This window comes from Gossypium arboreum, chromosome 4 (assembly GCF_025698485.1).
Source record: "Gossypium arboreum isolate Shixiya-1 chromosome 4, ASM2569848v2, whole genome shotgun sequence".
NCBI classification, from domain to species: Eukaryota; Viridiplantae; Streptophyta; class Magnoliopsida; order Malvales; family Malvaceae; genus Gossypium; species Gossypium arboreum.
Genome location: NC_069073.1, coordinates 54,551,823 through 54,623,911, shown reverse-complemented (window position 1 = coordinate 54,623,911; position 72,089 = coordinate 54,551,823). Strand labels below are relative to the sequence as shown.

At 37.7% G+C, this 72,089-nt stretch overlaps 1 protein-coding gene across 1 annotated transcript; it reads right to left on the bottom strand.

Moving 5' to 3' along the window:
- Positions 1-39,442: 39,442 nt before the first annotated feature.
- Positions 39,443-56,890, bottom strand: LOC128291580 (uncharacterized). The gene is made up of 3 exons (XM_053026761.1): positions 56,407-56,890; positions 55,707-56,170; positions 39,443-39,523 (listed from the first exon to the last, which is right to left on the bottom strand). The coding sequence occupies exons 1-3, from the start codon at positions 56,888-56,890 to the stop codon at positions 39,443-39,445; spliced, it is 1,029 nt and encodes a 342-aa protein (XP_052882721.1).
- Between the last annotated feature and the right edge of the window lie 15,199 nt (positions 56,891-72,089).

Sequence of the window (72,089 nt, the reverse complement as noted above, 5' to 3'; positions counted from 1 at the left end):
GTTATTTAATATAAGTGTAACCTGTAATATTTGATTTGATTTAGTATAAGTTTAGTTGTGATGTTTTAAGATGATTTATAACTATGTGTATATATGATTATCTGAAGTTGTGTTTAGTTTGGTAATACCTCGTAACCCATTTCTGGTGACGGATACAAGTTAGGGGTGTGACATATACATTCATTGTACTCTTAAATTCATATAACCACATTAAATAACTCCACTTTTCTTATTTATCAATGAACGTATAACCATGCTTTCAAATTTGAATAACAACCGTTAGCTCTATCATATAAATCAAGCTCTCACATATTCATTACATCACCAACCAAACCATGATCATTTATTAGAAATCATACATAAAGTTATATCAACTTCTTTATAAACACTTCCAAACTCTAACATCCATAATTCCCTTATTCACATAAACCAAATTTGCATACATGAATCATATAGCCAACTAAGATCAACTTTATTTTACTAATTATATATTACATACAAAGCATACACCAACTCAACCATTTTAATTTCATTATCTATTCAAGTTTTCAAACCAAGCAATCATACATCAAAGCCATGTTTTATGTTTCATAAATCTCATGTCCGAAACATAGGACCACAATTTCATATAACGAGCGTATATAACACATCATTCATTTATATACATTCATATCATTCGTTGTTATATATTTCACATATGGTCATATGATACATACTGACCTTTCATTTTTGAATTTCATAAACAAATCACACGTAGCTGAATTGGATACAATTTCACATAGTTATTCAATTCTCGGAATGGCCGTTGAACCGTTCGGAATCAATAAGGATACTCGGATAGCTCATAAGCTTGTACAATGCCAACGTCCCAGACGTGGTCTTACATGTAATCAAATATCAATGCCACTGTCCCTGATAGGGTCTTACACGAAATCATATACGATGCCAATGTCCCAGACATGGTCTTACACGCAAATTACAAATCGATGCCAACGTCCCAGACGTGGTCTTACACAATAACACATATCGGAATCCTATATCATGACATATGTATCCTAACTATTCTTATGGTTTGTACGGGGCTTTTCAGACGTTGTCACATTATTGGAACTTTCTCAATTTCACATATTCAATTATCCATGGTTGGAACAGATTCTCCAAAGCTCAATTCAATTCTGCATCACATATATATTTCTTTACAACTCAATTCAGCACATATAATGCACATACATTTAAATTTAACAAAATTTATTTACTTATGAACTTACCTCGTACATGTGACAGCCCTAAAGTGACCCTAGTCGGAAAGCGGTTTCGGGACCGCTAAACCGAGTCACCAAATTATTTGAATGTGATATTTATGGTCTAAAATATGTGAATATGAATGTGCAAAAATTTTCAAGCTTCGATTTAGTAAATTGCCTGTGAATTTAGTCAAAAGGACTTGTGTGACACTTTTGAAATGTGATAGGCTAATCTACAAGGATCTAATAGTGCATGTAGTCAAAAAGGAGGACTTGCATGTCAATTTTCCCCCCCTAACTAGTAGTGGCCGGCCATGAGCATGAGGATGGACAAAATGATATGGGGTGAAACATGTTGGAAACATGTTGTGTTAGTGGGTTATGGGAGAAAGAAAAGAATAAAGGGTTTGTAATAAAGAAATGAATGGGAAGGGTGATGAGAAAAAAAAAAAAAAGTTGTCTCATCCATGTTCTTCCCCTTTAGCCGTGACTTGAGAAAGAAAGAAAAGAAGAAGTTGGTTCTTCTTGGCCGTGAATTGAAGGAGGAAGAAGAGGGGAAGTTCGGCCAAGGTGGTTCTTGGGATTAAGGTATGATTAATGCTCTTTCATTGAAAATCTTTGTATATTTGGAGTGGTCATCAAGTATAGAAGCTAGCTCATGGCAAATGTTTTTGTAAATTTATGAAGATGACATTCGGTCATGGATGGTTGTATTTTTTATGTTGTTTTGATGCTTTAGAGTATTGAAGGTTGATTATAGATAAGTTGAGCTTGGTAAAATTGAATAGATGTGGCTTAATTGCTTAATGACAATCGGCTATGTTGAAGTGAAAATGTTTTGCAAATTGGTTATGGACATTCGGTTAAGGGAGAGTATTTGTGTTAGAAATCAAGATTGGATAGTGAGTTAGGCATGTGATCTTTGTGTTCGATTATTGAATGGAAAACTAAAGGGATGAGGTTGCATGTTGAGCTTGTATTGAATAATACAAATGAATTGCTAATGTGAGATGTTATGTGTTAATATGTGAATTAAGTGATAATTGATAATCAACTAAGTAGCTACATGGCATTTAGATATATATTATAGTAGCTGATTTTGGATTTGATTCTCATTGTGAATTAGTAGTTGATATGGAGATTAGACCGAATGAAATTTAAAATGTTAAAGAAATTATTTCGCTAAGTGCTAACCTTGTTTATATTAGCGAATGTGTAAATGTATACCATGAAGTGGTTTAGCTTAAAGTGAATCAAGGTTCTTGGAAGGTGAATTGCCGGGATGGTTTAAGAAATGAATCTAATTTTGTTATGTATGTGATGACATTGCGAATGTAAATTGAGTTGTTGAATTGGTTGATTTAGTTCACGAGCTCAAGGAATCAATCTTGCATAGCGGGAAGGCGAATATAATTGAATAGCCATTTTGAAATTGTTCAACAGTATCCGAGGTAAGTTCTCAAGTGTTTGAACTTTACTTTAGTATACTTGAAGATTGTATAAACTTAGTAGCGAGAAGGATGAATTTATATAGTTTAAGTGCCGAACTAGTCTTGACAGATTTGAGTTACTGCAGTGTTGTAACTTTGAAAATACACCAAAAATTGTAGAAGGCGAGTTCGAAGTTGAATAAAATATGAAAATGAAGCTTATTGAATCTAGTGTCTTATAAAAGAAACTATGTAAGCAAAGGAATTTTCTATGAAGGTATATTTAAAGTTGTGCGGGACAGTGTCGGAATGACTCCGAAATCCCCTGTTCTGTTTTTGAAAAATCATTATAATTTGTAAAAAAATGGTTAAAAGATAAGATTTATATGCTTAGATTCCTTAATGAGTCTAGTTTCAAATGGAACCAAATAGAACACATTATGAATTCTGTACAATGAAAAATTCGATTCGTAGTGAAGAGTGGTCAGATTAGTCAAACAGTGAAACAGGGGAAACTTTAAGAAAAATCTGGTATTGATTGGCCAAACATAAAATTCTGAAAATTTTATGGGTGAAAGATACATGAGTCTACATTCGGGGAAAATTAACGGCAATTGATTTTGAGTTTTGTAGCTCCAGTTATAAACAACTTAGTGACTGTTGGTCAGAAAAACTGCTTGTAGTGAATATGTGATTTTGTTGTAAACTTTGATGAAACTATTTGAGTTGCTTATAAGCTATTGCTGAAATTGATGTACACGAAAAATATGAAATATGTATGATATACATATGTGTGTGATAAGGCCGAATGGCCAATGCGATGAATGTGAAAGTGTATGTATATGTGATAAGGCCTAATGGCCGATGTGATGAATGTGAAAGTGGATGTATATGTGATGAGGCCTAATGGCCGATGTGGTGAATGTGAAAGTGTATGTATATGTGATAAGGCCTAATGGCCGATGTGGTGAATGTGAAAGTGTATGTATATGTGATAAGGCCTAATGGCCGATGTGGTGAATGTGAAAGTGTATGTAAGGCCTAATGGCCGATGTGGTGAATGTAAAAGTGTATGTATATGTGATAAGGCCTAATGGCCGATGTGGTGAATGTGAAAGTGTATGTATATGTGATAAGGCCTAATGGCTAATGTAAAATATATGTGTGATATGCATATGTGGCAAAGCTGAATGGCTAATGTGAATGTTGTAACATGTGATTAAATGTACATGAAACTTGGAATATGTTCCGGGTGAGACCCGATGACTACGTGTGGAGATTATGACCGGGTAAGACCCGATGACTACGTGTGGAGATTATGTCGGGTAAGACTTCTTTTATAAGAATTGCTTATAAAAATACATAATGCGAAAGGTTAAACAGGTATGTACTCCAAGTTTATATGTGAGCTTGATTTAAACTAAACCATAAGGTAGTTATGTGATGTATACGAGAGCAATCTATGAGACTATTCCTATGATTATGATGAGATGTGCATATTTGGATAAAGGGGTGGTATGCCCGAAGGAAGAGTGAAATAGAAATACGAACAACTATGTTATAACTTGATTGTTATCTGTTGACCTTGCTTGAAACTTACTAAGCATTGTAATGCTTACTCCGTACTTTGTTTCCTCTGTTTTATAGATCTCATTTGGAAGCTACAGGGCTCGGGGATCGTCAGCAACTAGTCACACTATCACTATCCACTGTTTGGTACTGCTATGTTTTGGAATATCTTATGGCATGTATAGAATAGACTAGTAGTGAGAGGATATCTTGGTTAATGTATAGGACTACCCTTTTGGTGTAGGTCATGTACCATCGGTTTTGTGTAAATTTGGATAGCCATGCGAAAATGGCTTAGATATACTTTGATCATAGCATTATAATCATTGTATGTTGTTTGTCAAGAGGTATGGAAATGTTGGTAACGGTTAGCCATGGGAATGGTCATTCATGATCACTTTTGGTATATGTATGACAAACTCTAGTTGATCCATGGAGGATCATGAAATAGGTAAAGTTTACCTTAAAATAGATGCTGGTAGCAGCAGTGACGTGAATGTGAAAAATCACTAAAAATAGTAGAAAGGGAATTAAATAGTGAATAAATTATGTAGTCGAACCTTGATGAATCTATTTTCATAGGAAAGTAACGAAACGATCATATGAACAGTATGTTAAGAGATATTTAAGTTTTCGTGAGACAGGGCCAGAACGGTTTTTAGATTCCCTGTTCCAACTTTGGAAATTCATTTTAAATTAACCAGAGATAATTAGGAGTCATGCCATATATATATAGATTCCTCTTAGAGTCTAGTTTCTATAGAAACAAACGGCATCAGTATTGAAGCCCTGTACAGGAGATATCCAATTTGTAACGCACGAAGGTCAGTGTAGTCGATCCCTGCAACAGGGAGACTTTAACCAATAAACTGTACTAATTGGCCTGACCAATAATTCTAGAAAAAATTTGTAGATGCATATATGAGTCTAGTTTCAGGAAAAATTACGAAACTGGTTTTCGAGTTTTGGAACTCAAGATATGATTTTTTTAAAGTGACAGTGACGCGGTTAGCCAACTGCTCGGAAAATTTTAAAATGGACTGTGAAAGTGAATGGTTTAAGCCGTTAACCCTCGTGTCCGATTTCGGCAGCGGACTCGAGCACGGGTGTTACAATTTTATTGGTATCGAGCTACGGTTTAGTCGTTTCTAGGACTAACGTAGCACGCGTGAGTCTATTTATACATGCCATAAAGTGATAAAATGATAGTGTGATGATTTTGACTATTAAAATGTGGTTGTTGTATTGTAATGAATCTTGATCCCGATCGAGTGTAGCAAGCTTCGACTATGAGAATTTGTGATATAACTTCACTTAGATACACCTAAATTATTAAGTTGATCAGTGCACGTATCATGTACTCGTATTTGAATTTCGATTTGGATTGAATTAAGGGTATAAGCGATGCAATGTTGAAAGAGTGTTATGACTATAAATGTGATTTTTTTGTATGTGGCTATGGAACCGAAGTTGAATGGTCGATAAGCATGTTGTGTTTGTATTCAAGTAATGAAAATGATATACTAATGTGTATTGCTATATGTGTATATGTACATGAGAATTGAGAGTGATATATCCGGACTAAGTTCCGAAGAGCATTCATGCTAGTGATATATCCGGACTAAGTTCCGAAGAGCATTCATGCTAGTGATATATCCGGACTAAGTTCCGAAGAGCATTCATGCTAGTGATGTATCCGGGCAAAGTCCCAAAGAGCATTCGTGCTAGTGATGTATCCGGGCAAAGTCCCGAAGAGCATTCGTGCTAGTGATGTATCCGGGCTAGGTCCCGAAGAGCAATCATGCTAGTGACGTGTATTCGGGCCTTCGTGCCTAGTAGGCTTCATGCCGGTAATTTGAGCAAAGTTTAAGTGTTCATTTCTATACGAATTCAAACTTAAATGAGATGATATGTTTAAAAGTGTACATATATGATGTTTTATAGACTTGGTTAAGTCCTTTCACTGGGTAATAACGAATGAATAGAGGCACTATGTGTGCGAGATCAGTAATCGAGGCACTATGTGTGCGAGATCAGTAATTGAGGCACTATGTGTGCGAGATCAGTAATCGAGGCACTATGTGCGAGATCGATGAATCGAGGCACTATGTGTGCGAGATCAAGAATTGAGGCACTACGTAAAGCGAGATCGAATTGAGGCACTGTGTGTGTGCGAGTTTTTCAACAGAGCACTAAGTGTGTGAAATGAGACTCATGTAAGACCATATCTAGGATATGGCATTGTAAGAGCTATATGTGCTTGAATTAGTTGAGCCCTTACAAGTAAGTATTCGCTCAGTTGATAAACGAGCTACCGGCCTTTGGCTAAATTGATCTTTTGTGTATGAACATAAGGGTTGGTAATGTGAAGTAAGTTCTTGAGTGAATAGAGCTTAAATTATGATTTGATTAGATCATGTTTTAAGTAAATCGAAATCATGCTCTTGGTGTGTGGCTATTGAGCCGAAATTGTAAATATGATGAGTGTCTTGTGTTTGAACTTTGGTAATGAAAATGTAATAAGAATGTGTATTGATTGGTTGATATATGTGCTTGGTTATTCGAATGGTATCTGGGCTAAGTCCCGAAGGCTTTTGTGCTAAGTTACTAAATCCGGGCTAATTCCCGAAGGCAATTGTACGAATCATTATAACCGGGCTATGTCCCGAGAACAATCGAGCGAGTCGCTATATCCGGTTAAATCCCGAAGGTACGTGATTCAGAAATGAGCAATCTTGCTATAAAAATTTCAGCTAATACGCTTGCAAAAATTCCAGCAATGAGGTATGTTCGTATGTGCTGAATGAATTAAATGTTCAGGTATGTGGAAGTTGAATATTGAGATACGATGGAGTTATAAAGAATATTTATTGGGATGTTTGAGTATATGTGTATTTTCGCCGAGTTACGACTTATACGTGGATGAAAATGTGGGTTACAAATATGTGGGTTGATGATATGAATTATACATGTTAGTATGTGCTTGATATGTGGTTGAAATGCAATTGTGAATTAAATTAAGTGATTATTGCTTATGAAATCAAGGAAATGAGATATATGTGCATACTTGTAGAAATGTTTATGTATTTGTTTTGAGATAAGAAAATGATTTTATAGATCGATGTGAAATCAATAATGAATTACAATTGCTATCGATGAGCTAATGTTTATATGAATATAATTCAATAAGAGGACGTTATTCTAAACTATGCATCGGTAGAAATTTTCGGGGACAAAAATTTCTTAAGTGGGGGAGAGTTGTGACAGCCCTAAAGTGACCCTAGTCGAAAGCGGTTTGGGACCGCTAAACCGAGTCACCAAATTATTTGAATGTGATATTTATGGTCTAAAATATGTGAATATGAATGTGCAAAAATTTTCAAGCTTCGATTTAGTAAATTGCCTGTGAATTTAGTCAAAAGGACTTGTGTGACACTTTTGAAATGTGATAGGCTAATCTACAAGGATCTAATAGTGCATGTAGTCAAAAAGGAGGACTTGCATGTCAATTTTCCCCCCCTAACTAGTAGTGGCCGGCCATGAGCATGAGGATGGACAAAATGATATGGGGTGAAACATGTTGGAAACATGTTGTGTTAGTGGGTTATGGGAGAAAGAAAAGAATAAAGGGTTTGTAATAAAGAAATGAATGGGAAGGGTGATGAGAAAAAAAAAAAAAGTTGTCTCATCCATGTTCTTCCCCCCCCTTTAGCCGTGACTTGAGAAAGAAAGAAAAGAAGAAGTTGGTTCTTCTTGGCCGTGAATTGAAGGAGGAAGAAGAGGGGAAGTTCGGCCAAGGTGGTTCTTGGGATTAAGGTATGATTAATGCTCTTTCATTGAAAATCTTTGTATATTTGGAGTGGTCATCAAGTATAGAAGCTAGCTCATGGCAAATGTTTTTGTAAATTTATGAAGATGACATTCGGTCATGGATGGTTGTATTTTTTTTATGTTGTTTTGATGCTTTAGAGTATTGAAGGTTGATTATAGATAAGTTGAGCTTGGTAAAAATTGAATAGATGTGGCTTAATTGCTTAATGACAATCGGCTATGTTGAAGTGAAAATGTTTTGCAAATTGGTTATGGACATTCGGTTAAGGGAGAGTATTTGTGTTAGAAATCAAGATTGGATAGTGAGTTAGGCATGTGATCTTTGTGTTCGATTATTGAATGGAAAACTAAAGGGATGAGGTTGCATGTTGAGCTTGTATTCGAATAATACAAATGAATTGCTAATGTGAGATGTTATGTGTTAATATGTGAATTAAGTGATAATTGATAATCAACTAAGTAGCTACATGGCATTTAGATATATATTATAGTAGCTGATTTTGGATTTGATTCTCATTGTGAATTAGTAGTTGATATGGAGATTAGACCGAATGAAATTTAAAATGTTAAAGAAATTATTTCGGCTAAGTGCTAACCTTGTTTATATTAGCCGAATGTGTAAATGTATACCATGAAGTGGTTTAGCTTAAAGTGAATCAAGGTTCTTGGAAGGTGAATTGCCGGGGATGGTTTAAGAAATGAATCTAATTTTGTTATGTATGTGATGACATTGCCGAATGTAAATTGAGTTGTTGAATTGGTTGATTTAGTTCACGAGCTCAAGGAATCAATCTTGCATAGCGGGAAGGCGAATATAATTGAATAGCCATTTTGAAATTGTTCAACAGTATCCGAGGTAAGTTCTCAAGTGTTTGAACTTTACTTTAGTATACTTGAAGATTGTATAAACTTAGTAGCGAGAAGGATGAATTTATATAGTTTAAGTGCCGAACTAGTCTTGACAGATTTGAGTTACTGCAGTGTTGTAACTTTGAAAATACACCAAAAATTGTAGAAGGCGAGTTCGAAGTTGAATAAAATATGAAAATGAAGCTTATTGAATCTAGTGTCTTATAAAAGAAACTATGTAAGCAAAGGAATTTTCTATGAAGGTATATTTAAAGTTGTGTGGGACAGTGTCGGAATGACTCGAAATCCCTGTTCTGTTTTTGAAAAATCATTATAATTTGTAAAAAATGGTTAAAAGATAAGATTTATATGCTTAGATTCCTTAATGAGTCTAGTTTCAAATGGAACCAAATAGAACACATTATGAATTCTGTACAATGAAAAATTCGATTCGTAGTGAAGAGTGGTCAGATTAGTCAAACAGTGAAACAGGGGAAACTTTAAGAAAAATCTGGTATTGATTGGCCAAACATAAAATTCTGAAAATTTTATGGGTGAAAGATACATGAGTCTACATTCGGGGAAAATTAACGGCAATTGATTTTGAGTTTTGTAGCTCCAGTTATAAACAACTTAGTGACTGTTGGTCAGAAAAACTGCTTGTAGTGAATATGTGATTTTGTTGTAAACTTTGATGAAACTATTTGAGTTGCTTATAAGCTATTGCTGAAATTGATGTACACGAAAAATATGAAATATGTATGATATACATATGTGTGTGATAAGGCCGAATGGCCAATGCGATGAATGTGAAAGTGTATGTATATGTGATAAGGCCTAATGGCCGATGTGATGAATGTGAAAGTGGATGTATATGTGATGAGGCCTAATGGCCGATGTGGTGAATGTGAAAGTGTATGTATATGTGATAAGGCCTAATGGCCGATGTGGTGAATGTGAAAGTGTATGTATATGTGATAAGGCCTAATGGCCGATGTGGTGAATGTGAAAGTGTATGTAAGGCCTAATGGCCGATGTGGTGAATGTAAAAGTGTATGTATATGTGATAAGGCCTAATGGCCGATGTGGTGAATGTGAAAGTGTATGTATATGTGATAAGGCCTAATGGCTAATGTAAAATATATGTGTGATATGCATATGTGGCAAAGCTGAATGGCTAATGTGAATGTTGTAACATGTGATTAAATGTACATGAAACTTGAATATGTTCCGGTGAGACCCGATGACTACGTGTGGAGATTATGACCGGTAAGACCCGATGACTACGTGTGGAGATTATGTCCGGGTAAGACTTCTTTTATAAGAATTGCTTATAAAAATACGCAATGCGAAAGGTTAAACAGGTATGTACTCCAAGTTTATATGTGAGCTTGATTTAAACTAAACCATAAGGTAGTTATGTGATGTATACGAGAGCAATCTATGAGACTATTCCTATGATTATGATGAGATGTGCATATTTGGATAAAGGGTGGTATGCCCGAAGGAAGAGTGAAATAGAAATACGAACAACTATGTTATAACTTGATTGTTATCTGTTGACACTTGCTTGAAACTTACTAAGCATTGTAATGCTTACTCCGTGTACTTTGTTTCCTCTGTTTTATAGATCTCATTTGGAAGCTACAGGCTCGGGGATCGTCAGCAACTAGTCACACTATCACTATCCACTGTTTGGTACTGCTATGTTTTGGAATATCTTATGGCATGTATAGAATAGACTAGTAGTGAGAGGATATCTTGGTTAATGTATAGGACTACCCTTTTGGTGTAGGTCATGTACCATCGGTTTTGTGTAAATTTGGATAGCCATGCGAAAATGGCTTAGATATACTTTGATCATAGCATTATAATCATTGTATGTTGTTTGTCAAGAGGTATGGAAATGTTGGTAACGGTTAGCCATGGGAATGGTCATTCATGATCACTTTTGGTATATGTATGACAAACTCTAGTTGATCCATGGAGGATCATGAAATAGGTAAAGTTTACCTTAAAATAGATGCTGGTAGCAGCAGTGACGTGAATGTGAAAAATCACTAAAAATAGTAGAAAGGGAATTAAATAGTGAATAAATTATGTAGTCGAACCTTGATGAATCTATTTTCATAGGAAAGTAACGAAACGATCATATGAACAGTATGTTAAGAGATATTTAAGTTTTCGTGAGACAGGGCCAGAACGGTTTTTAGATTCCCTGTTCCAACTTTGGAAATTCATTTTAAATTAACCAGAGATAATTAGGAGTCATGCCATATATATATAGATTCCTCTTAGAGTCTAGTTTCTATAGAAACAAACGGCATCAGTATTGAAGCCCTGTACAGGGAGATATCCAATTTGTAACGCACGAAGGTCAGTGTAGTCGATCCCTGCAACAGGGGAGACTTTAACCAATAAACTGTACTAATTGGCCTGACCAATAATTCTAGAAAAAAATTTGTAGATGCATATATGAGTCTAGTTTCAGGGAAAAATTACGAAACTGGTTTTCGAGTTTTGGAACTCAAGATATGATTTTTTTTAAAGTGACAGTGACGCGGTTAGCCAACTGCTGGAAAATTTTAAAATGGATTGTGAAAGTGAATGGTTTAAGCCGTTAACCCTCGTGTCCGATTTCGGCAAGCGGACTTCAGTGCACGGGTGTTACAAAGACAAGCACGAACGGACTGGAATGACTATTCGACAATTTTCGACTTTCCCCGATACAAATTTGATTTCCTCATTTCTTGATCTAAGTCAATACAAATTTGGCTTGTTTAATAACATATTCATTCAATTACATCTTAAATACATAATTTGGGCATTTTCCATTTCAGCCCCTGACATTTCACATTTTCTCAATTTAGTCCCTAATTCAAAACAACACAAAATTCACATAATTTCTTTATACCCAAGCTTATATGAATTTCTTGTGAGTCCCTAACAGCCCATATTTCACATTTAAACCTCTCAATTTGCAAAATTCATAATTTAGTCCCTAAACAACATTTTTACCAAAAAAATCACTTAACAAAAAGTGATAATTTATCAACAAATCTTTATTTTTCATCATCAAACATTCAAGAGCTCAACTATTCATCACTGGCGTCTTAAAAAATCATCAATAAAATTAAAAACGAAGGTACGGGCTAGCTAGTACTCGATGTAACGATTTCAAAAACATGTAAATCATTAAAAATTTAGCTCGTATGCTTACCTAATTGAGCTTAACAATGGTCGAACCCTAGTTGAGCTTCAACCTTTCTTTTTCTTTTGTTTTTCGGCTAGAAGATGAGCAAAATAAGCTTAAAATTGATTTTTGTTTAATTAATTAACCTTTAATTCACTAATTACCATTTTGTCCTTTAGTTAAAACATTATAAATTCATCAAAATATGCACATAACTATCCACTTACCATATAAAAGGGATAATTACAACATAAATCCCCCAACTACTTATCTCTTAGCCATTTAATACATTTAAACTATAGAACTCATATTTTTCACTTTATGTGATTTAGTCCTTTTTATCGAATTAAGCATTTAAATGATAAAATTACTTTACGAAACTTTCACATAATAATTTCATCATGATATAAACCTTAATAAATTAATAAAATAAATATTTTTTACTTTGGATTTGTAGTCTCGAAACCACTATTCTGACTAGACCCAAAATCGGGCAGTTACAATATCCATCACTGGAATAGGGTTACGAGGCATTACCAATCAATACACATCATTCACATACATAACATATTCATTCATACTCACAATCCATTCATATCAATCACATTATCCCTTATAAGGTCCTATGAGACCATAAAACATGCTTAAACGAGGTTCAAAACTAAATCAATAACATTTACTAACTTTAAGAAACTTAGAAAATTTTCTTTAATTATAGGGTCACACGCCCATGTGAACAGGCCGTGTGTCTCACACGGCCAATAGACACGCCCGTGTCTCAGGCCGTGTGAAAACATGACATACATTCTGACTTGCAACACACGGCCAGAGACATGCCCATGTGCCATGGTCGTGGGAAAACTAGGGAGGTTACTAACTTGGGTCACATGGCCAACCACACGCCTATGTGTCTACCCCATGTACCCTTCGAAATGGCTACACACGCTCGTGTGCTAGGCCATGTGCCATTTAGGGGGTATACTGGCTTATATCACACGGCCAATCACACGACTGTGTGTGAACCCGTGTGATACATACAGCCAATAGACACACCCGTGTATCTAGACCGTGCCAAACCTTTAGGGTATACTGACTTATTTTGTAGGGCTACCCTAGGGGACACACAACCGTGTGTCACACACAGCTGAGACACACGCCCGTGTCTCTACCCGTGTGGACAAAAATAGGCCATTTGAAAATCCAATTTGCCACCTTACTCTCATGTATACAAAGCAACCCAAATTGGTACTAATTCAACACATAAATAGGCAACCAAAACATGCCCATTTCATACATATATCATGACATCTATATTCAACCATATCAACTACTTAATTTCATATTCAAAAACCTACCAAATCCAAATCATCACAATTTACATATTTCCTAACTGAATTTTCTCACCTTTTAACCAATCAATTCATGCTTCTCAAACACACTAATTCATCATCTATAAATCATACCAAAATATACCATTTTTTAAGCATTAATATATCAACTAATAACTAACCAAATGAGCAACCACTTAGCCATACTAACAAGCATGGAAAACATGCCAAAACACATGGTAACTTATAAACATCATATATATTACTTGCCAACATATAAATCAACCAACTTAAATGGCCATACACATTATCATTTACAAGAAAAAATGATACTAGCCTATACATGCCATATACCATATATACAAAGCTTCAAAAGTACCAACGAGATGATCGATAGTATGATGACGTTTCTTGACGATCCTCGAATCCGAGCTAGCTTCGATAACCTATAAAACATGGAAAGAACACACAAAGTAAGCTTTAAAAGCTTAGTAAGCCATATACAAATAAAGCTATCACATGAACATTTACATTTTAATTCAAATATGTTAAACATAACTAATATCATTCAAATTCACAAACCTTTCCATTGAACGTATATTCAATGTCTTAATCAAGTCCATCGATTATTGCCTCTTTCAATACTCGTATGAATTTCGTACGTACCTGAGTCACTTAGCTCATTCACATATTCTTTCTCAACTTGACTTTGCCCGTTGAACCATTTGGAACTCAGAAATCACATAAGATCGTAAAATGCCATATCCCAAATATGGTTTTACATGTTATCACATATCGATGCCACTGTCCTAGAAAGGGTCTTACACGAATCACTATATGATGCCAATGTCCCAGACACAGTCTTACATGTAATCACAATACAATGCCAATGTCCCAGACATGGTCTTACATGTAATCACAACTTGATAACCTAATGCCATGACATTCGTATCCTATACTATTCCTAAGGTTCATACAGGACTTTCAGATGTTGTAACTTCATCGATTCTTGATCATATTTGCTTGTTCAACATTAATAGCATTTCAATGACAATTAATTAGTATATTTCAATATAAAGACATTTATTTGCATATGAACTTACCTCGTAGTCGGAATAAACGGACTGGATCGACTATTCGATAACTTTTGACTTCCCTCAATCTAAATTCAATTTCTTTCGTTCTTGATCTATATACATTCAAAATTAACTATTTTATTCATCAACACATTCAATTTAGTCTATAAAACATATTTGGGCATTTTTACACTTTAGCCCTAAACTTTCATATTTCTTGCAATTTAGTCCTTATTTCACAAATACACAAAATTACACAATTTCATTCAAATACATGCTAGCGAATTCTCCAAGTGTATATATCAGCCCATATTTTTCAATATTTTACACATTTAACCACACATTTTCATCTTTTCACAAATTGACCCCTTTTATGAAATTTCACTAAAAGTCACTTTACAACATTATAATCTATCATCAAGCTTTCAAAATTCATCAATAATCAGTCAAAAGCTCAAACATTCATCAATGGCAACTCACAAATTCATCAAAAATTTCAGAAATTAGGCTACGGACTAGCTAGATTACTAAGCAACGGTCACAAAAACGTAGAAATCATCAAAAACCAAACTTGAATCATACCTTAATCAAGCCAATTTCTAGTCGGAACCCTAAACACATTCAAGCTTCTTCTTTTCATTCAATTTTGGTTAAAATAGATTAAAGATGGACATAAATTCAATTTTTTTTATTAATATTACCTTATTTACAAAATGACACATTTACCCTAAATGAATAAACATTAAAATTCCACTAACAATGGATGTATTTGTCTATCCATTATTCAAATAGTTTAATGGCATCATAAGGGCTTCACACTTAATAAACCATAACAATTTGACATTTTTAACTTATAGCATGCTACTTACTAGAGAATAGGTTTGGATATTGCTTTCTCATAGTATCCTCAGGTTCCCATGTAGCTTCTTTTACCCCGTGTCGATTCCATAATATTTTTACTAACGCTATTCTTTTATTTTTCAGCTCTTTGATCTCACGAGCTAGAATTCAGATCATTCATTATACAATAAATCAGATTGAATCTCAACTTCAGTCGGGGAAATGACATGCGAGGGATCAGATCGGTATCTTCTAAGTATCGATACATGAAATACAATATGAATCTTTGCTAACTCAGACGGCAATGCTAACTGATAAGCCATTGGTCCAACTCGCTCGATAATCTCGTACGGTCCGATAAATCACGAGCTCAATTTGCCTTTACGACCAAATTGAAGTATTTTCTTCCACGGAGATACTTTCAAAAACACTTTGTCCCCGATCCAAAACTCAATATCTTTGCTTTTCAAGTCTGCATATGATTTCTGACGATCTGATGCTGCTTTCAAACTATCACGGATCATTTTCAGTTTTTCTTCTATTACTCTAATTAGATCAACGCTGTGAATCTTATTTTCGCTAAGTTCAGTCCAGTACAATGGTGTTTGACACTTTCAACCATATAAAGCTTCGTAAGTGCCATTTTAATACTCCATTGAAAACTATTATTATACGCAATTTCAATTAATGGAAAATATTCTTCCCATGAACCTTCGAACTCAAAAATGGAACATCTTATCATATCTTCGAGTATCTAAATAACTCGTTTTGATTGGCCATCCGTCTGTGGATGAAATGCGGTACTAAAATGTAACTTTGTACCCAAACCATCTTGTAGTTTCCTCCAAAATTGTGAAGTGAATCTCAAATCTCGATCCGATATAATGGAAATAGGTACCCCATGTAATCTCACAATCTTGGAGATATATAACTTAGCTAACTTATCAAGCATGAAATCCGTACATACGGGAATGAAATGAGCTAATTTCATCAATTTGTCAACAACAAGCCAGATTGCATCTTTCTTTGTAACAACTTGGTTTAGACCCTACTCAGGATAGTGGTTTCGGGACCAAAAGTCTAAGTTAAAAAAATATTTTAATATTATTTTCTGTGTTTACAGTATGTTTTTAAGCATGTGTGAAAGTTTCGTATGAAAATTTTATCATTTGTGTGCTTAATTTGATAAAAGGACCTAATAGCGTAAAATGCAAAAGTGGCCTTCTATTTGATTATGTACTTATTTGCTATGGTTTATTAATTCTAAAGTCCTTAAAATGAAATTTGGCCACTATTAAGGTTAGTGGACGGTTATGGACTTAATATATGTGATGTTATAATGTTTTAAGTAAGGTTAATATGGTAAATGATGTATTAATTAGTAATTAAATAAAACAAAAGCATGAAAATTGGCCATTATCATCCATGTTTGTCGAAATTATCAAATGAAAAGAAAAGAAAACTCAAGCTAGGGCTTCGACATTTTGAGTTTGAATTAAGGTATGAGTTTTGTTCAGTTTTTGATAATTTCTATGTTTTTATGATCGTTGCTTAGTAATCTATCAAGCCCATGTTTTAATTTTTTATGTTTTTGATGATTTTAAGTTATTCCATTGATGAAATTATGAGTTTTATGAAGTTTGATGATAGTAGGCAAGCTTGATGTTGGGTTAATATATTTTGTCTTTGAATTTTTGATTAATTTGAGTAATTTGGGATAAATTGTAAAAATGAGATTTTGAGGTATTAAAATGTGAAATAAACGAAATATATGGGCTTATATGAACTCCATGAACATTCGGCCTAACATGTGTAAAACAAAATTTTGTGTATTTGTAATTTTGTGAATTAGGGAGTAAATTGTGAAAATGTAAAAATATGAGGGTTAAATTATAAAATGCCTTAAATATTTGTGTATGGATTGATTTGAATGATTTGTTGAATAAAAGAGTTAAATTTAAATGTCTTTATATCAAGAACCAAAGATAACAGAATTAGATTGGGGGAAAACAAAAGTTGTTGAATAGTTGCTTGCTTCTGTTCATTTTCATACGAGGTAAGTTGATACACAAATAAATGTGTTTTTAATTGAATTATTATTGCTTATATGCTCTTGAAAAATGATGAATGATTATATGAGTTGAGTATGAGATATCCGAGAAGGTATCGACAAAGTTTCGATGTCCGAAAAGCCCAGTATGAACCATAAGAATAGTTAGGATACATATGTCATGATATAGGATCTGATATGTGTTTTCGTGTAAGACCACGTTTGGGACGTTGGCATCAACTTATTATTTACGTGTAAGACCATGTCTGGGACATCGACATCATATTTTATTTCATGTAAGACCCTGTCTGGGATAGTGGAATCGATATTCGATTACATGTAAGAGCACATCTGGGACGCTAGCAATGTACGACCTTTCTGAGCTATCCGAGTATCCTTATTAATTCGCAATGGTTCAACAGGCATTCTGAGAAATGAATTACTATGTGGATATGTATCCAATTCAGGTACGTTTGAAATGTTTATCATCATTTGAGAATGAAAGGTAAGTATATGTGCAAGTGATAATAAGTGATAAAAGTATAAGAAAACATGCTATATGTGCAAATGGATTGGGAATATGTGAAATGTATATGAACTATGTGTTTTGTGATAGTATTTGACTATGGAATATATGTATTTTATGATGCTTATATGTGTTATAATATAAGTTAATTTGTATATGGGTTACTAACCTTTTAGAAAGCTTAATTTTTGTGTGTTTTCAATAGTTTTATAGATATCGAAGCTACCTGAAGCTCGGGAACTGTTGAGGATCATCACCACACTATCGAACTTTATATTGGTATCTTTTGAAAATGTATATATTGAAGTATGTCATGTATAGACTAGAAGTTTGTGAAAATGTTTGGTAATGTGTATAACTAGCCATTTGATATGGCTTGGTTTTGGTTATAATTATGAATGCCTTTTGAGTAATAAACTATGTGATGTAATAATGTTCAATGATGTGTTCATGAATGACCTAGTGATAAAGGGTCAATTTGGTAAGTTGGTAATATGATTTAGTTGTGAAAGTATTATGATTTTGGCATGAGATTGGATGTGAAATAATGGGATAAGGATATGTTAAAATGAACGAGTTTGCTATGTGATTTTTGGTATGTTTTGAATTGGTTAAAAGGATGAAATTTGTTGTTAATGAAATGGCATGAATGTTGTAAGTTTTGGTTATGAATTGGTTGAAAATTTGGTACAAAATGTTTTGGTTTTGATACTTGTAGGGAGGACCCTTAAGGGGTGGCATTTTGGCCCTGTAAATGGCCTATTTTTGCCTATATAGGTAAGGACATGGGCGTGTGTCTCAGCTGTGTTGCTCGAGGGCCACTTAGAAATGAGCCTGGGCAGACCATACAGATGCACACACGGGTGTGTGCTATGCTAGGCCGTGTGGCCAAGTCAGTTTCAAACACGGGCTTGTGACTGGCCATGTGACCCAAGTCAGTAGCCTCCCTAATTTTCACATGGCCCGGCACATGGGCGTGTCTTGTGGCCGTGTGGACAAGTCAGTATGTATGCCCTGTTTTGCCACGGCCTAGACACACGAACGTGTCTAATACCATGTGAGGCACACAACCTGTTCACACGGGCGTCTGACCTTTATAACTTTGAAAAATGTTTAAGTTTTAAAAAAAATTGTATAAGCTCGGTTTAGTCCCGACCCCTTTTTAAAGCATGCTTAAGATCTCGTTAACCTATGTAAGGGACTCTATATTGATGTATGACTATGATGCTATGTTGATTATGAAATGAATGCGAATTTTTTCGATATGTCCGGTAATGCCTCTTAACCCTAGTCTGGTGACAGTTACGGATTAGGAGTGTTACATTTGGTTGGTATCAGAGCTGCAGTTTAGTCGATTCTAGAAGTAATATAGCATATGTAAGTCTAGCTACACATGGCATATTTATGAACTGTGATAATGTGATAAATTCTGACAATGAAAATGTGTTTTTATATAACGAATGGATTCCGAACAAGCTGTAGCTGATGATGTTGAGAGTAATGCACCTGCTCCCACACAAAGGACAGTGCCATCCGACTCTAGACCTGCTACTAGTAGTCATGACAGAGAGGCTAAGTAAGCCTTTTTACCAAATGATGAATGATTGGTTCACCCAATATATCCAAACTAATCCAGTTGTGCCACAACCTTCACCTAAGCTCAACCCTCCGCAAGTTCCTATTATGCAACAAGCTAATTTGATTATGTTGAATAAACCTCTGGTGGATAAAATTAGAAAATACGGGGCTGAAGAATTTTGTGCTACTACTAATGATGATGCTGAGAGAGCCGAGCTCTGGTTAGAGAATACAATATGAGTGTTCAATAAATTGTCATTGACTCCGGATGAATGCCTTAAGTGTGCCATTTTGCGTTTGAGAGATACGGCGTATCATTGGTGGAAGACGTTGATATCTGTAGTTCTAAGAGAACAAGTTACCTCGGATTACTTTCAAGCTAAATTTCAAAAGAAATATATCATTCAAAGATTCATTGATTAGAAACGCAAAGAGTTTCTTGACCTTAAACAAAGTTGTATGTCTGTTACGGAATACGAGTGAGAATTTGTGAGATTGTAACACCCCAAACCCGGCCTAGACGATATGACTGGATCTGATGCGCGACATCGAAGCGTTCAAAACATTCCCTATTACTTAGTTTGGAAAAAACTTAGTTGGTGTTGAAAAAGGTACTTTTAAAAGTAGGTTAAAGTGAACGAAAGCTGTGCACTAGGTAGGAAACCAGGAAGAAGAAGAGGTGAGTCCGTCGGACTGCTTAAGTACCAAGCTCCCTTCGGATCCAATCCTAGACATACACACCGCCATTGCCACACTCTAACATCTCGTATAATTTTTGTGAAAACCGTGTGATTATGCCCATCTTAAGAAAATGATTAAGGTTGAAAAACGTTTGCTTAAAATATTTATTCTCTTGGAAAACATTTACTTTGCGGAAACTTTGTGCGTCATCGTGATCTTTTAAAAACAAGTAGTTTTTATAAAACGAACCCTAGTGCTAACCAGTTTAATAATCCCCAAAATAAAATTAATAAAAAGAGCGGCCTTATTACAACTTCAAGCACAATAAAAATAATCCAAATTAAATGCTAAACTTATTTAAAATCGGCAATCAAGCTTCATGGCCACTCTGAATCCCGCCCAGCTCCAAGTCCACCAACTAGGGCTCACCTGCAAGGATGGAAGAGGAAGGGGTGAGTTTGGGAAAACTCAGTGTATCTGAAACCCATCCAAAGCACAAATCACTCGAGCCCATTGGGCCTAAGCCCGATCTGAGATAACGAAGACACAAGAGAACAAAGCCCTTTTCGAATACAAGAGCAAGGCCTTAGCCCTTTTTAACATAACAAGATGGCCCATAGGCCCATTCAAGAATATATGTAACAATATCAAGAATGAATGCAAGCCCAATTGGGGAGACTACTCAACCCACCAACCGCTACACCGCCTGCACCATCCCTACACTCCATGTGGGGAATATCTCAACCCACCCAAATTTACACTCCACAGCTTAAAAGAACGCCACTCAATTATCGTCATTGAGGCAAAGCCTCCAATACGTGGATGAACCACATTCAGACTTCCTCCATCAATACCCCAATCCCATGCAAGATATTAATAAATGCATATCATGTAAAATACAGTATTAATCAATCATGCAGTTTAACCAATTTACACCCTCGGGGTATTTTGGTAATTATGCTCTTTAGGGGTAATTTCGTACTTACGCAACTACACACGTTATTCTAGAAATTCTTAACAATCATATGCAATTTGATTCTCCCATCTAACTGACAGGCTACTTTGCCCACCTCTTGCCCATATTGGGCCGTAAGCCCATTAGGCCTAGTTTTGGCCCATTGAGGCCCCTTTTTCCGACATACACTAAAATGTCACACGAACTTACTTACCACTTTTCGGTACTAGATCTAACAATTACTCTATGTCTTGAGACCATTCGCATACTCACAAGCCTATGAAATGCCAGAATTTCGGCATTTCGGCTTTTGCCGAATTGAACTAAGGAAGGGTGTTCGGTACACACCTGATTCGCGACGACTGCTACTGAGATCTCTTTTGATATCCTACAATTGATTAGCACAGTGCTTATTTACAAATTATAATCACTAAATTCCAAAACTTACTCACCCATGATCGAACCATGTCCCTACAAGCCTTTGAAACCTTACCTTTTTGTCAAAATCGATAGCTCGCTCCAAATCCGATTGCTCCAATGATTCACGCTTTCAATCCAACACTTAAGAAGACTCTAATCACCGAGAGAAAACATTAGTTACAAACCCTTAAAGCCTTATGCTCAAATCGATAGCCTCCCTAATTTTTAGGGATTTCGGCTTTTCCTAACATCGCAAAATAAGGACAGATTTGAGATGATAAGTACTTACCCCTTACTCTTACTTGATTTCCACGCAATCTAGTGTAGATTTATCCTTAGAACAATGGTAAAACCCGAATCCAGGAGTTTGAAGAAGTTTCGGCTATAAGCCCCTAAACCAGTGGTACTTTCGGGTTTTGGGTGGTGAAGAAGATGATAATGTGGAACTATAACCTTGAAGTAGAATTTCTATCAGGTATCTAAGATTAAGAAAAGATAATCGTAGATTAATAAAAGCAAAGAACATAGAAAAACCTGGCTTTGAAGAAATCGGCACAAGTAGTGATCACAGGATTTCGGCTTTTATAGATTCAGCAAAAGTATTTATGAATAGCAGGTATGATGAATAGTTTTGAAGTAGAAAAATAGAAGAAGAAGAATAGGGGAGGTGGTAGTTTCGCTAGAGAGGAAAAAGAGAGGAAAAACAACCCTAAGGTGTTAAAGTAAGAAGAAAACGGCACCACTAAATACCCTAAGTGCCGAAATACCAACCTAATACCCCCGCCAATTTTTCCTCTTCAATTCCCATAATTCGCCAACTCCTAGCCTCATCCAAATCCCTTAAATCTCGCCTTATCCCTCCTTAATCCAAGCATTTAAACCGATCCAACTCTCTTCTAGCGAATCCACGAACTCCAACACTTACCCTCCCGCACTTAAAAATAAATGCATCTATTTGTCAACACAGGAATCGATCCCATGCCTTCCCACCGCTCCACACGCCACTTTTCTAGGAGCCTAGTGGTGTCACCCTTGCCACTTTACCAAGGCTCTTTTTGTGATGCGTTTCTCCAACAATATTATTAAGGCCTACCTACTACACCCAGGGTTTGATCTACCTTAAATTTTTACTAGAGTCCAGCTTTGAACCCAAGACTTCTCCAACACTTCTCAGCACACTTAACCACTAAAACAAGCCTTCATTGACAAAATTTACATGTACAACAAAATATTAAAAGCTGCTTTCAACCGCTCCCATGCTCAAGGCCCAAAACTTCTAGGCCCAAATTCAGGGTGTTACAACTCTACCTCCCTTAAAGAAATTTCGTCCTCGAAATTTCCATTTAACAGGGTAGTCATGTAACGTCTACCCCACTATGCTACTGCTGCGCACTCTAATCCTACTATCACTATCCCGGTGCTAGCTCCAGCAACCCTTTCCAAAATCCTTAACATCGCTTGAGACAAAGCGTCGTCCCCTGCGGTCCGATCATATAGCCCATTTTCATTAACCGGTGGTGGTCGTGCCCCGCCAGCTTGTATATGTTCAGAGGACGCAGATCCAGCTTGAGTACTACCTCGGCCTCGACCACGGCCTCTTCCTCGAGTAGCCCTTGTACTCATAACGATTTATCTGATTACGAATTTTATGACATTAGTTTACTGGTTTCACTATTTATTACAGAATGTATTATGAACAGATAGAGTTTCAGAGTAATTTTCACGCAATCACAATTTAGCTACGGTTCCAGTCTTGTAGTCCTAATACTACATCATCAATAGCGCTATCCCTAAGGCTCAGTACTATCTACAGTATTATTTACAGTACAGTTCTATGTAAATATTTAAAGCGTAAAAAGAACACTTACAGACTTGGTGCCGGGATTCAAGTGTGCCACTTCCTTATCATCCATAAAACCCATGTTTTGTTTATCAAAATAAAAAGATTTGATTTGAAGACACTTTTATTTTAAAACTATTGGTTTAACCTCGTTTAACAATAGAAAAACTTTGAACATCTTCGAAAACGTATAGAAAAACCCTTTTCTTTTTGAAAAGATTTTCGGACCCGATCCACAGTCGAGTTGTTGCAACCAGGCTCTGATACCACTAAATGTAACACCCCAAACCCGGCCTAGACGATATGACTGGATCTGATGCGCCACATCGAAGCGTTCAAAACATTCCAGATTACTTAGTTTGCAAAAAACTTAGTTGGTGTTGAAAAGGTACTTTTAAAAGTAGGTTAAAGTGAACGGAAGTCAGGCACCGGTAGGAAACCAGAAGAAGATGAGGTGAGTCCGTCGGACCGCTAAGTACCAAGCTCCCTTCGGATCCAATCCTAGACATGCACACCGCCATTGCCACACTCTAACATCTCGTATAATTTTTGTAAAACCGTGTGATTATGCCCATCTTAAGAAAATGATTAAGGTTGAAAACGTTTGCTTAAAATATTTATTCTCTTGGAAAACATTTACTTATGGAAACTTTGTGTGTCATCATGATCTTTTAAAAACAAGTAGTTTTTATAAAACGAACCCTAGTGCTAACCGGTTTAATAATCCCCAAAATAAAATTAATAAAAAGCGGCCTTATTACAACTTCAAGCACAATAAAAATAATCCAAATTAAATGCTAAACTTATTTAAAATCGGCAATCAAGTTTCATGGCCACTCTGAATCCCTCCCAGCTCTAAGTCCACCAACTAGGGCTCACCGCAAGGATGGAAGAGGAAGGGTGAGTTTGGGAAAACTTAGTGTATAGAAACCCATCCAAAGCCCAAATTAGCTCGAGCCCATTGGGCCTAAGCCCTATACGATAATAAAGACACAAGAGAACAAAGCCCTTTTCGAATCACAAGAGCAAGGCCTTAGCCCTTTTTAACATAACAAGATGGCCCATAGGCCCGCTTCAAGAACATATGTAACAATATCAAGAATGAATGCAAGCCCAATTGGGGAGACTACTCAACCCACCAACCGCTACACCGCCTGCATCAAACCCTACACTCCATGTGGGAATATCTCAACCCACCCAAATTTCTACACTCCACAATTAAAGAACGTTGCTCAATTATCAGTCAGTTGAGGCAAAGCCTCCAGTACGTGGATGAACCACATTTAGTACTTCTTCCATCAATACCCCAATCCCATGCAACAGATATTAATAAATGCATATCATGTAAAATACAGTATTAATCAATCATGCAGTTTAACCAATTTAAACCTAGGGGTATTTCGGTAATTATGCTCTTTAGGGGTAATTTCGTACTTACGCAACTACACACGTTATTCCAGTAATTCTTAACAATCATATGCAATTTGATTCTCCCATCTAACTGACAGGCTACTTTGCTCACCTCTTGCCCATATTGGGCCGTAAGCCCATTGGGCCCAGTTTTGGCCCATCGAGGCCCCTTTTTTCGAAATACGCTAAAATGTCACACGAACTTACTTACCACTTTCCGGTACTAGATCTAACAATAAATCTATGTCTTGAGAGCATTCGCATACTCACAAGCCTATGAAATGCCAGAATTTCGGCATTTCGGCTTTTGCCGAATTGAACTAAGGAAGGGTGTTCGGTACACACCTGATTCGCGACGACTGCTACTGAGATCTCTTTTGATATCCTACAATTGATTAGCACAGTGCTTATTTACAAATTATAATCACTAAATTCCAAAACTTACTCACCCATGATCGAACCATATCCCTACAAGCCTTTGAAACCTTACCTTTTTATCAAAATCGATAGCTAGCTCCGAATCCGATTGCTCTAATGATTCACGGTTTCAATCCAACACTTAAGAAGACTCTAATCACCGAGAGAAAACATTAGTTACAAACCCTTAAAGCCTTATGCTCAAATCGACAGCCTCCCTAATTTTTAGGGATTTCGGCTTTTCCTAACATCGCAAAATAAGAACAGATCTGAGATGATAAGTACTTACCCCTAACTCCTACTTGATTTCCACGCAATCTAGTGTAGATTTATCCTTAGAACAATGGTAAAACCCGAATCCAGGAGTTTGAAGAAGTTTCAGCTATAAGCCCCTAAACCAGTGGTACTTTCGGCTTTAGGGTGGTGAAGAAGATGATAATGTGGAACTATAACCTTGAAGTAGAATTGCTGTCGGTATCTAGGATTAAGAAAAGATAATCGAGATTAATAAAACAAAGAACATAGAAAACACGGCTTTGAAGAAATCGGCACAAGCAAAGGATCATAGGATTTCGCTTTTATAGATTCGCAAAAGTATTGATGAATAGCAGGTATGATGAATAGTTTTGAAGTAGAAAAATAGAAGAAGAAGAATAGGGGAGGTGGTAGTTTCCGCTAGAGAGGAAAAAGAGAGGAAAAACAACCCTAAGGTGTTAAAGCAGAAGAAAAACGGCACCACTAAATACCCTAAGTGCCGAAATACCAACCTAATACCCCCCGCCAATTTTCCCTCTTCAATTCCCATAATTCGGCCAACTCCTAGCCTCATCCAAATCCCTTAAATCTCGCCCCTTATCCCTCCTTAATCCAAGCATTTAAACTGATCCAACTCTCTTCTAGCAGAATCCACCTGAACTCCAACACTTACCCCTCCTGCACTTAAAAAATAAATGCATCTATTTGTCAACACAGGGAATCGATCCCATGCCTTCCCCACTGCTCCACACGCCACTTTTCTAGGAGCCTAGTGGTGTCACCCTTGCCACTTTACCAAGGCTCTTTTTTGTGATGCAGTTTCTCCAACAATATTATTAAGGCCTACCTACTACACCCAGGGTTTGATCTACCTTAAATTTTTACTAGAGTCCAGGTTTGAACCCAAGACTTCTCCAACACTTCTCAGCACACTTAACCACTAAAACAAGCCTTCATTGACAAAATTTACATGTACAACAAAATATTAAAAGCTGCTTTCAACCGCTCCCATGCTCAAGGCCCAAAACTTCTAGGCCCAAATTCAGGGTGTTACAACTCTACCTCCCTTAAAGAAATTTCGTCCTCGAAATTTCCATTTAACAGGGTAGTCATGTAACGTCTACCCCACTATGCTACTGCTGCGCACTCTAATCCTACTATCACTATCCCGGTGCTAGCTCCAGCAACCCTTTCCAAAATCCTTAACATCGCTTGAGACAAAGCGTCGTCCCCTGCGGTCCGATCATACGGCCCATTTTTATTAACCGGTGGTGGTCGTGCCCTGCCAGCTGGTATATGTTCAGAGGACGCAGATCCAGCTTGAGTACTACCTCGGCCTCGACCACGGCCTCTTCCTCGAGTAGCCCTTGTACTCATAACGATTTATCTGATTACGAATTTTATGACATTAGTTTACTGGTTTCACTATTTATTACAGAATGTATTATGAACAGATAGAGTTTCAGAGTAATTTTCATGCAATCACAATTTAGCTACGGTTCCAGTCTTGTAGTCCTAATACTACATCATCAATAGCGCTATCCCTAAGGCTCAGTACTATCTACAGTATTATTTACAGTACAGTTCTATGTAAATATTTAAAGCAGAAAAAGAACACTTACAGACTTGGTGCCGGGGATTCAGTGTGCCACTTCCTTATCAGTCCATAAAAACCCATGTTTTGTTTACCGAAAATAAAAAGATTTGATTTGAAAACACTTTTATTTTAAAACTATTGGTTTAACCTCGTTTAACAATAGAAAAACTTTGAACATCTTCGAAAACGTATAGAAAAACCCTTTTTTTTTAAAAGATTTTCGGACCCGATCCACTGTTGAGTTGTTGCAACCAGGCTCTGATACCACTGAATGTAACACCCCAAACCCGGCCGAGACGATATGACCGGATCTGATGCGCCACATCGAAGCGTTCAAAACATTCCAGATTACTTAGTTTGGAAAAAACTTAGTTGGTGTTGAAAAGGTACTTTTAAAAGTAGGTTAAAGTGAACGGAAGTCATGCTTTGGTAGGAAACCGGGAAGAAGATGAGGTGAGTCCGTCGGATCGCTAAGTACCAAGCTCCTTTCGGATCCAATCCTAGACATGCACACCGCCATTGCCACACTCTAACATCTCGTATAATTTTTATAAAACCGTGTGATTATGCCCATCTTAAGAAAATGATTAAGGTTGAAAACGTTTGCTTAAAATATTTATTCTCTTGGAAAACATTTACTTTATGGAAACTTTGTGCGTCATCATGATCTTTTAAAACAAGTAGTTTTATAAAACGAACCCTAGTGCTAACCAGTTTAATAATCCCCAAAATAAAATTAATAAAAAGAGCGGCCTTATTACAACTTCAAGCACAATAAAAATAATCCAAATTAAATGCTAAACTTATTTAAAATCGGCAATCAAGCTTCATGGCCACTCTGAATCCCGCCTGACTCCAAGTCCACCAACTAGGGCTCACGCAAGGATGGAAGAGGAAGGGTGAGTTTGGGAAAACTCATGTATACAGAAACCCATCCAAAGCCCAAATTAGCTCGAGCCCATTGGGCCTAAGCCCTATACTGAGATAACGAGACACAGAGAACAAAGCCCTTTTCGAATCACAGAGCAAGGCCTTAGCCCTTTTAACATAACAAGATGGCCCATAGGCCCGATTCAAGAACATATGTAACAATATCAAGAATGAATGCAAGCCCAATTGGGAGACTACTCAACCCACCAACCGCTACACTCGCCTGCATCACCCTACACTCCATGTGGGGAATATCTCAACCCACCCAATTTACACTCCACAGTTGCAAAGAACGCGCTCAATTATCATCGATTGAGGCAAAGCCTCCAAGACGTGGATGAACCACATTCAAGACTTCTTCCATCAATACCCCAATCCCATGCAAAGATATTAATAAATGCATATCATGTAAAATACAGTATTAATCAATCATGCAGTTTAACCAGTTTAAACCCTAGGGGTATTTCGGTAATTATGCTCTTTAGGGGTAATTTCGTACTTGCGCAACTACACACGTTATTCCAGTAATTCTTAACAATCATATGCAATTTGATTCTCCCATCTAACTGACAGGCTACTTTGCTCACCTCTTGCCCATATTGGGCCGTAAGCCCATTGGGCCCAGTTTTGGCCCATCGAGGCCCTTTTTTCCGAAATACGCTAAAATGTCACACGAACTTACTTACCACTTTTCGGAACTAGATCTAACAATTACTCTATGTCTTGAGAGCATTCGCATACTCACAAGCCTATGAAATGCCGGAATTTCGGCATTTCGGCTTTCGCCGAATTGAACTAAGGAAGGGTGTTCTAGACACACCGATTCATGATTTAATCGCTATTGAGATCTCTTTTGATATCCTAAAATTGATTAGCACAGTGCTTATTTACAAATTATAATCACTAAATTCCAAAACTTACTCACCCATGATCGAACCATGTCCCTACAAGCCTTTGAAACCTTACCTTTTTGTCAAAATCGATAGCTAGCTCCGAATCCTATTGCTCCAATGATGCACGGTTTCAATCCAACACTTAAGAAGACTCTAATCACTGAGAGAAAACATTAGTTACAAACCCTTAAAGCCTTATGCTCAAATCGACAGCCTCCCTAATTTTTAGGGATTTCGGTTTTTCCTAACATCACAAAATAAGAACAGATCTGAGATGATAAGTACTTACCCCTTACTCCTACTTGATTTCCATGCAATCTAGTGCATATTTATCCTTAGAACAATGGTAAAACCCGAATCCAGGAGTTTAAAGAAGTTTCGGCTATAAGCCCCTAAACCAGGGTACTTTCGGATTTTGGGTGGTGAAGAAGATGATAATGTGGAACTATAACCTTGAAGTAGAATTACCGTCAGTATCTAGGATTAAGAAAAGATAATCGAGATTAATAAAAACAAAGAACATAGAAAACACGGCTTTGAAGAAATCGCACAAGCAAAGGATCACAGGATTTCGCTTTTATAGATTCGCAAAAGTATTGATGAATAGCAGGTATGATGAATAGTTTTGAAGTAGAAAAATAGAAGAAGAAGAATAGGGAGGTGGTAGTTTGGCTAGAGAGGAAAAGAGAGGAAAACAACCCTAAGGTGTTAAAAAGGAAGAAAACGGCACCACTCAATACCCTAAGTGCCAAATACCAACCTAATACCCCCGCCAATTTTCCCTCTTCAATTCCCATAATTCGCCAACTCTAGCCTCATCCAAATCCCTTAAATCTCTCCCTTATCCCTCTTTAATCCATGCATTTAAACCGATCCAACTCTCTTCTAGCAGAATCCACCGAACTCCAACACTTACCCTCCCGCACTTAAAAATAAATGCATCTATTTGTCAACACAGGGAATCGATCCCATGCCTTCCCCACTGCTCCACACGCCACTTTTCTAGGAACCTAGTGGCGTCACCCTTGCCACTTTACCAAGGCTCTTTTTTGTGATGCAGTTTCTCCAACAATATTCTTAAGGCCTACCTACTACACCCAGGGTTTGATCTACCTTAAATTTTTACTAGAGTCCAGGTTTGAACCCAAGACTTCTCCAACACTTCTCAGCACACTTAACCACTAAAACAAGCCTTCATTGAGAAAATTTACATGCACAACAAAATATTAAAAGCTGCCTTCAACTGCTCTCATGCTCAAGGCCCAAAACTTCTAGGCCCAAATTCAGGGTGTTACAAAGATTGAGCTAGTATGCACGGGAATGTGTTTTGACTGAAGCAATTATGTGTAAGAAATTTAAGGATGGTTTGAATGAAGACATCAAATTATTAGTCGGGATTCTGGAAATAAAAGAGTTTATTGTGCTTGTTGAGCGAGCATGTAAAATTGAAGAGCTCATGAAAGATAAAAGAAGGGCCGACTCAGAAGCTAGAGATCTGAGAAAGAGATCTGCAAGTAAATCAAATCAATCTGCATCAAAGATATTTTGAGATGGTTATAGTTGTTCAAAGGCTAATATGGGGCATTCGAGTTGAGATCGTACTAGATCGCATTCGAGCTTTAAAACTCCAACTACTTCTGTTGCAAGTGTTGGAAATGTTCGATCTGATCAACCCGAGTGTAAACATTATGGTAAAAGACATCTCGGCAATTATAGATTGCATGATCGAGCTTGTTTCAAATGTAGATTTTATCCGTGATTGTCCCGAGTCTGTTGAGAAAGAAATTGTACAAAATCCAAGACTTAGTAACACTTCAGCTAGAGGTAGACCTCCCATAAAGACAAGAAATGTGAGTGGTAGTCAAAGAGCAACTAAAGATACTACTGTTCGATTTGAGGCTAGAGCACCTGCCAGAGCCTATGCTATTCGTGCTCGTGAGGAAGCTTCATCTCCCGATGTTATAACGGGTACATTTACTCTTTACGATACTTTTGTGATTGCATTGTTAGATCCTAGATCAACGCATACTTATATATGCATGAACTTAGTGAGAATTAAGACTTTGCCTATAGAGTCTACTAAATTTGTAATTAGAGTATCAAACCCCTTAGGCAGATGTGTTTTGGTTGATAAAGTCTGCAAGAATTGTCCGTTAATGTTTCGAGACATTTGTTTTCTGGCTGATCTGATGTTATTACCCTTTAATGAGTTTGATATAATTCTGGGTATGGATTGGTTAACTTTGCACGATGCTATTGTGAATTGCAAATTGAAAACTATTGATTTGAGATGCAAGAATGATGAAATAGTTTGTGAAAAAGAAAGACGGCATGATGAGAATGTGCATTGATTATCGTCAGTTGAACAAAGTAACTATCAAGAATAAATATCCTTTGCCTCGAATTGACGATTTGTTTGATCAGTTGAAATGAGCTACTATGTTTTCAAAGATAGATCTGAATTAGGCTACTATCAATTGAGAGTAAAAGATTCAGACATTCCAAAAACTGCTTTTCGAACGAGGTACGACCACTATGAGTTTTTAGTTATGCCTTTTGGATTAATAAATGCACCTGCTACCTTTATGGATTTGATGAACAAAATTTTCAGACCATATTTAGATCAGTTTGTTGTAGTATTCATTGATGACATTTTGATTTATTTGCCTGATGGAACTAAACATGCTGAGCATTTGAGAATAGTGTTACAGACTTTGCGTGATAAGGAGTTGTATGCAAAATTCAATAAATGTGAGTTCTAGTTACGCGAAGTTGGATTTTTGGGACATATTGTGTCAGCATCAGGTATCCGAGTTGATCTGAGCAAGATTTCAGCTATTCTGAATTAGAAGCCTCCAAGAAATGTTTCTAAAGTCTGCAGTTTCCTGGGACTTGCTGGTTATTATAAACAATTTGTAAAAGAATTTTCGATGATTGCAACTCCGTTAACAAAATTACTTTAGAAAGATGTGAAATTTGAATGGTCTGAAAAGTGTCAGAAAAGTTTTGATCAATTGAAAACCCTTTTGACAGAAGATCTGGTGTTAGTACAGCTAGAATCGGGTAAAGAATTTGTGATTTATAGTGATGCATGGCTGAAATGTTTGGGCTATGTTTTGATGCAGGAAGGCAAAGTCATAGCTTATGCCTCGAGACAGTTGAAGCCGCATGAAAAGAATTATCTGACCCACGATCTTGAGTTAGCTGCGATTGTATTTGCTTTAAAAATTCGGTGCCACTATCTGTTTCGTGAGAAATGTCATGTTTATTTTGATCATAAGAGTTTGAAATATCTGATGACTCAGAAGGATTTGAATCTACGGCAGAAAAGATGGCTAAAACTATTAAAAAACAACGAGCTTGTTATTCATTATCATCCGGGAAAAGCAAATGTTGTTGCTGATGCTTTGAGTCAGAAATCATTATTTGCATTACCTGCTATGAATGTTCAGTTGTGTATATCTGATGATGGTTTGGTTTTAGCCGAATTAAAAGCAGGACCGTTGTTTTTACAATAGATTATTCATGCTCAAAAAGTTGATAATGATATTATAGCAAAATGAGCTCAGTGTGAATTGAATTCTGATTTAGAATTTAGAGTTGATGATAATGATTGTTTGAAATTCTAAGATTAGATTTGTGTTTCGAGAAATTCAGAGTTGATTCAGATGATTTTGAATGAAGCTCACAACAGTCGATTATCTGTACATCCGGGTAGTACGGAAATGTATAATGATTTGAAACAACATTACTGGTGGTCTGGAATGAAAAAGGGATATCTCTGATTTTATTTCGAAATGTTTAATGTGTTAGCAAGTTAAAGCTGAATATCAGGTGCCATCCAGTTTGTTACAACCGATTATGATTCCAGAGTGGAAGTGGGATAGATTGACAGTGGATTTTATTTTAGGTTTGCCCCTATCTCCGAGAAAGAAAGATGCAATTTGGGTTGTAATTTATCGATTGACAAAATCAACTCATTTTATTTCAGTACGATCTGATTACTTGCTTGATAAATTAACTAAGTTATATATTTTTGATATTGTGAGATTGCACGAGGTGCCATTGTCTATTGTGTCAGATAGAGATCTGAGATTCACTTCGAGGTTTTGGAAGACACTACAAGAGGCTTTAGGTACGAAATGGCATTTCAGTACTGCTTTTCACCCGCAAATAGATGGTCAATCCGAACGGATTATTCAGATACTCGAGGATATGTTAAGATGTTGCATTTTTGAGTTTGAAGGTACGTGGGAACAATATTTATTGTTGATTGAATCACGTGTAATAATAGTTTTCAATCGAGCAATAAAAAGGCACCATTTTAAGACTTATATGGTAGAAAATGCAGAACACCTTTGTATTGGAGCTTAGTGAGAATAAGATTCATGGAGTTGACTTGATAAAGGAAACTGAATAGAAAGTAAAAGTGATCTGAGATAGTTTGAAAACAACTTTCGATCGTCGGAAATCTTACTCAGATTTGAAACGAAAAGATATTGAATTTGAGATTGGTGACAAAGTGTTTTTGAAAGTATCTCCGTGGAAGAAAGTACTTCGATTTGGCAAAAAAGGCAAATTGAGTCTGAGGTTCATTAGGCCGTATGAGATTATCGAGCGTATCGAGCCGGTTGCTTATAGATTGTTGTTGCCACCAGAGCTAGAAAAGATTCATAATGTGTTTCACGTATCGATGCTTCGACGATACAGATCCAATCCCTCGTATGTGATTTCTCCGTCCGAGATTGAGATTCAGTCCGATACGACCTATGAAGAAGAACCAATCCATATCTTAGCTCGCGAGGTTAAAGAATTGAGAAATAAGAAAATTCCATTAGTTAAAGTATTGTGGCATCGACACTGTGTTGAAGAGGCTACATGGGAGCTTAAAGATGCTATGAGACAACAATATCCAAATTTGTTCAACAGTAAGATTTTCGGGGATGAAAATCCCTAAGGGAGAGAGTTATAATAGCCCCGTTTAGACCCTAGTCAGAATAGTGGTTTTGAGACCACAAATTCAAGTAAAAAAATATTTTAATATTATTTTCCGTGTTTACAGTATGTGTAAGCATGTGTGAAAATTTCGTATGAAAATTTTATCATTTGTGTGCTTAATTTGATAAAAGGACCTAATCGCGTAAAACGTAAAAGTGTTCTTCTATTTGATTAAGTACTTATTTGCTATGGTTTATTAATTGTACAGTCCTTAAAATGAAATTTGGCCACTATTAAGGTTAGTGGACGGTTTTGGACTTAATATATGTGATGTTATAATGTTTTAAGTAAGGTTAATATGGTAAATGATGTATATTAGTAATTAAATAAAACAAAAGCATGAAAATTGGGCATTATCATCCATGTTTTCTGAAATTATCAAAGGAAAAGAAAAGAAAACTCAAGCTAGGGTTTTAGCATTTTGAGTTTGAATTAAGGTATGAGTTTTGTTCGGTTATGATAATTTCTATTTTTTGTGATCATTGCTTAGTAATCTATCAAGCCCATGTCTCAATTTTTGATTTTTTTAATGATTTTGAGTTATTCCATTGATGAAATTATGAGTTTTATGAAGTTTGATGATAGTATATCGAAGCTTGATGTTAGGTTAATATTTTTTGTCTTTGAATTTTTGATTAATTTGAGTAATTTGGGCTAAATTGTAAAAATGAGATTTTGAGGTACTAAAATGTAAAATAAATGAATATATATGGGCTTATTTGAACTCCATGAACTTCGGCCTAACATGTGTAAAAAGAAATTTTGTGTATTTGTAATTTTGTGAATTAGGGACTAAATTGTCAAAATGTGAAAATATGAGGGTTAAATTGTAAAATGCCTTAAATATGTGTATATGGATTGATTTGAATGATTTGTTTAATAAAAGAGTTAAATTTGAATGTGTTTAGATTAAGAACAAAAAAACAAACGGAATTTGATCGGGGGAAAACGAAAGTCATTAAATAGTTGCTCGTTTCGTTCATTTCCATGTGAGGTAAGTTGATATACAAATAAATGTGTTTTGAATTGAATTATTACTGTTTATATGCTCTTGAACAATGATGAATGGTTATATGAGATTAGTATGAGATATCCGAGAAGGTATCGACAAAGTTTCGACGTTCGAAAAGCCCCATATGAACCATAGGAATAGTTAGATTACATATGTCATGACATAGGATTCGAATTGTGTTTTCGTGTAAGACCACGTTTGGGACGTTAGCATCGACTTATGATTTATGTGTAAGACTATGTTTGAGACATCGACATTATATTTGATTTCGTGCAAGACCCTGTCTAGGACAGTGGCATCTATATTCGATTACATGTAAGACCACGTCTGGGATGTTGGCATTGTACGAGCTTTCTGAGCTATCTGAGTATCCTTATTGATTTTGAATGGTTCAATGGGCATTCTGAGAAATGAATAACTATGTGGATATGTATCCGATTTAGGTACGTTTGAAATATTTATCATCATTCGAGAATGAAAGGTAAGTATATGTGCAAGTGATAATAAGTGATAAAAGTATAAGAAAACATGCTATATGTGCAAATGAATTGGAAATATGTGAAATGTATATGAACTATGTGTTTTGTGATAGTATTTGACTATGGAATATATGTATTTTATGATGCTCATATGTGTTATAATATAAGTTAAGTTGCATATGGCTTACTAAGCTTTTCGAAAGCTTACTTTGTATGTGTTTTCAACTGTTTTATAGATATCGAAGCTACCAGAAGCTCGAGAACTGTCGAGGATCATCACCACACTATCGAACTTTATATTGGTATCTTTTGAAAAAGTATATATTGAAGTATGGCATGTATATGCTAGAAGTTTTTGAATATGTTTTGTAATGTGTATAACTAGCCATGTGATATGGCTTGGTTTTGGTTATAATTATGAATGTCTTTTGAGAATAAACTACGTAATGTAGTAATGTTCACATGATGTGTTCATGAATAACCTAGTGATAAAGGGTCAATTTGGTAAGTTGGTAATATGATTTAGTTGTGAAAATATTATGATTTTGGCATGAGATTGGATATGAAATAATGGGATAAGGATATGTTAGAATGAATGAGTTCGCTATGTGATTTTTGGTATGTTTTGAATTGGTTAAAAAGGATGAAATTTGTTGTTAATGAAATGACATGAATGTTGTAAGTTTTGGTTGTGAATTGGTGAAAATTTGGTACAAAATGTTTTGGTCTTGATGCTTGTAGGAGGATCCTTAAGGGGTGACATTTTTCCCTTGTAAATGGCCTATTTTTTCCCACATGAGTAGGGACACGAGCATGTGTCTCAGCCGTGTTACTCAAGGGCCATTGTGGAATGAGCCTGGGCAAACCCTACGAATGTACACACGGACGTGTGCTAGGCTGTGTGGCCAAGACAGTTTCAAACACGTGCTAGACACAAGGTCATGTAACTGGCTGTGTGACCCAAGTCAGTAGGCTCCCTAATTTTTACATGGCCTGACACACAGGGGTGTCTTATGGCCGTGTGGATAACGTATGCCTTGTTTTGCCATGGCCTAGACACACGGGCGTGCTTAATGCTGTGTGAGACACATGAGCTGTGACTTTTATAACTTTGAAAATTGTTTTTGTTTTGAAAAAATTTGTATGAGCTCGGTTTAGTCTCTACCCCTTTTTAAAGCATGTTTAAGATCTCATTGACCTATGTAAGGGACTCTGTATTGATGTATGACTATGATGCTATTTTGATTATGAAATGAATGAGAATTATTCTAAGATGTCCGGTAACGCCTCTTAACCCTTGTCCGACGAGGGATACAAGTTAGGGGTGTTACATTCTTACTCAAAAATAGAGGTAAACCCAAAACAAAATCCATAGTCACTCTATCCCATTTCCACTAAGGAATCATAATTGGTTGTAATAAACCTGACGGTACTTGATGTTCAGCTTTAACTTGTTGACAAATCAAACACTTAGAAACAAGCTCTGAAAAGTCACGTTTTATACCATGCCACCAATAAAGCTATTTCAAATCGTTATACATTTTTCTTGCTTCCTGGATGAACCGATAAATTACTATTATGTATTTTATTCAAAATCTTCTGAATCAACTCTGAATTTCTCAGAACACATATTTAGCCTTTGAATCTTAAACAGTCATCTGAATCAACTTGAAACTCTGAATCAGGATTCAAATCACATTGAGCTCTTTTAGCTAACATTTCATTATCAGTCTTCTGAACTTCATGAATCTGTTGTATAAACAATGGTCTCGCTTTCAACTCAGCTACAATCGAGCCGTCATCAGGTAGATCTAACTAAGTATTCATTGCACGTAAAGTAAACAAAGATTTTCGGCTTAATGCATCGGCAACAACATTTGCTTTTCCTGAATGATAGTCAATCACTAGCTCATGGTCTTTTAACAATTCTAGCCATCTTCGCTGTCGCAAATTCAAATCTTTTGAGTCATTAGATATTTTAAAACCTTGCGATCTGAGTAAGTATGGAATTTCTCACTGAACAAATAATGACGCTAGATCTTCAATGCAAATACAATGGTTACTAAATCTAAATCATGCATCGGGTAATTCTTTTCATGCGGCTTCAATTGTCTCGAGGCATAAGCTATGACTTTACCTTCCTGCATCAAAACACAACCCAAACCATTCAATGATGCATCACTATAGATCACAAATTCTTTACCCGATTTTGGATGTACTAATATTGGAGCTTCAATCAAAAGAACTTTTAGCTGATTAAAACTTTTCTGACATTTCTCAAGCCATTTAAACTTTACATCTTTTTGAAGCAATCTCATCAACGGAGTTGCAATCATAGAAAAGCCTTTCACAAATTGTCTATAATAGCTAGCTAGTCCTAGAGAACTACAGACTTCAGATACATTTCTTAAAGGCTTCCAACCCATTATTACAAAAATCTTGCTCGGATCAACTCTTATAGCTGATACTGACACAATATGTCCCAGAAAACCAACCTCACATAACCAGAATGCACATTTACTGAACTTTTCATATAACTGCTTCTAACACAAAGTCTGTAATACAATTCTCAAATGCTCTGCATGCTCAGTTTCATCTCGTGAATATATCAAAATATCATTTATGAACGCAACAAAAAATAGATCTAGATACGGTTTGAAAATTCGGTTCATTAAGTCCATAAAGACTGCAGGAGCATTTGTTAGTCCAAAAGGCATAACTAAGAATTCATAGTGTTCGTACCTTGCCTGGAAAGCTATCTCTGGCATATCAGAATCTCTAACTCGTAACAGATAGTAACCCAATCTCAAATCTATCTTTGAAACACTGTAGCCCAATTCAATGGATCAAACAAATCATCTATTCTGGGTAGAGGATATTGATTCTTAATCATCACTTTGTTAAGCTGTCAATAGTATATACATATTATCATCGTGCCATCTTTCTTTTTCACAAACAATACGGGAGCACCCCAGGGCGAGAAACTTGGTCTTGCAAAACTGCTATCTGTTTGTTCTTGCAACTGAGCTTTTAACTCTTTTAACTGTTGGAGCCATTCTGTACGGAGCTATCGACATTGGCGTAGTTCCTGGCACTAATTCAATGCCAAACTCAACCTCTCGGATTGGTGGTAATCCCAGGAACTCTTCAGGAAACACATCTGGATATTCACACACCACTAGCACTGATTCGATCTTCTTTTCAGTCACTTTCGTATTTAGCACATAAGAAAAATAAGCTTCACAACCCTTTTTCACATATTTCAAAGCTAACATATTTCTCAGATTGCAGATTGATAAGATTTACTAGTTGATCTCTTTCTCGAATCTCTGGCTTCAAGATTAATTTTTCTTTTTTCTTTGTTGAGATCCTCAGCTTTACAAGCCTTTTCAACTAACACAACAAATTCTTTGATTTCCAGAATCTTAACTAATAGCTTTATATCTTCATTCAGCCCATCAACAAATCTTTTGCACATGACCTCTTCAGTGGAAACATATTCCGGGGCATACTTGCTTAAATGTATGAAATCTCTTTCATATTTTGTCACCGTCATCCTACCTTGTTTCAACTCTAGAAACTTATTATGTTTTTGATAGAGAAATCGTTGACTTATGTATTCTTTCAGAATTCAAATTGAAAGAACTCCCAAGTAACATGTTCTCTAGGAACCATAGCAATTAAGGTTTTCCACCAATGATATGCATTATCTCTTAGCAATGATACAACACACTTAATACAATCATCTGGAGTACAAGATAATTCATCAAATACTTGGATAGTGTTCTCAAGCCAGTACTTAGCTCTCTCAGCATCATCATTAATGGTAGCTCAAAACTTCTCAGCACCATGCTTACGAATCTTATCCACTGGTGGCTTACTCAATCAAATCGGATGTACTTGTGGTACAATCGGGACTTGTTGAAGGATAGGTAGGGGTGGAGGTTATTGAGCAGTCGGATTCATTTGAACGAATCACTCATCATTTAGAAGAAGGGTTGCTTAGCTTCTCCCCTTTGGGTACTAGAAATCGGCCTAGATTCAGTCAGCGCTATCCCTTGAGCGGGAGAAGGCGCTAATATTTTCCACATCGTTAGCTATTGCTCGATCGGGATCCATTTGCTATAAATAAAAACACATTTTAGCTGTTAGGAATCATCACACTATCATAGTTTATATATATGGCATATATAGCTAAACTCTCACACGCTACGTTAGTCCTAGAATCGACTAAACCGTAGCTGAAATACCAATTAAATGTAACACCCCTAACCCATATCCGTCATTGGAATAGGGTTACGAGGCATTATCGATCAATACACATCATTCACATACATAACATATTCATTCATAATCACAATACATTTATATCAATCACATTGTCCCTTATAAGGTCCTATGAGACCTTAAAACATGCTTAAACAAGGTTCGGGACTAAATTGAGAACATTTACAAACTTTAAGAAACTTAGAAAATTTTCTTTAATTACAGGGTCACACGCCAATGTGAACTGACCGTGTGCCTCAAACGACTAACAGACACGCCCGTGTCTCAGGCGGTGTGAAAACAGGGCATACATATTGACTTGCACTACACGGCTGGATACACGCCCATGTGCCATAGCCATGGGAAAACTAGGGAGGTTACTGACTTGGGTCGCACGGTCGACCACACACCCATGTGTCTAGCTCGTGTACCCTTCGAAATGGCCACACACGCTCGTGTGCTAGGCCATGTGCCATTTAGGGGGTATACTGACTTATATCACACTGCCAGTCATACGCCCGTGTTTGAACCCATGTGATACACACAGCCAATATACACGTTCGTGTGTCTAGACTGTGCTAAACCTGTAGGGTATGCTGACTTAATTCGTAGGGCTACCCCAAGGGACACACGACCGTGTAACATGACCGTGTGTCACACATGGCTGAGAGACATACCCGTGTCTCTGCTCGTGTGGACAAAAATAGGCCATTTGAAAAGCCAATTTGCCACCCTACTCTCATATACACAAAACAACCCAAATTGGTACTAATTCAACACATAAATAGGCAACCAAAACATGACTATTTCATACATATATCATTTCATCTATATTCAACCATATCAACTACTTATTTCATATTAAAAAATCTACCAAATCCAAGTGCCGAAATCATCACAATTTACATATTTCCTAAATGAATTTTCTCACCTTTTAATCAATCAATTCATGCTTCTCAAACATACCAACTCATCATCTATAAATCATATCAAAATATACCATTTTTCAAGCATTAATATATCAACTAATAACTAACCAAATGAGCAACCACTTAGCCATACTAACAACCATGGCAAACATGCCAAAACACATGGTAACTTATAAACATCACATATATTACTTGCCAACATATAAATCAACCAACTCAAATGGCCATACACATCATCATTTACAAGCCAAATCTCATTGTAACACCCCGAACCCGAGACCATCGCCGGTGTCGGACACGAGGGGTTAACAAGCCAAGTTCACTTGTTTTGCCCATCCATTTGACATTTCCAGTCAGGCTGGAAAACTGCGTCACTGTCGCCTTAAAAATCATATCTCGAGTTTCAAAACTCGGAAACTGGTTTCGTAAATTTTCCCTGAATTTAGACTCATATATACATCCATGTATTTATTTCTAGAATTTTTGGTTGGGCCAATTGGTACAGTTTATTAGTTAAAGTCACTCATGTTTCAGGGATCGACTGCTCTGACCTTCGCCCGGTATAACTTGAATATCTCTCTGTACAGGGATTTAATGCTGGTGAAGTTTGTTTCTAATGAAACTAGACTCAAATTGGAATCTTTACATATAAGGTATGTCTCCTAATTATTTTTAGATAATTTATAGTAAATTTTTAAAGTTGCGACAGGGAACCCAGAAACCGTTCTGGCCCTGTCTCACAATAGCTTTAATATCTCTTAACATGTAACTCCTATGACCATTTCGTTTCTTCCATATGAAAATAGACTCATCAAGGTTCATTTACATAGCTTATTCACTATTTAATTCCATTCCTACGAATTTTGGTGATTTTTCACATTCACGTCACTGCAGCTGGCAGCATCTGTTTTTAAGGTAGGTCTTACCTATTTGGTAGTCTCCATGAACCAACTAGTCTTGCCATACATAGGTTCATATATGATCATTTTAACCATGCCAATGGCTGATCATATGAACAACATTCCCATTTCCAAGCCATAGCCACATCATGACTCCAAATATATACATACAAACCACAATTAGTCTAAGTCGATACTTCACTTTTACGAGCCTTTTTCGCATGGCCGTACATATATACAACACACATATTCAACCAACAAGGGGTAGTCCTATACATGCCATTTCAAAGTTCAACCAAAATTTATACCAAAATAGAGGCGTGGATAGTGTGGATGACTTCGACTTTATTGATCCCGAATCCGATTGCTATCGAGTGAAATCTATAAAACAGAGAGCCAAAGTAACGGGGTAAGCATTTTTTTATGCTTAGTAAGTCTCAAGGAATATAATCAATTCTAATTACAGCAATACATTCACATAGCCAAATGCATCATTTCATTAATACACATTCTTACTTCACACTTCATCATTATATACTTTCACAAAGTATCAATCAATTCAATAACTGAAATTCATTAGTCGATTGAGCGAATGTTGCTCAAACATGTCGACTTTCCAATGCACATATAACGTACCTTATCCTTTGGGCTTTTCGAGTGTACTAATTGAATTCATTACAGCAACCAACACTCACCTCCAGCCCAAGATTCTTCGGAATATAACCGGATATAATCACGTGCACAAATGCCTTCGGGTCTTAGCCCGGATAGAATAACTCGCACGAATGCCTTCGGATCTTAGCCCGGATCTAGCCACTAGCACAATTGCCTTCGGGTCTTAACCCGGATATAATTTCCAGCATAATTGTCTTCGGGGCTTAGCCCGGATATCATTCAATTTCTCATGTACACATACATCAATAATCATTGGACATACATATTTCATTTTCGTTACTAAGGCTCAAACGCACATATATTCACAAGCATATTCGCCTTCGGGACTTAGCCCGGGTATCATTCAATTTCTCATACACACATAAATCAATAATCATACACATCCATACTTCATCTTACATAATTCAAGTAAGGTCACTTCTTGAGGACTTACCTCGGATGTTGTCGAACGGCCTTTTTCGGCTACTCGATCACCTTTTCCTTCCCCTTGTCCAATTGTGGCCCTCTTAGCTCTTGAGCTAATTCAAACAAATTCAATTTATTAAAACCTCATTGTGCTTGCTTATGGCCGAATATGACAAGGAGTTTAAATGGTCATATGGCCACTCTTTAGCTTGAATACACAATGGTCATGCACATTTTATACTACATCAAGCAATTCAATACAATTTATTTGAGCATCAAGGAAAAGCTAAGGCCTTCAATAGGCTACCCAAGGCCGAATATTCATGTACATGTTGAGGCCAATTTTGCACTTAATACCTCACAAAAACAGCATGCATTTTACTAGTTAATGCTTTGCACATTGTGGCTCAAAACTTATAATACAAAGACATCAAGCACTTATATGTGTGCTAGGCGAATTGTGCTTGCAATTTCACAAGCATTCTTCCACATCTTCTTCTTTAAACCAATATATTCATCACTTACTTCATAGCCAAAACATCATGTGCAAACATATATATACAATATGAGCATGGCGAATTTCAAGGTGTCCATAGCCATCCAAAATACAAATTTTAACTAACATGCAAGAAGCATGAACCATGCTCATGAATGCATCATGGCGAATATGACAATCATGCTCCATTCAACTTCAATCATGGTTAAACACAAAAGAAAACTCAAAATCTTACTCAAGAGTAGACAATCCATCATTGCATGCATCATCATCAAGCTTCACACTTAGCATGCAATGGCTTTATCACCATAACAACTTTGGCCAAATACCATTTCCATGGCATAACAAAGATTTGAGCCATGGCTAACATGCACATCAAGTTAGCAACCAAAACATGCATGAAACTCCTAACACAACCTCATACATACCTTAATCTTGATGCCAATTTAGCCAAATCACCTTCTAGATCTCTTCTAAACCAAGCATGAAGCAAAAATCCTCTTTCTTCCCTTATGATTTTCGGCCAAAAGGATGAGAAAGGATGAACACAACAAAATTTTTCTTCCTCTTTCTCAACTCACGGCAAGGGGGATTACCACACTCACACACATTTTTTTTTTCATTTTTTATCACCCATACACCTTTGTTTATTATTTCACCCTAATGCACCAACAAAACATGTTTCATGACATGTTTAGCCCATCCTCCTTGTCATGGCCGCCACCACCTATAAAGGGGAATTTGACATGCAAGTCCTTTATTTTGCATGCATGCTTTAATTAGTCATCACACATTTCCCATCATACTTTCAAAGTTCACTACTAGGTCTTTTCTAGTGAAATTCACCTTTATAACACTAAACCAATCATCAAAAATGTCATACATGAATACACACATATTATAGGCATCGAAATAAATTTTAAATTATTTTTATGCCTCGGTTTTGTGGTCCCGAGACCACCTTCCGACTAGGGTCAATTTTGGGCTGTCACAACTCTCCCCACTTAAGAAATTTTCGCCCCAAAATCTTACCGTAAATAGGCTTGGATATCGCTCATTCATAGAGTTCTCGGTCTCCCAAGTAGCTTCTTCTATCCCGTGCTTGAGCCATAACACTTTCACTAGCGGAACCCGCTTGTTTCGCAACTCTTTCACTTCTCGTGATAGGATACGAATCGGTTCTTCCTCATAACTCATATTAGCTTGAATTTCAATTTGTGATGGACTAATCACGTGCGATGGATCGGATCTATAGCATCGAAGCATCGAAATGTGAAAGACATCGTGAACCTTTTTGAGTTCAGGGGGCAAAATCAAACGATATGCCGCTGGACCGACTCGCTCTGATATCTCATATGGCCCAATGAACCTCGGGCTCAACTTGCCCTTACGGCCGAACCTGAGTATCTTTTTCCAAGGCTATACCTTGAGAAACACTTTATCACCCACCTGATACTCGATATCCTTACGCTTCAGATCCGCGTACGACTTCTGGCGATTGGAGGCTATCTTCAGACTTTCACGGATTACTTTCACTTTCGCTCAGCATCCCTAATCAAATCCACCGAAAATCTTGCTTTCACCGAGCTCGGTCCAAAACAATGGTGTACGGCATTTACGACCGTACAAGGCCTCGTAGGGTGCCATCTTAATACTTGATTGAAAGTTGTTGTTGTAAGCGAATTCAATCAACGGCAAATACCGCTCCCATAAACCACTAAACTCGAGGACGCAACATCTTAACATATCCTCAAGTATCGAATTATCCGCCGGATTGACCATCGGTTTGGGGTGAAAGGCGGTCTTGAAATGCGACTTGGTACCCAAAGCTTCTTGCAACTTTTTCCAAAATCGCGAGGTAAATCTCGGATCTCTATCCCACACGATGGAAATAGGCACCCGTGTAATCTCACAACTGAGAAACGTACAATTCCGCTAATTTGTCCATTGAAAATCCGTGACGTCACGGGGACAAAGTGGGCCGACTTAGTCAATCGATCCACCACGACCCAAACCGCATCCTTCTTACTTGTCGACAATGGCGGTCCGGATACAAAGTCCATTGTGACTCGATCCCATTTCCCACTGGTATCGTGATTGGTCAAGTAATCTCAAGGCACCGATGTTCCTCTTTCACTTGTTGACATATTAAACATCTCAAACAAAGTCGGAGATGTCTCGCTTCATACCATGCCACCAAAACCGACGTTTCAAATCATTGTACATCTTCGTACTCCCGGTGGATTGCCATTCGCTACAATGGGCTTCATTCGAATTATCGAAATGAGTTCAATTCTTTGGAACACACGACGACTTTTGAACCTCAAACAATCGTCATCGTCGATTTGAAACTCCGAGTCCTTGTTCGAACACACGCAGCCCGTTTTGCAACCAACTCGTCGTCGACTTTCTGAGCTTCTCGAATTTGGTGTGTCAATAATGGTTTGGCTTTCAATTCAGCCACTAACACACTGTCGGATCGGACAGACAGGTGCACATTCATCGCTCGTAAAGTGAATAACGATTTACGACTCAAGGCATCCGCAACCACATTCGCCTTTCCCGGGTGATAGTCAATGATCAGCTCATAATCCTTTAACAGCTCGAGCCAACGTCTTTGTCGCAGATTTAAGTCTCTTTGGGTCATCAAATATTTGAGACTTTTGTGATCCGAGTATACATGGCACCTTTCACCAAATAAGTAATGTCGCCAAATCTTTAAGGCGAATACGATGGTGGCCAATTCGAGATCATGAGTCGGATAATTTTTCTCATGTGGCTTTAATTGCCTCGACACATAGGCCACAACTCGACCTTCTTGCATTAATACGCAACCTAACCCAAGTAGAGAGGCGTCGCTATAGATGACAAACTCCTTGCGGACTCGGGTTGCACTAGAATTGGGGCTTCATCAAATAAGTTTTCAGTTGATCGAAACTTTTTGGCATTTCTCAAATCCATTCGAACTTAACATCCTTTTGGAGTAAGCCGTCATCGGCGTGGCTATCGTTGAGAAGCCTTTACAAATCGTCGGTAATAACCTAAGAAGCCCCAAAAAGCTCGAACCTAAGTAATATTTCTGAGGCTTCCAATTAAGTATGGCTGAAATTTTATTCGGTCGACTCGAATACCCGATGCAGATACCACATGACCCAAGAAGCTAACCTCTCTTAACCGTAACTCACACTTGCTGAACTTAGCATATAATTGCTTATCCCGTAAAATTTGCAAAGACTAACCGCAGTGTTCAAGATGTTCGGTCTCATTTCTTGAATAGACCAAGATGTCATCAATGAACACGACTACGAATCGATCCAAATATGGTCTAAAGATCCGATTCATTAAATCCATAAATACCGCAGGGGCATTAGTGAGCCCAAACGGCATCACTAGGAACTCATAGTGACCATATCTCGCTCAAGGCGTCTTGGGTACGTCCGAATCTCGGATTCGCAATTGATAATAGCCCGATCTCAAATCTATTTTCGAGAACACCGAGGCTCCCTTCAGTTGATCGAACAAGTCATCAATACGTGGCAACGGATATTTGTTCTTTATCGTCACTTTATTAAGCTGACGATAGTCGATGCACAGCCGCATGGTTCCATCCTTCTTCTTCACGAACAATACTGGCGCACCCCAAGGCGAAAAACTCGGGCGAGCAAAACCTCTATCCACCAATTCTTGCAACTGAGCTTTCAACTCCTTTAATTCCGTTGGTGCCATACGATACGGAGCTATCGAAATTGAGTGGTACCGGTACCAATTCGATGCCAAATTCTATTTCCGAACAGTGGTAAACCCGCAATTCTTCGTGGAAAACATCCGGTATTCACAAACCACGGGCACAGATTCGGGTTTCTTTTCGATTCCTTGTCATCGAAAGCACGACGCAAGGTACGCTTCACACCCTTTTCTTACATATTTCGGGCCAACATCGCGATATTACAAATGGCAACCCTTTAAGTCCGTAGACTCAACCCGAATTATTTCATTATTCGCACCTCAAATCGATAGTCTTGCTCTTGCAATTTACAACCGCATCGTGCATGGTCAACCAATCCAAACCAAGAATAACGTCGAACTCATCGAACGGCAAAAGCATCAAGTCCGCGGAAAACAAGAACCTCGGAACACTAGGGACTTTTCTTGCACACTTTGTTGACAAGCACGTAATGACCCAAGGGTTTGACACCGAATTACAAACTCAAGAGACTCAATGGGCAAAGTCTTCTTGGATGCTAAGGTTTCATATATATGAATGAGTAGAACCAGGTCAATCAAAGCAATCACATTTGTATTGAAAAGAGTGAAAGTACCGGTAATAACATCCGGAGAGGCAGCATCCTCGCGTGCGCGTATGGCATAAGTCCTAGCAGAGCACGAGCCTCGATCCGATGGTAGCATCTCTAGATCCTCTCGACCGCCAACGACATTGCCCATATTTCTAGGTGGCCTACCTCGAGCAATGGTAGCACCTGGTTTGCACTCGACTTACATTCTGCTCATGCATCCTCGGGCAATCCTTCATAAAGTGGTCGGCCGATCCACACTTATAGCAGGAGCGATCACGAAACCAACAGCTCCCGAATGCCATTTGCCACAATGTGGACACTCCGCCTCTCTCGGCGATCATTTCCACCACCGGCGATCGAGGTGACTCGTGTGGTCACAGGGGTCGATCGCGTCCTCGTCTAGAAAAGCCCAAACGCCTCTAGACCGGCTCACATCATCTCGAAATCTCTTCGATGCTTGTTGAAGAGACTTTCCGAGGACCTCTTCGAATTCTCCAGTTCCCACATCGCTTTTTGTTTCTCCTTTCTAAGCTCTTCGCTTTACAAGCTCGCTCAACAAGTACTACGAACTCAGATCTCGAGGATGCCAACAAACATCCTTATATCATCATTCAGCCCATCCTCGAAGTTTACACATAATAGCTTCGGACGAAATGCATTCTCGCTGCACTGCCTAAGCCTCACAAATTTTCGTCAGAGTCGTGAATCGACATCGAACCTTGCTTAAGATCAAAGAATTCTCCGCTTTTGGTCGATGAATCTCGATCGATATACTTTTTTGAACTCGGTTTGAAAGAATTCCCAAGTCACTTGCTCTCTAGGCACCACGAAGTCGAGTACTCCACCAATAGTAGGCGGACTCACAGAGCAAGGAGATGGTACACTTTAAGCACTCATCGGTGTACAGGATAGCTCATCAAGCACCGGATAGTGTTATCTAACCAAAATTCAGCTCGCTTCGGCATCATCATCATCCGTAGCCTTAAATTCAGTGGCCCCATGTTTTCAATCCTATCGATCGGGGCTTACTTGACCTTATTTGGTCAGTCACCGGAGGTATTGTAGGTGCGGGGTTGCATTTGTCGGGAATGGAGGTTGTGGAACAACCGTGTTGGTTTGAATGTATTGATTAAACCATTCGCTCATCACACTATAAAAGGCTTGCCTAGCCTCGTCATTAGGATTGCTGGCCATAGGTTGAGAGTCCCGCGGCGCTGTCCCTTGCGCGGAGCAGCGCCACACTCTCCACATCATCAGCTATCGCTTCGGTTGGGATCGGATCCATTACTATAAACAAACACAAAGTCAAATTGTCGTAAATCACCACACTATCGATTCATCATTTAATGGCATGTATAGCTAGACCCCAAACACATCACGGTAGTCCTAGAATCGACTAAACCGTGGCTCGATACCAATAAAATTGTAACACCCGAACCCGAGACCATCGCCGTGTCGGACACGAGGGGTTAACAAGCCAAGTTCACTTGTTTTGCCCATCCATTTGACATTTCCAGTCAGGCTGGAAAACTGCGTCACTGTCGCCTTAAAAATCATATCTCGAGTTTCAAAACTCGGAAACTGGTTTCGTAAATTTTCTCTGAATTTAGACTCATATATCCATCCATGGATTTATTTCTAGAACTTTTGGTTGGGCCAATTGGTACAGTTTATTAGTTAAAGTCACTCATGTTTCAGGGATCAACTGCTCTGACCTTCGCGCGGTATAACTTGAATATCTCTCTTTACAGGGCTTTAATGCTGGTGTCGTTTGTTTCTAATGAAACTAGACTCAAAATGGAATCTGTACATATAAGGTATGTCTCCTAATTCTTTTTGGATAATTTATAGTAAATTTTTAAAGTTGCGACAGGGAACCCAGAAACCGTTCTGGCCCTGTCTCACAATAGCTTTAATATCTCTTAACATGTAACTCCTATGACCATTTCGTTTCTTCCATATGAAAATAGACTCATCAAGGTTCATTTACATAGCTTATTCACTATTTAATTCCATTCCTACGAATTTTGGTGATTTTTCACATTCACGTCACTGCAGCTGGCAGCATCTGTTTTAAGGTAGGTCTTACCTATTTGGTAGTCTCCATGAACCAACTAGTCTTGCCATACATAGGTTCATATATGATCATTTTAACCATGCCAATGGCTGATCATATGACCAACATTCCCATTTCCAAGCCATAGCCACATCATGACTCCAAATATATACATACAAACCACAATTAGTCTAAGTCGATACTTCACTTTTACGAGCCATTTTCGCATGGCCGTATATATATACAACACAACATATTCAACCAACAAGGGTAGTCCTATACATGCCATTTCAAAGTTCAACCAAAATTTATACCAAAATAGAGGCGTGGATAGTGTGGATGACTTCGACTTTATTGATCCCGAATCCGATTGCTATCGAAATAAATCTATAAAACAGAGAGCCAAAGTAACGGGTAAGCATTTTTTATGCTTAGTAAGTCTCAAGGAATATAATCAATTCTAATTACAGCAATACATTCACATAGCCAAATGCATCATGTCATTAATACACATTCTTACTTCACACTTCATCATTATATACTTTCACAAAGTATCAATCAATTCAATAACTGAAATTCATTAGTCGATTGAGCGAATGTTGCTCAAACATGTCGACTTTCCAATGCACATATAACGTACCTTATCCTTTGGGCTTTTCGAGTGTACTAATTGAATTCATTACAGCAACCAACACTCACCTCCAGCCCAAGATTCTTCGGAATATAACCGGATATAATCACGTGCACAAATGCCTTCGGGTCTTAGCCCGGATAGAATAACTCGCACGAATGCCTTCGGGTCTTAGCCCGGATATAGCCACTAGCACAATTGCCTTCGGGTCTTAACCCGAATATAATTTCCAGCATAATTGTCTTCGGGGCTTAGCCCGGATATCATTCAATTTCTCATGTACACATACATCAATAATCATTGGACATACATATTTCATTTTCGTTACTAAGGCTCAAACGCATATATTCACAAGCATATTCGCCGGACTTAGCCCGTATCATTCAATTTCTCATACACACATAAATCAATAATCATACACATCCATACTTCATCTTACATAATTCAAGTAAGGTCACTTCTTGAGGACTTACCTCGGATGTTGTCGAACGGCCTTTTTCGGCTACTCGATCACCTTTTCCTTCCCCTTGTCCAATTGTGGCCCTCTTAGCTCTTGAGCTAATTCAAACAACTTCAATTTATTAAAACCTCATTGTGCTTGCTTATGGCCGAATATGACAAGGAGTTTAAATGGTCATATGGCCACTCTTTAGCTTGAATACACAATGGTCATGCACATTTTATACTACATCAAGCAATTCAATACAATTTATTTGAGCATCAAGGAAAAGCTAAGGCCTTCAATAGGCTACCCAAGGCCGAATATTCATGTACATGTTGAGGCCAATTTTGCACTTAATACCTCACAAAAACAGCATGCATTTTACTAGTTAATGCTTTGCACATTGTGGCTCAAAACTTATAATATAGCATCAAGCACTTATATGTGTGTTAGGCCGAATTGTGCTTGCAATTTCACAAGCATTCTTCCACATCTTCTTCTTTAAACCAATATATTCATCACTTACTTCATAGCCAAAACATCATGTGCAAACATATATATACAATATGAGCATGGCCGAATTTCAAGGTGTCCATAGCCATCCAAAAATACAAATTTTAACTAACATGCAAGAAGCATGAACCATGCTCATGAATGCATCATGGCTGAATATGACAATCATGCTCCATTCAACTTCAATCATGGTTAAACACAAAAAGAAAACTCAAAATCTTACTCAAGAGTAGACAATCCATCATTGCATGCATCATCACCAAGCTTCACACTTAGCATGCAATGGCTTTATCACCATAACAACTTTGGCCAAATACCATTTCCATGGCATAACAAAGATTTGAGCCATGGCTAACATGCACATCAAGTTAGCAACCAAAACATGCATGAAACTCCTAACACAACCTCATACATACCTTAATCTTGATGCCAATTTAGCCAAATCACCTTCTAGATCTCTTCTAAACCAAGCATGAAGCAAAATCCTCTTTCTTCCCCTTATGATTTTCGGCCAAAAGGATGAGAAAGGATGAACACAACAAAATTTTTCTTCCTCTTTCTCAACTCACGGCAAGGGGGGGATTACCACACTCACACACATTTTTTTTTTCATTTTTTTATCACCCATACACCTTTGTTTATTATTTCACCCTAATGCACCAACAAAACATGTTTCATGACATGTTTAGCCCATCCTCCCTTGTCATGGCCGGCCACCACCTATAAAAGGGGGAATTTGACATGCAAGTCCTTTATTTTGCATGCATGCTTTAATTAGTCATCACACATTTCCCCATCATACTTTCAAAGTTCACTACTAGGTCCTTTCTAGTGAAATTCACCTTTATAACACTAAACCAATCATCAAAAAATGTCATACATGAATACACGCATATTATAGGCATCGAAATAAATTTTAAATTATTTTTATGCCTCGGTTTTGTGGTCCCGAGACCACCTTTCGACTAGGGTCAATTTTGGGCTGTCACACTCATGGCTAATATCATAACTCAAAACATATCAAAATGACACTAGCCTATACATGCCATATACCATATATACAAAGCTTCAAAAGTACCAACGAGATGATTGATAGTATGATGACGTTTCCCGACGATCCCTGAATCTGAGCTAGCTTCGATAATCTATAAAACATGGAAAGAGCAAACAAAGTAAGCTTTAAAAGCTTAGTAAGCCATATACAAATAACGCTATCACATGAAAACTTACATTTCAATTCAAATATGTTAAACATAACTTATATCATTCAAATTCACAAACCTTTCCATTGAACATATATTCAGTGTCTTAATCAAGTCCATCGAATATTTCCCCTTTCAATACTCATATGAATTTCGTACGTACTTGAGTCACTTAGCTCATTCACATATTCTTTCTTAACTTGACTGGATCAACTATTCGATAACTTTTGACTTCCCCCAATCTAAATCTGATTTCTTTCGTTTTTTATCTATATACATTCAAAGTCAACTCTTTTATTCATCAACACATTCAATTTAGTCCATAAACACATATTTGGGCATTTTTACACTGTAGCCCTAAACTTTCATATTTCTTGCAATTTAGTCCTTATTTCACAAATACACAAAATTACACAATTTCATTCAAATACATGCTAGCTGAATTCTCCTTGTGTATATATCAGCCAATTTTTTCAATATTTTACACATTTAACCACACATTTTATCTTTTCACAAATTAACCCCTTTTATGAAATTTCACTAAAAATCACTTTTCAAAACATTATAATCTATCATCAAGCTTTCAAAATTAATCAATAATCCGTCAAAAGCTTAAACATTCATCAATTTCAACTCACAAATTCATCAACAATTTCAAAAATTAGGGTGCGAGCTAGCTAGATTACTAAGCAACGATCACGAAAACGTAGAAATCATCAAAAACTGAACTCGAATCATACCTTAATCAAGCCAATTTCTAGCCTAAACCCTAAACACATTCAAGCTTCTTCTTTTCCTTCAAATTCGATTAAAATGGATTAATGATAGACATAAATTCAATTTATTTTTATTAATATTAGCTTATTTACAAAATGACACAGTTACCCTTAATGAATAAACATTAAAATTCCACTAACAATGGATATATTTGTCCATCCATTATTCAATTGGTTTAATAGCATCATGAGGGCCTCACACTTAATAAACCATAGCAATTTGACACTTTTAACTTATAGCATGCTACTTTTGCATCTTACGCGATTAAGTCCTTTTCTCAAATTAGCTACTTAAACGATAAAATTATCACATGAAACTTTCACACATGTATAATCACATACTGTAGACACCAAAAATAGTATTAAAATAATTGTACAACCTCAGATTTGTGGTTCTAAAACCACTATTCCAATTTAGCTAAAACCAGGCTGTTACAAATCCTGTTACAAAATCCATTGTAATTCTGTCCCATTTCCACTCGGGAATCATCACAAGATGAACTAAACCCGAAGATACTTGGTTTCGGCCTTTACTTGTTGACACATCTCGCTACAGATTCATAAATATCTCTTTTCATACCTGACCACTAATACAATTTCTTCAAATTATTATACATCTTTGTACTTCCTAGGTGAACAGATAGACAACCACTGTGTGCCTCGTGAAGAAATTTCTAAATAAGGTTTGTATCTCTCAGTACACAAATCCTACCTCGGAACATCAAACAATCATCGACCCAAATTTAAAAATCAGAATCACTAGTTGATTTGCACTAAACTCTTTTAGCTTGAAGTTCTGTCACTTTTCTGAACTTTACAGATTTGCTAAAGAAATACCAACCTAGTTTTTGACTTAGCTAGAATTGAACCATCATTAGATAAAGTCAGTCACGTAGTCATTGCTCTCAAAGAAAACAAAGATTTTCTACTCAAAGCATCGGTGACCATATTCGCCTTTCTCGGATGATAATCAATTACTAACTCATAATCTTTCAACAACTTGAGCCATCTCTATTGTCACAAATTCAAATCCTTCTGAGTCATCAAGTGCTTTAAACTCTTGTGGTGGGTAAAGATGTGGCACTTCTCACCGAATAAATGGTTTCCCCAAATCTTTAAAGAAAACACAATGGCAACCAATTCCAAGTCGTGTGTCGAATAGTTCTTCTCATGCGGTTTCAACTTGTCTCGAGGCATAATCTACCACTTTGCCCTCTTGTATCAACACACATCCAAGGCCGTTTAATGATGAGTCACTAAAAATAAAAAACTCTTTTCCCGATTCAGGTTGCATTAAAATCAGTGCCTCAGTTAACAATGCTTTCAACTATTCAAAACTCTTTCAGCCTTTCTCTGACCACTATAACATAACATTTTTCTGTAACAATTTCTTCATAAGTGTAGCAATCAACGAGAATCCCTTAACAAAATGTCGATAAGACCCGACAAAACCCAAAAAGCTTTTAACCTTGGATACATTCCTCAGTGGTTTCCAATCAACAATTATTAAAATGTTACTTGAATCAACCCTTATACATTCTGCAGGGACAATATTTCCCAAAAATTTGACTTCTTGGAGCCAAAACTCACTTTTGCTAAACTTAGCAAATGATTTCTTATCTCTCAAAGTCTGTAATACAATTCTTAAATGTTCAGCATGCTCAAACTCATCTTGGGAATAAATCAAAATGTCATCAATGAACACAACTAAAAACTTGTCTAAATACGGTCGGAAGATCCGATTCATCAAATCCATAAAAATAGCAGGAGTATTAGTTAATCCAAAAGGCATAACAAGAAATTCATAATGCCCATACCTCATTCTAAATGTGGTTTTTAGCACATCCGAGTTTTTAACTCTCAACTGATAGTAGTCGGATCTCAAATCTATCTTTAAAAACACTATTGCCCCTTTCATCTGGTCAAACAAATCATCAATCCTCGGTAAAAGGATACTTGTTCTTTATCATAACCTTGTTGAGTTGATGATAATCTATATAAAGTCTCATGGATCCATCTTTTTTCTTAACGAATAATACCGGTGTACCCCAGGGAGAAAAACTCGGTCTTCTAAAACCCTTGTCTGTCAACTCTTGTGACTGAGACTTTAATTCTTTCAACTCGATTGGAGCCATTCTGTATGGAGATATCGATATCAGTGCTGTCCTCGGTACCAAAATCAATAGCAAACTCAACCTCTCTAATCGCTGGTAACCCTGGCAACTCTTCTGGGAACACGTTCGGATATTCACAAACTACCGGCATAGATTCGATCTTCAATTCAGACATCTTAGTATTCAGTATATACGCGAGAAATGCTTCACAACCCTTTCTTACTTACCTTTGAGTCGACATAGACGAATCACAATAGGCAATTCACGTGACTCATCTGACTTAACCCAAATAGTTTCATTATTTCGACATTTCAATTCAATAACTTTTCATCTACAATTCACCACTACATCATACAGAGTCAACCAATCCATTCCAAGTATCACATTAAAATCATCAAATGACAAAAGCATTAAGTCAGTAGGAAAACAGTGACCCTGAATCATTAAAGGACAACTTTTGCAAACTTTATCAACTAAAACGTATTTGCCTAAGGGGTTCAACACCTTAATCACAAACTCAGTAGACTCAACAGGAAAATTCTTACTAGATACCAAATTCATGAAAATATAGGAATGAGTTGATCCAGGATCAATTAATGCAATTACATTAGTATCATAGAGAGAAGATGTACTAGTGATCACACTAGGGGAGGATGCATCCTCGCGAGCACGAATGTCATAAGCTCTCGCAGGTGCTCTAGCTTTTGATCTAACAGTCGAGTCTTTGGATACTACTCTGCTACTGGTCCCATTTCTCGTATTTCTTACTAGCCTCCCTCTAGCAGCAGTGTTACTCGATCTTGCATTCTGAAAATTATCCTTTTCAACCATTTCAGGGCAATCCCGAATGAAGTGATCTTGGGAGCCACTTCTAAAGCAAGCTCGATTATTCATACTACATTCATCGAGATGTCGTCTATCACAGTGTTGGTATTCAGGCTTAATAGACCTAGCATTACGAACGCTCGCTACTGACATTGTTTGGGCCTTAGAATCGGAATATAGCTTCCCACAATCTTTGTTAGGATACCCAGCTGAAGCATTGATCGAGCATACAAATATCTCAATTTCTTTGACAAAGATTGAAACGACTTATTCATGAGCCTCTTTCTCGAATCTTTAGCCTCAAACTCAGCTTTTCTCTTTTCCTTACTCAACTCTTTGGCTTTGCAAGCTCATTCGACCAGTATAACAAATTCTTTCAACTCTAAAATCTCAACTAACAGCCTGATGTCCTTATTCAGCCCATCTTGAAATCTCTTACACATAATAGCCTCTATTGAAACACATTCTCGAGCATACTTACTAAGTCTAACAATCACTTGCTCGTATTCAATCACAGTCCTACGACCATGTTTTAGCTCTAAAAACTCTTTATGTTTCTGATCAATGAACCGTTGATTGATGTTCTTCTCTCTGAATTTCTCTTGGAAGAAGTCCCAAGTAACTCTTTCCCGCGGTACCACAGATATAAGAGTGTTCCACCACTGATACGTCGTATCCTTTAGAAGTGATAAAGCACATTTCAAGCACTCATCCGGGGTGCAAGAAAGCTCATTAAATACCCGAATAGAGTTCTCAAGCCAAAATTCTGCTCTTTCAAGATCGTCATTGACATTTTCTCTAAATTCTTCAGCCCCTTGCTTTCGAATCTTATCGATTGAAGGCTTGTTTAGTCTTACCAATTCCACACCTTTGAGAGCTACGGGACCCAGTTGAGGGTTAGGTGGGGGTAGAGGAAGTTGGGTACCCGAATTTGTACGAAAAAACTCAGCAAACCACTCATTCATCCTTTGGAAGAAGGCTTCCATAGCCTCTCCTCCCTGACTAATAGTCACAGGCCTACTTTCAGATGGTGCGGTCCCCTGAGCGGGAGCCGGCACATTACTTTCAACGTCATTAGCCACTTCTCGGTCATAATCCATTTACTATATGAAAACATAGTTTAAATTGTCAGGAGTCGTCACACTATCAAAATTTATATATGGCATGTATAGCTAGACTCTTACACTCGCTATGTTAGTTTGAGAATCGACTAAACCATAGCTCTGATACCACTAAATGTAACACCCCTTACCCATATTCGATGCTGGAATAGGGTATGAGGCATTACTGGACTTACCACACAAACAATCATACAATTTCAAGCCATAAATTTGTGTCCAAACCAAAACCATTCATATTCAATCTAAAGTCCATAGCACAAGCCTAAGACGCCCAAATCAAGCATTGGAAGTGCTCCGAGACTAAATCAAGAACTTTAGAAATTTTTACAAAACTTAAAAAATTTAAACAGAGGTCACACGCCTGTGTGGATATGGGAAACGCCCGTGTCCCGACCCCGTGTAACTCTCTGACTTGTAGCCCATGAAAAAATTGAGATCACACAGCCAAGTCACACGCCTGTGTGCTAGGTCGTGTAGAAAATTAATTTTCATAAAATAGGTGCAGACTTCACACGGCCAGGGCACACGCCCGTGTTCGAGGCTGTGTCGTCTACACGACTAAGACACACGCCCATGTCTCTGCCTGTGTGCTCAATTCTGAGCATTCTGTTTCTCAAAATTAAGGTACAAGGGACACACGACCTATGCACATGCCCATGGGACAGACCGTGTGTCACACACGACCTAGACACACGCCCATGTGCCTACCTGTGTGGACAAAATAAGGGCTATTTACCAAGCCATTTTCCACCCTTATTTGCACAAATCCTTTCATGACTTTTATGGTATATAACATAACATATTTTGGCAATCAAACATCCACAATCAAGACTACTACATATTGTAACATCCCAAATTAGGGCCAAGTCAGAACAGTGGTTTCGAGACCACAAATTTAAACTTGAAATGATTATTTTATAATTATTATAAGGTCTATGATATGTTTATATGATTGTGTAAAATTGTAATGAAGAAATTATATGTGAGAAGTGTTTAATTTGGCTTTAAGGACTAAATTACGTAAAGTGAAAAAATTGCATTCTAATAGCTAAAGGTATTAAATAGCTATAGAATTTTTAGTGGAAGCCATTATGTGGAAATTAGACAATTAATAAGTTATTGGAAGATGTAACACCTCAAATCCGTCCTGGACGTTATGGCCGAATCTAGCGATGTCACACTAAAGTGTTTTTCAAAATCTAAGACTTGTCATTTAAAAAGCCCTTTCTTTAAATCGCCTCTTCGTGTAGGTTGAAAAGTCATTTCAAAGCCTTATTTTTTATTCGTAATTTGGTTGTACTTATAAAGGTTGCTTTTAATAAAACGTTATTAATTTTGGAAACGGTTTGTTAATCACGACAGTTTTCAAAACAAGTTATATATCTGTGGTGGTCTTGAAAATGTTTTGACTTTTTGAAAGCTCACGTTTTCCTATCACTAGCAGTTATAAACCAAAGTAACTAAAAACCCAAATTCAAAATATAAAATTAAAGAGGCCTTATTACATAATAGAACCCAAAATAAAATCTCAATTATAATATTAAGAGAAAGCTTCATCGAGTGGCCACCTCTGAGTCCTCCGTCGCCTCGATCCGTCTAAGCCTGGGGATTTCTTGCACAGTTAACAAATGGGTGAGCTTACAAAAACTCAGTGTGTGAAATCCCATAAAAGTATACAGTCAAAGTAAACAGAACTTGGGCCTAAGCCCTCAGTTTCAGTTAGGGCCCTAGCGTATTCCAGTAACAGTAGCAGTCTGGGCCTGAGCCCATTACAATAAGAAAATCCTACCTAATCCAGCCTCTACACACTATCTCCGTACCAACCCTACACACCATGTGGGGATTAAATCAACCCACCCATCCTTACACACCAAGTTGTACCGGTTATGGCACTAAATCAGTATTGCTGCAAAGCTACCAGTATAGTAGGCTTAAAGCCATCTGTACGTCCACAGTCCTCTTGCGTGACCTGTGCGACCATATCAATACATCGTACTTCCTCCAAAATCATATATCCCACCCCATGCAATGCAACATAATATCATACATGGATGCAACATACATATAACATGGCATGCTCAAATACAGTCATACACATCGTAGAACAAATACATCATTTTACCTTATTAGGGTATTACAGTCATTTTACCCTGTAGGGGTAATTCGGTTATTTTATCACATAAGGGCTTAGGTACGCTTACCGACCCAACAGAAGGTCACAGTCGTCTCAGGCGACCCGTGCAACCTTAACAGTCAAACAATGAAAATAGGCCCAAGGCCCATTATGCTGCCCATGTGGGCCCTCAGGCTTGTACGGCCCATATAGTCCAAATTGGCCCTCGCGTGTGGTTCACACAACCTAGCTTAATAGTAACCACACTTTTGTGTGATTGCTACCGTATAGGGCCCACAGGCCCATTGGGTCTACATGGCCTAGTTTGGCCCAAAATGGCCCAATACCAATTCAGCCCATGAAGGAGTTCATGGCCATCTCATCGATCACACGGCCTGTCACACGGGCACCCACATGCCCGTGGGGTGTCGACAACCCACTTTTCAGCTTTTTAGCCTTTCGACTTTTCGACTTTCTAGCCCTTGTAGTTTCACATCTAATGGCAATGTTACACACACATGTTTAAGAGAACTCGCTGAAATCCACGACCCCCAACCTATATCCAATCAAGACTCTTGTTTAGTCCTATAATCAATCAAGGTTAAACATCCCCAGTTAAAAACTCATTTCAAAAGCATACCGAAACTCGCCTTGATTGAATAAGTGTGGTTTCATTCCACCTAAAATGCTGACAAAGATTGCTAACAACAACCTCATTGATGGTTATCTGCATAAAAAGCAGATTTAATAGTCAAGATTGGTTATAGATATGAGTTGAATCCATGTATCAGCCTATAGAAAATGCAAACCCCAAACAAGGGAAAAGCATATTCTGCCAATACCAATCCAAGCCAACATATTCCAGTTTAGATTCAATCACTACGAATAGTATTGCCTTCAGTCAAGAACGGATGAAAAGGCTCCAATCGTTTCCGCAGCGCTAGAGAACTCCTCCACTCTTCGCAAATTACTTAGAACCCAAAAGAACATTATAACAAAAGAAAAAGAAGATAAGAATAGTTATCTAGAGAAATAGAGGAGAAAACCCAAAAGAGCAGAGATACCGAGACATACCAAACGATATTTAGCCAACGAAAACTGTTGAGTGAAAGGGAAGAGAGGTTAGAATCGAGAAAGAAAAGAGATGGTATCCACCACGGCTTGAGAGAGTGGGAAAATAGAAGAGAATCAACAATGAAGGACAAGAAATATTCGGCTAACAAGGGAGGCAAGGTTCGGCTACCCAAAACTAAAAATAACTAAAGGCAATGTATTAATTACTTTAAGGAGAAAAGTGAGGGAGAGAGAAGAGGTTGGTTCAAGCAAAGCACAATATTAGAGAGCAAAAACCCAATTACCCGAATGGACACTAATGGTATCTAGCTACCAACCACACAATACTCAAAAGGGTGAAAAGGAAAACAAGTGAGAAACATTTCTAAAATGGAGAGCAAAATTCAAACCCTATTTCGGCACAAGAGTGAAGGTCCTATGACTGAATTTGCACAATAGGGAAATCCCACTTTCGGCCAACTACTACTATCGTTAAGTTCCACTCCCTAAATCTCTCCTACAATCTCTCAACCTACCGATGTGAATCTCTTTCAAACTCTTCCACAAATTCGGCTAGCAACAAACTTATTCAAACTTATTCAAACTCTTGGTGTTTTAGTCAAACACAACTTCCTTCCAAAGCCACCAGCAAAAATAAATCACTCCCTTGGACACTGTAGGATTCGAACTTCAAACCTCCTGGAACCATTCCACACGCCATTTCCCCTAGACCAGTAGGTATTTTATGACATGTTTTGTAACAGCCCAATTTACACCCTAATTGGAACAGTGGTTTTGAGACCACAAATTTGAGTTATAAAAATATTTTAAAAATATTTTATTTGTTTATTTTGTGTGAATTTATATCTGTGAAATTTTCGTGATTTAATTTTATCGTTTGAGCGTCTGATTTAACAAAAGGACTTAATCGCGTAAAATGAAAATTTAGTGGTTATTGCTAAAAGGGGCTGAATTATTAGTGGCTTTCTAAGTTGAAGTATCTATGTTATAAATAAACCAAAATAATGTGTAATGCTAGGTTGTATCTGTAACATCCCTAAATTGACCCTAGTCGGAAAGTGGTTTCGGGACCACTAAACCGAGTCGTAATAATAATTAACCATCATAATTGATGCTCATTATATGCATATATGCATGTGTGAAAATTTCATGTTTGGATTTTGTTAATTGTAAGTGAATTTTATCAATTAGGACTTGTGTGAGAAAACTTAGAAATGTGATAGGCAAATGTTGAAGTGGCCTATTGATGCATGTAAGAAAAAGGGGGGACTTGCATGTCAATTCCCCCCCCAATTAGTAGTGGCCGGCCATGCTATGGGTGGAAAACATGTCTCCAACATGTTATGTTAATAGTGTATGTAGGAAACTATTAAATAAAAAAAAAGAAAAAAAAAAGCTAGCATTAAAGAAATGGAAAAAGGGGGAAATGATGAACAAAGAGAAATGGTCTCATGCATGCCCCCCCCCCTTTGTTGCCGTGAGTTGAAAAAAAAAAGAAAGTGTTCATCCTTGGTTCATGCTTGGCCGAATTGAAGGAGAAAGGAAGAGAAGGTTTGGTCACCCTTGAGCTTGAATTAAGGTAAGTGAGTTCATGTTGGTTCTTGAAAGGTTAGCATACTTTAAGCCATGTCAAAACCTTGATGATGAATGGTTAATGTTTATACTAGTAATAGCCGAAATAAAGATGCTTGATGTCATGAGTAAATGTTGTTTATATGTTTGGAATTGAAAAAAAAAAAGAAAAGAGATTGATGTTTAATCACTTAAGGATTCGGCATTGTTTAGGATGACTTAGTTAATATGTGATGTTGGGTATTTTGAGTTTGAAATGTAAGTATATGTGTGTGCTTGGTCATAAGAGTTTGCTAGAAAATTTTGTTGGTTGAGTGATGAATGGCCGAATGAACTATGAATGTTATGAAAAGAATGTAGGAAGCCCAAGGTGTGAATTTTAGTCTCGGTGATAGGAAGGATTCGGTTGGTGTTTTGATGTTGTGGATGAGACATGAAGTCTTGACCATGGTGTTAAAAATGTGGTACTTGTGTTAGACTTGGAATCAATTTGCTATATGGTTAGTATAGCTATGGATGACCGAATATGAGAGCATGATTAGATGAAGAGTTTGGTTAATTGATATGTGGTAAATGTTAAGTGTTAAATGAAGTGGAAATGATAGATTGATGTTGCACATTCGGCTATAGTTAGGCAAATCGATGATTTTTATCTTGACTTAGATAATTGGCTATAAGTCGAATAGCTTAAGATCATAAGGTAGAAAGATATAAATTTGCCATGTGTCTCCTATGCTATGAAATCATTAGTATTTTGATATTAATATTGGGCAAGATGGTTAAACTAGTTAATTTATTGATTTAGCTCAAGGAGTTAGAGGAGGCGAATCAAGCAAAAGCAAAGGGAAGAACGTCGAGTAGCCGAGTTGGAACCGTTTTACCTAACACAAGGTAAGTCATTAACACGTATTTGATATTGCTTAAATGATTGTAAAATTTATGCAATTGTGTTTAATGGGATGATATATATATATAAATGAAAATGTATGTGTATGGAGTGATGACATTTGTTGAATGTAAAAGAAATAGTGAAATGTGTAGAAAGTTTGCTTTCGGCACTAAGTGTGCGGGCAATACGTGTGTACGGTGACGAGATTGGCACTAAGTGTGCATGCTGGAAATATATGGCACTAAGTGTGCATGCTGGAAATATACTGACCTTTGGGTGTGCGAGCTCGAAGGGTATGGCACTATGTGTGCGGGCTTAAATTGCATGGCACTAAGTGTGCGAAATCGAGTAATAAGCACTGTGTGTGCGTACTCTATATATATGTATATATATATATATCTCCGATTGAACAATTATATGGAGGGTGTTTCTCCATCGAGTTGAGTATGGACAGCGGATCGGGTAAGTACCTTGAGCTCATGACGAATAGGAAATACGTTCATGCTCGGGGTTGAACTTGGTAAGCCTTAGATCTATGTGATGATTGCAATTGTATGATTGTGTTGTGAATGAGTTGGGGTGTAAAGTGCCTCAAATATCGTATTGTATAAATATGAAATGTGGATGTATGACTTGGTATGAGATTGAACCGAAAGGTCCGAGGAGTTATGGTATAGTTTCGATATGGATGAGTACCTAGCCACGTTTATTGTTTCATGTTGTGATAACTTTATCAATGGGTGGTTGATGAATGCTTATGACTTACTGAGTTATAAACTCACTCGGTGTTTTCTTGTCACCCATTTTAGGTCTCTTGGACTCGTATTGTTGCGTGCTTTCGAAGCAGTCGTTGAAGTCATCACACCGGCTGGAAATCTTTTGGTATTGTCTTCGTTGTTGAAGAACATTTGGCATGTATAGGCTGTTATGTTTTGTTGAACTATGGGTTGTAAACTTTAAGCCATGTGAAAATGGCCTATGTGGTCGTCGAGTGGGATGCTAGAACCTATAGCTACGAGTCTTAGAAACTTTAATTTTGATAAGGTGGCCATAATTTGTGTCATGTATGATGGATGATTAAGGCCAAGGAAAGATTCATGAAATTGGCATAGTCTACTGCAGTAACTGTTGCGGACAGCAGCAGTGAGATGAGATTGAAAAAATCACTAAAAATAGTAGAAGTAGAATTAAATAGTGAATAAATTATGAAATTGAACCTTGATGAATCTATTTTTATATGGACGAAACGAAACGACCATATGAGCAGTATACTGAGAGATATTAAAGTTCTTGTAAGACAGGGCCGGAACGGTTTCTGGGTCCCCTGTCGCAAATTTGAAAATTTACTATAAATTATCAAGAACGAATTAGAAGTCATGCCTTATATGTGCAGATTCCATTTTGAGTCTAGTTTCATTAGAAACAATCGGCACCAGTATTAAAGCCCTGTACAGAGAGATATTCAAGTTGAAACGTGCGAAGGTCAGTGTAGTCGACCCCTGTAACATGGGTGACTTTAACTAATAAACTGTACCAATTGGCCCAACCAAAAAATCTAGAAATAAATCCATGGATGTATATATGAGTCTAAATTCAGGGAAAATTTACGGAATCAGTTTCTGAGTTTTGGAACTCGAGATATGATTTTTAAGGCGACAGTGACGCAGTTTTCCAGCCTGTCTGGAAATGCCAAATTGGTTGGTACTTTGAGAGGATTTGGCCCGTTAACCCCTCGTGTCCGACACCGGCGACGGTCACGGGTTCGGGGTGTTACATTTAATTGGTATCAGAGCTATGGTTTAGTCGGTTCTAGGACTACCATAGAGCGTGTGAGTCTAGCTATACATGCCAAATTGTTAGTGCTTAATAATGTGATGACTTGACGGTTGAAATTTTTGTTTTGATTAGCGATGGAACCCGGATAGAGAGACCCTTGGCGGATGACGTTGAAAGTGTAGCGGCTGCCCCGTGCAAGGGACACCTCTGTTGAGCCTCGGTCATCCGCGAATAATCAAAATGAAGGGCAAAACAAGCCTTCTTCATCATGATGAATGAGTGGGTCGCATAATATGCCCGAACCAACCCGGCTGCCCAACCATTCCCAAATTTAAATACTCCACCCCAAGAGCCCGTAATGCCTCCGATTCATCGATCCCGTGAGGCTATGCAAACCACCGTAGACTTGATTAGGAAGCGGGCCGAGGAGTTCAAGGCCATAGTCACCGATGATCTTTGAAAGAGCCGATTCGCTTGATAACACCATTCGAGTGTTAGATGAACTGTCATGCACCCCGATGAATGTCTTAAGTGTGCTATATCCTTGTTGCGAGACTCACTTACTATTGGTAGAGGACTTTAATTCCCATAGTCCCAAATGAACGAGTTACTTGGGATTTCTTTCAATCCAAATTTGAAAGAAATACATTAGTCAACAGTTCATCGATCGAAGCGTAAGGAATTCTTGGAACTCAAGCAAGGCCGAATGATCAGATCTCAATACGAACATGAGTTCGTAAGACTTAGTCGGTATGCTCGGAGTGTGTGGCTGATGAGGTTGCGATGTGCAAAAGATTTGAAGAAGGATTGAATGAAGAGTTAAAGTTACTAGTGGGAATTTCGAGATAAAGGAGTTCGTGACACTAGTCGAACGAGCTCGCAAGGCGGAAGAACTTGGGAAGGAGAAGAAGAAGGCTGAATTTGAAGCAAGAGATTACCGTAAAAGATCGACGAGTAAAGCTCCGTTCTCGGTTGTAAAGAGGTTCAGGGAGGACACTAGTAAGTCGAGGACGACTGCGGGAATTTCCATTAGACCACGACCATTGACGGACTCCCGAGCTACTTCGGTAGCTAGTGTGGGAAATAACCGTCAAGAGAAACCTGAATGCCCCCAATGTGGGAGAAGACACATAGGTGAATGTTGGGGTAAGTCTACCAATAAGGCTTGTTATGGATGCGGTTCGAAGGACCACCTCATTAGAGATTGCACAGAGCTTGATGAGAAGATTAGGATGCAAGGTGCGAGACCTACTGGAATGACAGCTAGAGGTAGACCACCAAGAATTTCAGGAGGTAGGGGTGGTAGTCGAAGGGGCTACTGATACGGCTGTTCGATCTCGAGACCCAGCGCCTGCTAGAGCATATGCCATCCGCAAGACGAGAGGAGGCATCCTCCCCGACGTTATCACCGGTACTTTCACTCTTTTCGATACTAATGTGATTGCTTTGATTGACCCTGGTTCTACTCATTCTTATATATGCGAAACCTTAGCATCCAAAGAAGACTTTGCCTATTGAGTCTCATCGAGTTTGTAATTCGGTGTCAAACCCTTGGGTCATTACGTGCTTGTCAACAAAGTGTGTAAGAAAAGTCCCTAGTGTTTCGAGGTTCTTGTTTTCCGGCGGACTTGATGCTTTTGCCGCTCGACAAATTCGACGTTATTCTTGGGTTGGATTGGTTGACCATGCACGATGCGGTTGTAAATTGCAAAGGCAAGACTATCGATCCGAGGTGCGCGAATAACGAGATAATTCGGGTTGAGTCTATGGACTTAAAGGGTTGCCACCGTAATATCGATAATGTTGGCCCGAAATATGTAAGAAAAGGGTGCGAAGCGTACCTTGCGTATGTGCTCGATGACAAGGAGTCGAAAAGAAACCCGAATCTGTGCGGTGGTTTGTGAATACGGATGTTTTCCTCGAAGAATTGCCGGTTTGCCACTGTTCGGAAATAGAGTTTGGCATCGAATTGGTACCGGTACCACTCCAATTTCGATAGCTCCGTATCGTATGGCACCAAAGGAATTAAAGGAGTTGAAAGCTCGGTTGCAAGAATTGGTGGATAGAGGTTTTGCTCGCCTGAGTTTTTCTCCTTGGGTGCGCCGGTGTTGTTTGTGAAAAGAAGGATGGAACCATGAGGTTGTAGATCGACTATCGTCGACTTAATAAAGCGACGATAAAGAACAAATATCCGTTATCACAGATCAATGATTTGTTCGATCAACCGAGGGAGCCTCAATGTTTTCGAAAATAGATCCGAGATCGGGCTATTATCGATTATGAATTCGAGATTGGACGCACTCCAAGACTGCCTTCAGAACAAGATATGGTCACTACGAGTTCCTAGTGATGCCATTTGGGCTTACTAATGCCCCTGCGGTATTTATGGATTTGATGAATCAGATTTTCAGACCATATCTGGATCGGTTCGTAGTTGTCTTCATTGATGACATTTTAGTCTATTCGCAAGATGAAACTGAACATGCTGAACACCTGAGGCTAGTGTTACAAATCTTACGAGATAAGCAGTTATACGCAAAGTTCGGTAAATGTGAATTTTGGTTGAAAGAGGTTAGCTTCTTGGGGCACGTGGTGTCCGTGATCGGGTGTCGTGGTGGACCCGAACAAAATTTCAGCCATAGTCGATTGGAAACCACCAAGGAATGTTACGAAGTTAGGAGCTTTTGGGGCTTGCCGTTATTACCGATGATTTGTAAAGGTTTCTCGATGATAGCCACGCCAATGACGGCTACTCCAAAAGGATGTTAAGTTCGAATGGACGGAGAAATGTCAAAAAGTTTCGATCAATGAAAGCTTATTTGATGAAGCCCCAATTCTAGTGCAACCTGAATCGGGCAAAGAGTTTGTCATTTATAGTGACGCATCCCTACTTGGGTTGGGTTGCGATTGATGCAAGAAGGGCGAGTTGTGGCCTATGAGTCGAGACAATTAAAGCCACATGAGAAAAATTATCCCACCCATGATCTCGAATTGGCGCCATCGTATTCGCTTTAAAGATATGGCGACATTACTTATTTGGTGAGAAGTGCCATGTGTATTCGGATCACAAAAGTCTCAAATATTTGATGACCCAAAGAGACTTAAATCTGCGACAAAGGCGATGGCTCGAGTTGTTAAAAGATTATGAGCTCGTCATTGATTATCACCCGAAAGGCTAATGTGGTTGCGGATGCCTTAAGCCGGAAATCACCGTTTGCTTTATTGAGCGATGAATGTACACTTGTCTATCGTACGACAATGTGTTAGTAGCTGAATTGAAAGCCAAACCATTATTGATACGCCAAATTCGTGAAGCTCGAGAAAGTCGACGATGAGTTGGTTGCAAACGGGATGAGTGTGTTCGAACAAGGACTCGGAATTTCAAATCGATGATGACGATTGTTTGAGGTTCGAAGTCGTCTGTGTGTTCCAAAGAATTCTGAACTTATTCCAATAATTTTGAACGAAGCCCATTGTAGCCGAATGGCAATCCACCCAGGGAGTACGAAGATGTACAACAATTTGAAACGTTGGTTTTGGTGGCATGGTATGAAACGAGACATCTCTGATTTTGTTTCGAGATGTTTAATATGTCAACAAGTGAAAGCGGAACATCAAGTGCCTTTAGGATTACTTCAGCCGATCACGATACCCGAGTGGAAATGGGATCGAGTCACAATGGACTTTGTATCCGGACTGCCATTGTCAGCAAGTAAGAAGGATGCGATTTGGGTCGTTGTAGATAGATTGACTAAGTCGGCTCACTTTGTCCCCGTGACGCACGGATTTTCAATGGACAAACCAGCCAATTGTACGCTTCTCAAATTGTGAGACTACAACGGGTGCCTATTTCCATCGTGTCGATAGAGATCCGAGATTTACCTCGCGATTTTGGAAGAAGTTGCAAGAGGCTTTGGGTACCAAGCTGCATTTTAGCACTTTTCATCCCCAAACCGATGGTCAATCCGAACGGATAATTCAAATCTGGAGGATATGTTGAGATGTTGCATCCTTGAGTTTAGTGGTTCATGGGAAAGATATTTGCCTTTGATTGAATTCGCACAACAATAGCTTTCAATCAAGTATTAAGATGGCGCCTTACGAGGCTTTATACGGTCGTAAATGCCGCATTCCATTATTTCGACTGAACTTAGTGAAGGTAAATTCTTCGTGGTTGATTTGGTTAAGGATACCGAGCAAAAAGTTCGAGTGATTCGTGAAAGTTTGAAAGCTGCTTCGAATCGCCAAAAGTCGTATGCGGATTTGAAAAGAAAAGATATTGAATATCAAGTTGGAGACAAGGTCTTTCTCAAAGTTTCACCTTGGAAGAAGGTGCTTAGATTTGGTCGTAAGGGCAAATTGAGTCCGAGGTTCATCGGGCCATATGAAGTGTCCGAACGAGTTGGGCCAGTTGCATATCGATTAATTTTGCCCCTTGAGCTCGAAAAGATTCACAACGTTTTTCATGTCTCGATGCTTCAACGATATAGGTCTGATCCATCGCACGTAATTGCTCCATCTGAGATTGAGATTCAGCCTAATTTGAGCTATGAAGAGGAACCGGTTTGCATTATGAAGCGTGAAGTAAAAGAATTGCGCAATAGGAAAATCCCGTTAGTGAAGGTGTTGTGGCATAAACACGGAATGGAAGAAGCCACTTGGGAACTTGAAGACTCTATGAAAGAGCGATACCGAGCCTATTTACGGTAAGATTTTTCGGGACGAAAATTTCTTAAGTGGGGAGAGTTGTAACATCCCTAAATTGACCCTAGTCGGAAAGTGGTTTCGGGACCACTAAACCGAGTCGTAATAATAATTAACCATCATAATTGATGCTCATTATATGCATATATGCATGTGTGAAAATTTCATGTTTGGATTTTGTTAATTGTAAGTGAATTTTATCAATTAGGACTTGTGTGAGAAAACTTAGAAATGTGATAGGCAAATGTTGAAGTGGCCTATTGATGCATGTAAGAAAAAGGGGGACTTGCATGTCAATTTCCCCCAATTAGTAGTGGTGGCCATGCTATGGGTGGAAAACATGTCTCCAACATGTTATGTTAATAGTGTATGTAGGAAACTATTAAATAAAAAAAAAAAAAAAAAGCTAGCATTAAAGAAATGGAAAAAGGGGGAAATGATGAACAAAGAGAAATGGTCTCATGCATGCCCCCCTTTGTTGCCGTGAGTTGAAAAAAAGAAAGTGTTCATCCTTGGTTCATGCTTGGCGAATTGAAGGAGAAAGGAAGAGAAGGTTTGGTCACCCTTGAGCTTGAATTAAGGTAAGTGAGTTCATGTTGGTTCTTGAAAGGTTAGCATACTTTAAGCTAGCTACTAAGTTTCCTACTTAGCCATGTCAAAACCTTGAAGATGAATGGTTAATGTTTATACTAGTAATAGCGTAAATAAAGATGCTTGATGTCATGAGTAAATGTTGTTTATATGTTTGGAATTGAAAAAAAAAGAAAAGAGATTGATGTTTAATCACTTAAGGATTCGCATTGTTTAGGATGACTTAGTTAATATGTGATGTTGGGTATTTTGAGTTTGAAATGTAAGTATATGTGTGTGCTTGGTCATAAGAGTTTGCTAGAAAATTTTGTTGGTTGAGTGATGAATGGCCGAATGAACTATGAATGTTATGAAAAGAATGTAGGAAGCCCAAGGTGTGAATTTTAGTCTCGGTGATAGGAAGGATTCGGTTGGTGTTTTGATGTTGTGGATGAGACATGAAGTCTTCGCCATGGTGTTAAAAATGTGGTACTTGTGTTAGACTTAGAATCAATTTGCTATATGGTTAGTATAGCTATGGATGACCGAATATGAGAGCATGATTAGATGAAGAGTTTGGTTAATTGATATGTGGTAAATGTTAAGTGTTAAATGAAGTGGAAATGATAGATTGATGTTGCACATTCGCTATAGTTAGGCAAATCGATGATTTTATCTTGACTTAGATAATTGGCTATAAGTCGAATAGCTTAAGATCATAAGGTAGAAAGATATAAATTTGCCATGTGTCTCCTATGCTATGAAATTATTAGTATTTTGATATTAATATTGGGAAAGATGGTTAAACTAGTTAATTTATTGATTTAGCTCAAGGAGTTAGAGGAGGCGAATCAAGCAAAAGCAAAGGGAAGAACGTCAAGTAGCCGAGTTGGAACCGCTTTTACCTAACACAAGGTAAGTCATTAACACGTATTTGATATTGCTTAAATGATTGTAAAATTTATGCAATTGTGTTTAATGGGATGATATATATATAAATGAAAATGTATGTGTATGGAGTGATGACATTTGTTGAATGTAAAAGAAATAGTGAAATGTGTAGAAAGTTTGCTTTCGGCACTAAGTGTCGGGCAATACGTGTGTACGGTGACGAGATTGGCACTAAGTGTGCATGCTGGAAATATATGGCACTAAGTGTGCATGCTGGAAATATACTGACCTTGGGTGTGCGAGCTCGAAGGGTATGGCACTATGTGTGCGGGCTTAAATTGCATGGCACTAAGTGTGCGAAATCGAGTAATAAGCACTGTGTGTGCGTACTCTATATATATGTATATATATATATATCTCCGATCGAACAATTATATGGAGGGTGTGTCTCCATCGAGTTGAGTATGGACAGCGGATCGGGTAAGTACCTTGAGCTCATGACGAATAGGAAATACGTTCATGCTCGGGGTTGAACTTGGTAAGCCTTAGATCTATGTGATGATTGCAATTGTATGATTGTGTTGTGAATGAGTTGGGGTGTAAAGTGCCTCAATATCGTATTGTATAAATATGAAATGTGGATGTATGACTTGGTATGAGATTGAACCGAAAGGTCCGAGGAATTATGGTATAGTTTCGATATGGATGAGTACCTAGCCACGTTTATTGTTTCATGTTGTGATAACTTTATCAATGGGTGGTTGATGAATGCTTATGACTTACTGAGTTATAAACTCACTCGGTGTTTTCTTGTCACCCATTTTAGGTCTCTTGGACTCGTATTGTTGCGTGCTCGGAACCGTCGTTGAAGTCATCACACCGGCTGGAAATCTTTTGGTATTGTCTTCGTTGTTGAAGAACATTTGGCATGTATAGGCTGTTATGTTTTGTTGAACTGTGGGTTGTAAACTTTAAGCCATGTGAAAATGGCCTATGTGGTCGTCGAGTGGGATGCTAGAACCTATAGCTACGAGTCTTAGAAACTTTAATTTTGATAAGGTGGCCATAATTTGTGTCATGTATGATGGATGATTAAGGCCAAGGAAAGATTCATGAAATTGGCATAGTCTACTGCAGTAACTGTTGCGGACAGCAGCAGTGAGATGAGATTGAAAAAATCACTAAAAATAGTAGAAGTAGAATTAAATAGTGAATAAATTATGAAATTTAACCTTGATGAATCTATTTTTATATGGACGAAACGAAACGACCATATGAGTAGTATACTAAGAGATATTAAAGTTCTCGCGAGACAGGACCGGAACGGTTTCTGGGTCCCCTGTCGCGATTTTGAAAATTTACTATAAATTATCAAGAAAGAATTAGAAGTCATGCCTTATATGTGCAGATTCCATTTTGAGTCTAGTTTCATTAGAAACAATCGGCACCAGTAT

Coding starts and splice junctions, on each gene's coding strand:
- LOC128291580 (XM_053026761.1), bottom strand. CDS start 56,890: ATGAATGAGTGGTTTGCTGAGTTTTTTCGTACAAATTCGGGTACCCAA. Junction 56,171..56,406: donor GCAAGTGATTGTTAGACTTA/GTAAGTATGCTC, acceptor TCTTTGTCAAAG/AAATTGAGATATTTGTATGC. Junction 39,524..55,706: donor CTTCTCTCTATGATACTAAT/GTAATTGCATTA, acceptor TTTTATTTATAG/CAAATGGATCCCGATCGAGC.